Source organism: Artemia franciscana, chromosome 13 (genome assembly GCF_032884065.1).
Source record: "Artemia franciscana chromosome 13, ASM3288406v1, whole genome shotgun sequence".
Classification (NCBI taxonomy): Eukaryota; Metazoa; Arthropoda; class Branchiopoda; order Anostraca; family Artemiidae; genus Artemia; species Artemia franciscana.
This window is the reverse complement of record NC_088875.1, coordinates 1,801,821-1,873,909: the sequence shown is the minus strand read 5'-3', so window position 1 is coordinate 1,873,909 and position 72,089 is coordinate 1,801,821. Positions and strand designations below refer to the sequence as shown.

General features: G+C 35.4%; 3 protein-coding genes across 5 annotated transcripts in view; all 3 read left to right on the top strand.

Moving 5' to 3' along the window:
• The window catches only part of LOC136034374 (transmembrane protein 65-like), a 54,250-nt gene extending 43,112 nt beyond the window's left edge, over positions 1-11,138 (top strand). Inside the window, exons 4-5 of one of the 2 annotated variants that reach the window (XR_010619169.1) lie at positions 6,714-6,908; positions 10,803-11,138. Coding sequence is in view for 1 of the 2 variants with exons in the window: in XM_065715517.1 (XP_065571589.1) it covers positions 6,714-6,812 (99 nt within the window). In the remaining variant the exon portion in view is untranslated. Of the gene's footprint in view, positions 1-6,713 lie in introns of both variants that reach the window. The other variant, XM_065715517.1, reaches the window with a different exon arrangement.
• Positions 11,139-16,864: 5,726 nt separating this feature from the next.
• On the top strand, positions 16,865-54,702 carry LOC136034372 (U4/U6.U5 tri-snRNP-associated protein 1-like). Of its 2 annotated transcripts, XR_010619168.1 has the most exons (3): positions 16,865-16,957; positions 44,017-46,289; positions 54,560-54,702. XR_010619168.1 is itself a non-coding variant. In XM_065715515.1 (2 exons), the coding sequence occupies exons 1-2, from the start codon at positions 16,902-16,904 to the stop codon at positions 46,154-46,156; spliced, it is 2,196 nt and encodes a 731-aa protein (XP_065571587.1). In that variant the 5' UTR covers positions 16,865-16,901; the 3' UTR covers positions 46,157-46,401. The 2 variants fall into 2 exon arrangements, 1 of the variants encoding a protein (XP_065571587.1); XM_065715515.1 differs by lacking the exon at positions 54,560-54,702 and having other exon boundaries at positions 44,017-46,401.
• On the top strand, positions 54,561-67,665 carry LOC136034373 (U6 snRNA phosphodiesterase 1-like). Its single transcript, XM_065715516.1, has 4 exons — positions 54,561-54,702; positions 59,144-59,314; positions 64,503-64,659; positions 67,442-67,665. Exons 2-4 carry the CDS (start codon positions 59,163-59,165, stop codon positions 67,616-67,618), a joined length of 486 nt encoding a protein of 161 aa, XP_065571588.1. The 5' UTR covers positions 54,561-54,702; positions 59,144-59,162; the 3' UTR covers positions 67,619-67,665.
• The last annotated feature ends 4,424 nt before the right edge of the window (positions 67,666-72,089 follow it).

The following is a 72,089-nucleotide window of genomic DNA, read 5'->3' as shown; positions in this document are numbered from 1 at the left end:
TTAAGTGACTTCGCTGAAATGACTAATTAATAAGTAGTTGCTCTTTGGCCATTGAATAAAAGAACAGTGTTACACTAAGTTACTTCGCTGAAATGACTAATTAATAAGTAGTTGCTCTTTGTTCATTGACTTGGTCATTGAATAAAAGAACAGTGGTACACAAAGTGACTTTACAGAAATGATTAATTAATAAGTAGTTGCTCTTTAGTCACTGAAAATAAGAACAGTGGTACGCTAGGTGACTTCGCTGGAATGAATAATTGATAAGTAGGTGATATATGGTCATTGACTTGGTCATTGAATAAAAGAAGAGAGTTACACTAAATGACTTCGCTGAAATGACTATTTAATAAGTAGTTACTCTTTGTTCATTGACTTGGTCATTGAATAAAAGAACAGTGGTACACAAAGTGACTTTACGGAAATGATTAATTAATAAGTAGTTACTCTCTAGTCACTGAAAAAAGAACAGTGGTACACTAGGTGACTTCGCTGGAATGAATAATTGATAAGTAGGTGCTCTATGGTCATTGACTTGGTCATTCAATAAAAGAACAGTGTTACACTAACTGACTTCGCTGAGATGACTATTTAATAAGTAGTTGCTCTTTGTTCATTGACTTGGTCATTGAATAAAAGAACAGTGGTACACTAAGTGACTTCGCTGAAATGACTATTTAATAAGTAGTTACACTTTGTTCATTGACTTGGTCATTGAATAAAAGAACAGTGGTACACAAAGTGACTTTACGGAAATGATTAATTAATAAGTAGTTGCTCTTTAGTCACTGAAAAAAAGAACAGTGGTACACTAGGTGACTTCGCTGGAATGAATAATTGATAAGTAGGTGCTCTATGGTCATTGACTTGGTCATTGAATAAAAGAACAGTGTTACATTAAGTAACTTCGCTGAAATGACTATTTAATAAGTAGTTACTCTTTGTTCATTGACATTGTCATTGAATAAAAGAACAGTGGTACACTAAGTGACTTCACTGAAATGACTAATTACTAAGTAGTTGCTCTCTGGTCATTGAAAATAAGAACAGTGGTACACTAAGTGACTTCGCTGAAATGACTAATTAATAAATAGTTGATCTTTGGTCATTGACTGTGTAACTCTTAACGGGTCATAGCACTTCCTGCCTGAAGTGCTATGAAACGAAGAGCAGCACTGTCGGTATAGAATTTAAAGTCTGGTGTTGTATTCTTTACCTTTATTTTCCAAAAATGTCAAATAGAAAGGGGGCTCCGCAATATTTTGTAAAGAGTAAGAAAAACAATAAAACGAAAGTTTTCAAAAATTTTACAGATTATATTCAAGGGTTGGAGCTTCTCGGTATTTACCTCTTGTTTGAGTTTGTACTGTTTTCTCTTGTTTTTTTTTTTTCTACACAAAGAAAAAATGTTAACTTTTTATTAAGAGCTTTTTAGCGATATTTCTATTCTTATACACTTTTCCATGCTTGAGTCATTTGGGGTGTGCTCGGGGTTTTTTACGGTTGAAGTTTTTTCGCAATTCTGAATCATTTTGAATTCTTTTAAAAAGAGTCCCAGCATATTCTAGCTCAATGTCCTTTTTTTCGCTGTGAATCAATTTAGTCTCTCTTATTGGTTTTATTTGTATTTCATATATAGAAAAAAACCGTTGTTTAAAATAGTGTCAATGTTTAACATGATAAAAAAAGAAGTACATGAATAGGGAACCTGAAATTTGTATCTTAAGTGTACAAAATTTACAACATTTTTGAAAAAATGGTGCACATTAAATTTTTTTGTTGGAACATTACATTTAATTTTTATTTTTATGAGGTGATTGGGATACAAGTCTTTGGTTTGTTTGTGTGTTTTCAGTTTTACAGAAAAAGGCTCTGGTTAAAATACATTTTCGATCTTGAGGTCTGACATTTCTAAGGGTCTTATGGTTTCAAGTTTAAGAATGATCCTGGTTCAGGTTTAGATAGTTAATCATTAATATCTCTTGTTTCTGAAGAATTAGAAGTACTTCATACGGTCCAAACTTTGTCCATTTCTCCATGAAGGAATGGGAAACTCGTTTGGAATGTTGAGAGACTCACCGGTATTTCTAGGATCGGCGTCAGAATTGAGAAACATTTCTGATTATCAAAACGGTTCTGCTGCCACTTTTTAATTTCCTATTAAATAAATTATTTTCTGAATCACTGTGATTTTACACCAACTTTACACCTTTTTACACTAACCCCAGCGAGAACCTCCAACAGGTACGACTCTAGTTCGGCATTTGTGAAGGGACACACATGCACGGAAAGGTGTAGCATAAATGGGAGACAGTAACAACGGCAATCAAAGGGATAAAATTAACCCTTGACTGGGCTGCCCACTTAATTCAACAATCTGTCTTGGCTTTTTTCTACAATTGGCCATGACTTTGACTTTTCCCACAACTATTCACTCTTTTTTAAATTCAAATTGCTAATTTAAATTCTTTGCTAATTTTGAAGTTTTGCAGTTTTGCTGATTAGTGCAATTTCCTTCTTAAAATAAGTTTCCTTCAGCCTGGGTTTAAGGCTGAAGGGCCACGAAACGGAGATCAGCACCGCCGGTTTGGACCTTGAAGGTATATTGCCGCCATACTTACTTTTACTTACTTTAATTCTTAAAATAACTTGTATTTTGATACAAAGTAAAAAGAGTCACTGTGGATGATCTTCTTCAGGTACTGATGGAATCCCCTCTACTGTGAATGAGGAATTAATTGGGCCCTATGGCCAGTTCTCTTAAGTTTGTTTAATGGGGTCTTGGTTTTATGCAGATGGCCTATAGTGTGGTATACGACGGCTTTAGGGCTATTATTTAAAAAGGGTGAACGTACGATGCATAGTAATTAACATCCAATTAGCCTAGTACCAACTATTAATAAATTATTGGAAAAGGTTTTAGATATTAGATTAGGGTGCTGGCTATACAGTGGTAACAAAATGCTATTTAACTACCGTACAGATTGTGTTTTTACTCTCTAAGCTCTCATAGAAAAATATTGCAGGTGAAAGGATAAGGTTTATGCCGCCTTCTTTGACATCAAAAAGCATTTGGTAGCACTAAGGGGCTTATTTTATTTTATTACCTTGTTAAGATTGGACTACCTAACCCTTTTATTAAATTCTTAATTAGTATGTATGAGGTTATTTGATCTGTGGTTATTATTACCGAACAAGGCATATCTAGGCCATTCAGAACTTTCAGAGGAGTCCGTCAAGGAGGTACGTAGTCGACGAAGCTCTTTACTTTGTATATTAATGATTTGGCGGATTAGCTTGAATAGAGATGGGCTCTGGTTGTCTCAATAGCGAACATCCAATTTTCTTGTTTTATTAATGACACAGCTTTAATGGCCAAGTCAGCCGAGGAGCTCCGAACTCCCCTGGTTTTAGCTGAACCTTACTAAGAATCGAGTGAATTGAAGCTAAACGCATCTAAGACAGAGATTGTCACCCTCCATAATAGGAAGCCCAATGGACATCATGATTTCTCATTTCCGTATTAGGTGAGTCAATAAAAGTAAGCGCCAGACATAAGCACTTGGGATTCGTGCTCGCTACAAATGGGGACTCACATTAAATTGAACACGTTAAATTATTGGTTTTCCGTGGAAAGTCAGCCGCCAGTGCTCTACTCTGACAAAACCCAAAATGGGAACTAAGAACACGAAGACGCATAACTTTTCATGACTTAAGTCCTACTAGTTCCTCGTTATGGTTGTGGGTTGTGGGGGACCGTATTGAAGAGAAAATTGGAGTCACTGCAGTTTATATTTTAAAATAGTAGTAGGCCTACAAAATAATTTCAGTAGTTGGGTTCGTAAAGGTGACCTGGGTTTACCTACGTCATAAGAGGACGATGCAGATAATTAATTTTTGGTTACAGACATTACGTTTGCATGATAACCGTCTAGTGAAGGCGGCTTGCAATGGGATGTTGAATTCTTTTAAATAAGCAACATAGCCAAAACAGGTTACAGCTCTATTTGGTAATGCTTGCTTTTTGTTGGCATGGAATGAAAGTCAGGGTCTCTATTGTAAACCTCATGATTTCCTTGGTATGTTGGAATTCCGCCTTCGGGATTAGGAGATTCAATTTTGGCTTACTGGTGTTGAGAAGTCGAGTACTCTAAGTTTGATAAGCAGATTGAAGTAGTCTGTGTAGAAGAATTTTACTTGAAACTGAACCTTCCGTAAAGGGCGTTTAAGTGTTAGTTGCAGGTGCGAGCAAATTGTGTACGACTGCGTTTTGGACACTGGGATTCATATAACGAAGATGGCTCATAAGATAAGTATACTTTCCCCCTTTTTTGGGTGTATGGGGGTAATCTGGAACATTTTCTTAGTTATTGCCAAAGTTTGGAGAGTTTAACAAATAGTATTTTTCATGGGGATCCACTACAGCTCCCAGGTATTTTGGAGATTTCTTCTAGGGACCTGTTTATTGCGGTAGAAACTTTTAAAGAGAAAATTTTAAAAGCACGGAAGATATATTTTAATATTTCGAGTGTTATTGTTTGATTTGTTCAATTTTTTTTGATGTTTTTTACGATTTGTTCATTTATTCATTTTTTTTGTGTATACTGCCACTGGCTTCTAAATACCCGTATATATATATATGTATATATATATATATATATATATATATATATATATATATATATATATATATATATATATATATATATATATATATATATATATATATATATATATATATATATATATATATATATATATATATATATATATATAGCTCCCAGGTATTTTGGAGATTTCTTCTAGGGACCTGTTTATTGCGGTAGAAACTTTTAAAGAGAAAATTTTAAAAGCACGGAAGATATATTTTGATATTTTGAGTGTTATTGTTTAATTTGTTCAATTTTTTTGTATGTTTTTTTACGATTTGTTCATTTATTCATTTCTTTTGTGTATACTGCCACTGGCTTCTAAATACCCGTATATATATATATATATATATATATATATATATATATATATATATATATATATATATATATATATATATATATATATATGTATTTATACCTTATAAGCGTCGTACGAGAATGAATATATTCTCATAAATTGCCACTAAAAGAATCTCAGTTGTAAAAATAGCGCTCAGGAATCTCTAAATCAAAAGGGAAAACGTATTACTGAAGGAATAAAGTAAAACATATTGTCACTGCAATACGGCCAATGTATTGAAAAAAACTGTTTGTTTTTCCACTTGTTTTTCCAATACTTGAGTGCTGATTAGCTGTTGATTAGCTATAGTGTGAATTGAATCCTTTTATCCTTTGAATTTGTATTTTGGAGTAGCTATGCCAGTCGCAGCCGGAAAATCGTCATTTTACGGAAATTATTATTTTCGACAAGTAGTAACGCCATCTCTGTTTGATACGCCATCAACCTTCGTTACTTGTAGCTGTTCAAAATCTAAAAAAGCTATCAGGTGGTAACTTCATAAAGTTGCAGAAGTCATTACATCAGTAGTAAACACACGGAAGCAGAAAAAATAATGCCAGGACCTTGCAAAACTAAATGATTTAACAATTCATAATAGTTCAGTTATGATTGATAATTAGAGTCAGTTCGAGTGCTGGGTAAATTGAGTCAGTAATTACCCTTTTTTATCTATCAAAACCGTATATTTTAGTAATTTTGGCTTTGAAAATGGTGGTTGGGCTCACCTTTTCAGGCAATCAGATCGATTTCCATGCCTTTTAGAGGAACTTATACTGTGTCATCATCAAATGATGACAGTGACACTGGTCACGTTGAAGTTATTGTTGGGAAATTTATCTGATTGAGTATCTATATTCTCTAAGTACCAGAATCCATGATTTTTTTGAACTTTATTTTTATCACATAAGAACACCGTTTTTAGCACAATATATTTCGTCACAACTTTGCGACGGGCATAATAGCGTATAATAACGAGGTATAATACCTGAGGGGGGGGATGGGAATTTGGTTTTCAATCCCACTGGTAATTACCGGTATGCACTATTCATTGCACAGTTGATCTGTGACCAATAGATCGGAAAACCAGATTTATAGCTTTTACATGAAGGGCATAGACGTTATCTTGTTCGTGTCCATGTTAATACCACAGCTTAGATATTTAGATAGTTATGAAAACTCCTATCTTGCCCATGAGAAGCTTTTGGTACAGAGCTCTGAGCTCCGCGCCTCCTCCAAGCCCGCGCTCCGACGCGTAAATTGTACTACAACACCATAGGCGGGAACGCAATTTTGTTTTGTTGCATACACAGCTTAGATACCAATATTGGTTATCTAAGCTGTGCTGCCAGTTTCCTGTCTCCGGCTGCTAGCACTGCTACCGCGCACTGTGTCCCAAAGATAAATCGATTTTTCATAATTGTATTGGTATCTAAGCTGTGGTTACTACTAAACTGAAGAAAATTATACCCTAGAACCCGAACTTCTAACTTGTGCTAAATTTAATAGCATATGTGAATAACCTCTCAAAGAAAAGTAAACCCCTTGACCTTCGTGATGGAACTGTTTAGACCAAAAGCTTGAAATTTTCATTATCTAAAAAATACTATATGATCGTGGAAGGAAACTTCTCAGCCCTTGTTCCCGTTTGGGGAAAATTCCTGCTGCTCCTTGAACCTTAATCAAGTTTTATATCAGAAGTTCGTATTATCTTTCTATTGCAGGGGCGAGCGTTTGGAGTTGCTCTTGGGTGTATTATTGGAATGTTTCCATTACTCTTCCTCCCATCTAAAGAAGAAAAGAAGAAAGACTGTGACGACTGATTCTTCTTGTTCATTGAAACATTGAATGACCACCAGTGAAAAATGGGCTTTGTATAAGCTAATAGACAAATGTGATAAATTAACGTGTAACTAATGGTAAGCTCAGACACGCTGATAAAGGGGTGTCTAAACGGTTATGTGGACAACGGTAGTAGCAGACTTGTGGATCGCTCTTTTTCTTCTTGAAGAAAGTTCGGCAATAAAGTACTTAGAGCAGCTACTTTTGCAGGCTGGGTGTCCATTTTTTCCATATGTCTTAACCACCCATAAGGGAAGCCAGGGCCTCATCTTTCATTTATAATAGCTTCTGTTTCCTCCCAATTTCAATTGAAAAATTTGAGCTACAAGAATGGATTTAACTTTATGTTGAAATTAGACATTTTAAGGTACTAATTTTGAAACTCCACAAAATCTAATTTATATACTTTCGAACATGTGTTTTAATAAGCTAAGTGATAAGGAACATTCTATGTAATATCTTATTAGCTCTGTTCTGTTTTTAAGTTGGTTTTCTCTCCCTTACTTCGTTTATATCCGTTTCTTTGAGAACTTGTTTAATGTTTAAAATCCACAGCGGGGATGCTCTTTCTCTTTCTAGTTTTTGGAGTGAATGGAAGGGATATGCGAGTCCAAGAGATAAAATATACCCTTCAGAATGGCGGGGGGTGGAGGTTGAAGCTGAAAACTACGGGAAACCTTGACCGTTTTCTAAACACTTTTAAGTTTTTATTCAAAGCAGGGGACTTTGTCCCTCCAGCCCTATTCTAAATTACGTCCTAGAGGTAGATTTTTTTTAACAGATATTTTAATTTGTCACACCGGTAATAACCACACTAAAGGGTAGTTGATGGCAATTCTGAACGGTGGTGTATTGGTATAATGGTGTTAAAAATATAATGGTAAAAAATGATATAATGGTATAAAAGAGGTGGATATGTTAAACTGACGAAGTATATACTTTTTATGGCGATTTCAAAAACTAATAAAAAGTACTAGTACTAAGAAATTAATTAAAAAGTAATTCCAAAAAGTACTAAATAAAAATTACAGTTTTGAGGCATTGTGGTTTAGACCAAGGCACTAAAGGATGTTCCGGATCAGGGGAAATAATAGATGTCGTTTTGAATCGGGATAATGGACCTTATGTCTAACGGCGAGATGTTATGAATCAAGTCTCATTAAATAGATAATGTTAGCTAGTATAGGTTTTGGCTTCTTTAATCTCTTACCCATGTCTGGTAGTGAACCTGCCATAATGAAATGGCAGTCAAAATAATAGATGGTGCATTGTACAAAAAAATATCAAATACAAAGGAATTACAAATCTATCAAACTAATTCAAATAAATAGTGCATTGCATTTAGAATCCCCTTCCCCCAAAAATATGCAATTGAGAAAATAATTTCAATAAAACTTGGACAGATGATACAAGCAAACTGTAAAGTTTAGAGTTGCTATTTCGCATTTCAATTGTACCACACAAAAAACGGAGGGACTTGTGGCCAAAAAATATTTCGTTCTTTGTACTGGCTCAAGATTTCACAAAGGACATCAAGAAACCCACTCAGGCCTAAAAAAGAGGTGGCTATTTTTCCTTTCTAACGTGCTTAAACAACAATGTAATTTTCTGCCGAAAATAGGTCACAGGCGTAAATAAATTGAAACTAAAGCTGACTTTTCGCAGCCAGAAGGAAGTGGCTTGACTACAAGCTTCTCAAATGCAATGCAAAGTTGTTCGTTTTTTTCGGGGGTATCGTTAAGGATTCGCAATTGGTGGCTCAATTTCTATAACAATATTTGCTTGTTTTTTTTTTGTGCTTAAGCCATACTCAAAAGAACCCCATCCAGATTCTTAGAAATAGGATGTCTAAACTTAAATAAAAATAATATATTTTGAAGTATATTAATCCCTATTTCTTTGAGATTTATCTCTGTTTGTTAATTACTAAATTAATTACCCCAGTATAATAACTTTGCATTTATAGTGATTAGTATTAGCATTAAGTTAATCTCATTCCTTTTTCTATTCATTCCTAGTCTATTCGTTTCTAGATAAACTTAGCTGCCATAGTTACTTTTTTATTGTCATTTTTTCTCGTCTCTTTTTTATTTTGTGCAACTTGTCTTTTCCAATTTTTACTTATGTTTAAGAAATCAATCTTCGATATCAAAAGTGATGATTTGATTTATATACGAAGTATTCTTGTGGTATTGCTATTAGTGCATAATCCAGTAATGTTCAGATCCCTCCTCTCTCTCTCTCTCTCTCTCTCTCTCTCTCTCTCTCTCTCTCTCTCTCTCTCTCTCTCTCTCTCTCTCTCTCTCTCTCTCTCTCTCTCTCTCTCTCTCTCTCTCTCTCTCTCTCTCTCTCTCTCTCTCTCTCTCTCTCTCTCTCTCTCTCTCTCTCTCTCTCTCTCTCTCTGCTGTTTCATCTTGTTTCACATTTAATAGTACTCATATTCTTAAAAAGTTCAATGTACAACTGGCTAGATATTATTTGTGGTGATAGGGGCCAAAAAGTATCTTGTCTAAATAATCGTAAAATTCGTACAGAATTTTTTTTTTCTTTTTTTTTTAAATTTGAAATGCTTTGGTTTTAAATTGTTAATCGTGTATTACTAACATTTTGCCAAATTTATATCTAATACTTTCAAGTCTTTTTTATCTTTAAAAGTATAATCACAAATACTGATAGAAATGTTGGTACTTGTGTATTATTCAGAACACACTCAATACGTGAAGTTAGGTTCTTTCATGAAACAAACTATAATGTAGGTACATTTTAATTAAATATTTTATATATAGAGATGGTTAGGTTGGGTTAAGTTAGGTATTTGATATAATGCACCCCCCCCCCCCTAATGTGCAAATATATAGCCCAAACTTTTCAAACATGGCCTATTGTTACACTTTCAAAAATGTTCCTTCTCGTAAGAGTATAAAGTCATGTTGTTTCCATTGACGCACTGTTTTGTTGTGGGCAACAACCCCTTATCCTGGAAAATATAATTGTCTCTTTTTCAGTCTTTGGCAAGTCCCAAATCTTCATTTCGGAATCCATGCTCAGACACTATCTTCTATCACTATGCGTAGCAAACTACATAGAGTTTTGTTTTTGTGGCTATGAAACCGAGTTTTTTCATAAAATGTACCTGCATTGTCGTGTGCTTCGCGAAAGAACCTAGCTTCACCTATTGAGTGTGTTCTGAATAATTCACAAGTATCGAAATGTCTGTCTAAGAAAGCGAACCCTAAATAATTTATGAAACCAAATTGGCTTACTATGACATAATGAGAAAAAGATTTAATGACTGCTGTGCCCTTTCGGCAATAGAGTACAATTTAGCCTAACTTCTGTATAAAAATAAAGTTACTGTTTTGTTGTTTTTATCCTATAATCCAATATTTATTCGCAGCCAATAAGAACCTTTTTAGGGCATGTATGCTCCCAATGATATCATTTTCCCGTGTTTTCACACGGCAATACTTCGAATATGTTTTCTAAATAGCTTTTTTATATCCAGGGACATAGAGCTAGTGTTATATCGACAGGCGGGAGGGTTACCGTCCAATCACTCTTCAACATTTCATTGAATATATCCTGAAAGATTCACCATAGCACCCTAAGTTTTTTGAGACACACGTGTTCTTTTCCCAGTGAAAAACTCATTGTAAGCAATCGGCAAATTGCAAAACTTACAGTCCTTGCCTCGGGGCCTGCGGGGAGGAGGGAGGGGGATTTCGACCTCGGAATCATAGTTATTTGATCTTTGGACTACATTGAACAAAATGGCTGATTTAAAACTTTGATTGAATGTCTTTTGGTGAAAGTGGGCGCGGGAGAGGGCTGGTTGCCCTCCAATCACTTTTGACTTCCTTGGGTTCCTACTTACATTAAAAACAGGTAACTTTTTGTTCTGTCCCATTATTTTCCCGTGTTTTCATGCGGTAATACTTCGAATTTGTTTTCTAAATAGCTTTTTTTTATAGAGGAACGCATAGCTAGTGTTATATCATAGAAACGGATCTGGATCTACTGGAATATGTCTTATGTATTATTAAGTCTGAAAAAACGTGCTCCTTGAAGTATTTTAATAGTAATTTCTCCGATCCCATGGTGAAATTCATTTTTGACTTCTACGGTGAACATTTGAATATTGAAACTTTAAATGGTAAAGAAGCATTTTTAAAGAGATTTTGACTATGATTATTCATCCCAATTTTAACTGTTATAATCCTTTTTTTTTTAATTCTAACTCGTCTGTAGTTTTAGATCTTAGTGCTATTTATCCATTCACTTTCTTAAGTAAATAAATTTTCAATTTGCTTTTTTTGTCCTTACCGATCTAGGCGGCAAGCTTCTTCATTAAATCAAATGTGTTAATTAAATGTAAACTTCATGTTTGATTTTTCCTCTTTTTTTTCTGTCTGTTCACTTTTCAATGAAAAGTTGTTCAAGCTAGATCCAAATTTTACAATTTCTTTTCTTTTAGGTGGATTTTACACGCTTAATAAAATTTAAGATACTTTTTTTTAAGTAAAATCAAAGAGTGACGCTAAAACTTAAAATGACCAAAAATACTTTGAACAGGAAAGAGGATGTTGCCCCCATCAACACCCTACTTGTAAACTATAAGCTGTTTTCTTGTACTTTCCTGGAAACAACGTGTGCTCTACATATATCTTTAAAATATGATAATACATCTATTTGGTGTAAAATCGATGGAAGCTAGCAATGGGGCGTATTTGCAATTTTAGCAAGTTTCTAGTAAAGCTAGTGTCGAAATTTTGTGGCGTTAAAAAAAAAAGAAGAAAAATTCAGTTTTTGTTCGTTTTTTATCTTCACATATAAATATGAGTGTTTGTTTCGCGCACAAATAAGAGGGACGGTTCCAGTTTATGAGGGCTAGCACTTTACTTTCAATGTCAAATTATAATCTTAGATTTACTGAAAACAGGTTATATATTTATTTAGTTTTTCAATTCTAGAAAATATAATAGGAAATGTCTAAAAATACAAATAAAATAAATATTATGCTAAAACTGATGGTCAATTTTTAGCTTATTTAATCTTCTATACAACATAAGCGCCATGCCCTTGTATGTTCGAGATGTTGGTAGGCTACCGCTTAATACTGAATACGTGGGGCTGCTATAAATTGAAGAACTAGTTCGTATCTTTAAGAGACTTGAACAGTGATGTTTTCAATTATGCTCAAGCTTCTATTTTTTCTAATGCTTTTATGTACGGCCTTTGCTTCAGTCTCAATTTTTACTGATGATTATATGTCAGCATCAGCTTCTTCGGCCGGGATCATTTTGATTCCTTATATTTTGTTGATTCCCAAAACTGATGATGCTTCTCTGCTACCCGATATTGGTAGCGTTTCTTTAGTAACTCCGGACATGTGCAGAATAATTTGCTAGAAATTTAGCATGATGTTGGTACGTAATCGTTGCTATGTTTCTGCCTGTGTTCCATCGTTCATGTGTCTGCTCCAGTGTTCAGTCCTGTGTTTTTCCCTGTATGTGTTTGCTCCTTTTTTTCTGTATCTTTTACTTTTTTGTTCTTGTGCTCTTTCCTTGGTTTTTCCTCTGTTCCTTCCTTCCTGTGCTGCTGTGTTTATATTTTCGTTACTGTGTTTAATGTCCTCTTTCTTCTTTTCTTAGTTTCAATAGACTTTGTCCATGGTATGATTGGACCAACTGTTTTGTCTTGAAAAGAACACATGATAGTTCAGTTAACAACATCTTTTGTTGTTTTAAAATTGTTTCCAATTTATTGGAAATATTTTTCCTTTTCCAATATTTTCTTTATTTTTATTCCTATGTTTGGTGTTTCTTTGATGTCCTATTTTTGTTCCTGAGTATCCTGAAAAGTATAGAAGGTAACCTTCGCGCTTGTGTTCTTTGTTCCTTCATTCCTATCTTTCCCTGATTTTGTTCTTGTGTTCTTTAATGTTTTCGTTCTTGCGCTCCATCCTTCCTTTGCTGTATCGTTTTCATACTCATGCGTTTTTTTTTCTGTGTTTGTTCCCATGAACACTTGCAGTTTTACGACTTTGGATTTTTTTTTTCAAAATCAAGGTGTGTTATATTCGGCTTGTGTGCTTGCAAAACAAATGAAAGACTGCTAAAAAGAAAAAAAATGTGAAAAATCCATCTTACTTAATGCAATCACTTCTAACATATTAAAGAGGAAACTAGAACTTTCAGTTTTCAATCTGATGAACCCTCTTTCAAGGTTTTACGGCCACCTCTTCTATATAGAGGGGTCGGGAGAAGAAAAAGTAATACATTCACTCGACACATTCGTGTAAAGAAAAGTCAAACCTTCACAAAAACGAACTGAACTCAAGCCAAAAGGTGTATTCGCCACATCTTGATCTACTTTCGAGGCTACCACACAGTGTTTTATAATAGACTGTTACTCCAACAGCGGAATAGTGGCTCCTAGGCAATATCCTAGAAAAGGGTGAAACGCCCTTGCATTTATTAGAACTTTTGAAAGCATTCTATGAGGGCACGCAAATGAGGGTAAGGGCTTATGGTGAAAAGACTAAAACGTTTGCCGTAGATTCAGGAGTGAATCAAGTTGACATCCTTTTTAATTATGTAATTGACTGGATTGTGAAGAAAGTTGTCAGCACACACGAAAGAGGAACGATCGGAAAAGGTGTTCAAGTTACTGTCTTATACTCTGTTGATGATATAACCCTAGGAGAGGATGATCCACTGGAAGCCCAAATGAGGATGAACGAAGCTGCTTACGACTCTGCAATGGTCGGATTAAGAAATCAACAAAGACCAAAGTGATGTGTGTCAATTTCCAGAATCCTCCTTCTATATCCCTAGATGACGACAGCATTGAGCAAATTAAAGAATTCTTCTAACTCGGATCCCTTATGGATTCGGAGTTAGGATCTGATCAAGAAATTTAAAGGTATATTCAACTCTCCTCTGCCAGCTTTTCTAAGGTCAATAAATCGCTATGGAAGTATTGAAGCACAAGTCTCACTACGAAACTTAAAGCCTACGAGGCAATCGTCAGAGGTATTCTACTATATAGGGGCGAAATATAGGCTGTCAAAGCTTGAAGCAGTAGTAAGCTGATTTTTTTTTTTTTATCACGTTTTTCTTTGTTGTATTTTACGCACCCAGAGTAATGGACAAGCATCCTACAGAGGAGATTCTTGGGTGCTGTGAGCAATTGTACCCAGTCTAGGAAATTGTAAAGAGACGACCACTCATGTGGCTGGGCCATTGTCTCCGCCATGAAGACTGCTGATGCATCTCGAAGTCCGCTATTAAATTACGGCTGCTTGAAAATTGGAAACGTTGACCTGGATGCCAGAAGAAAGATTGGTTTTCAGTTATTAAAAATGACGTAGAGCCAGTTGAAGGCTTCTGCCTTTTCGGTCGGCTCTGGGACAGTGACTGGCTGTGCCATGTCCAAGCCGTTGTACATAATCGTGCCTCGTGAAAACTTTTGTTGGAATAATTATGGATGCCAGGCGAGGCGTCTAGTTTCCGTTGAAAGTAAAATAAGTAAGTAGGTCTGTGTAAAGCAAAAGGCCAAGTAACTAAAAACTATTTTATTTAGAATTTTATTCCATCAGACAATTCTGTTAGAAAGATAAATCCGTAGAGCTTGTAACCAGCCTTATAGCCTAATCTACCTCATAGATCATACCTAAGTTTTTTTGCGTGTGGCAGATCTTGCTCTAAATGAGTAAAAGACTAGATCCCTGCTGGTGGACTGCTTAATTTGGTTTTTTTTTTAAGTGCCTCTTCCAATTATTCATTTTCCAATAATGGAAATATGAATGCTGTCAGTTGCTATTCAGAAAATTTCCTAGTGGTTTCACATTGTGACTTGGTAACACAAGCTATTGAACGTAAAAATGTAGAACGATCTCTGACGGTCAGATGAAATTAATCCCCCAGAAAAAAGGAAGTTTAAATTCTTGTGGATATAATGTAAAGCTGAGTTCAAACTGATAAATTTTAATAAAATCATAAGGATTTTGCTCTGATTTCAAACTTTATTCAAGAAACGCTCCTAAAAAATTTCAAATTGAGAATACCGATGAAATTCATATAGGACTTTGTTAAAATCGCATGGGCCTAAACTTAAAAACAAACAAATTTGGCATACAGACGATCCGCGTTTCATTGGTACCGATCATTCGATTCTCTGCCTTCTGCCGGAGTACAATGCGTGATTGAAGGCAAATCATCTTCCCTTCGTTTGTCTCCCAGATTTCTTCCAGTACGCAATTGGAGCTGTATTGAATCTGGCTGAGCTTATATTATCATACCTCTAACCCTCGTTCCCAACCAAATTATCATTTATACTAGGACCCGATCTCCTGCCCTTACGGACGAAGTATTGCATATCCAGCACGCCATGCCCTTGGCTAGTGCGGCACAAACTCAGTGTAAACCAATTTGATAGGCAGTGTTGTAACAATGTAAATAATTTTAAAAAGTAATCAAATATAAATACTGGGTTGTCGACGTAAACCACTCTTAAATAGTGTTTAAAGATACTCTTCCAATAAAATGTTTGTACTGTCTTTTTAATTTCAACCGTACTTCAAATAAAGCCTCAAACTGATTGATCATTAGTTTAAACTGAAACTGGTATAAACATTATACAGACTCGAGACAGTACATGGAGTCAGTGTAGTGCTAATATCAGTCTGCCTTAAAGGCTCTTGAACTTACTGCCTTGAAGACAGTAACTCTTGCTGCGTATTTGCTCTAAAGTAACAGCAAAGTCTGAAAGGTTTTTCAACCAGCATTTTAATTTCCCTGGTGAACTTGCCCTTTGCTATCCAGAAAAGCCTTTCCACTAATTCGGGTGACCGGAAAGTAGGGCCACGCTTGGAGAAATCCCCTGTCACCTGGGAAAACAACTTTGGCTGCTAAACTGTCAGTTTCCGTCATAAAAATATTTCAACAATCGTACTTTAACAGCTGTATCACTGGTGCAAACTACCTCACCGACTCTAATAGAGTGAAATAAGTCACGAAAATATCTGAGCAGAAGAAATTTACCAGTAGCAGGTTCAACAATTTGATCATTCAGGTTTGACCCATCTATTTCTTCTGTCATTAATAACATATATTTTGTGAACAACCCTCTTTCCCCTTGAATTTTAAGATATTACGGATTTTGAATTATCAGAGAAACAAAATGCGAAAAAGCTTTGGTGACAACGAATGCGTAATATCAAGCCAGAAAAGAGTATTTAGCTTCATTAAAAAGTGTTTAAAAACGGAAAAAAGATCCCAGTGGGATGAAAATTCACTAAGAGGCAAGTTATAAAATATGTTTAGATGCTTAGGCATTTAAATACTTTTGGAACATCTACTTACACAAAGAGAAACCATTTTAACTCTTTGAAGGCATTCACTGTGGCGTATCTAATCAATGCAACAAAATTGATGTTTAACCTCAACATTAAAATTTATAATCACCACCCTATATTTCATAAAACGACTAGACGGTAAAGGGTTGGACGCACGTAACTTTTTCCGGCACAGATTTCAGCAATAATTGGGCAAACGATAATAATACAAAAAGAGAGCACCTTGTACGAAATTTCCAAACTAAAAATCATGGACACCAGCATTCCGCTGCAAGGTATTAATAGTTGCATAATTGATCCGTATTTTCTTATTATGATTTTTCTATTAAAGAGAAAGAAACGATTGAGGATTAAAATACATCAGGAAGAATATTTTTTCTAATAATCACCATGAGATTTGGTGCTGTTTACTAGAATTTTTTTAAACTCGAATCGCTACCGTTTTCTTTGTAAATTAGCATTAAAAAAAGGTACATTTACCTGGCCTTAAGAAATTTGTTTGCCATAATTGCTCCACATCACACTTCAGAGTGAAATTATGGCCCAGGAATTCAGTTCTTTCCTCACTTCAGTTCCAGGTTTTGAAGTTTTTTCTCCTCAGTTCTTCATAAAGTGTCCTGTTAGAGAGCTATCTATTATATTAAGAGTTTCGAAACATATATTTCGACGTCGAGTATTTAAAGAAGAATTTTAATTAAAGCTTAAAGGTAAAATGGGGTCGAAGAAAGATAAAAGTTTGAAAAAAAAGAAACATCGAAGTCGTAGCAGGTTTGTCACTTTTTTTGTTATTCTTTAATTTTTTGTTTGAGAAGACCTTTGTCACTTTGTAAGTTTGAATCCAATGTTATAAAGTTTGAAGCCAATGTTTAAGCCTTTTTTATACCCCATATTTAGGTCATTTTTAAGAGGTCAAAAAGTGCTTAAATCTGAATTTCTGGTAGAAGCGATTATTATATTTGTAAATAGTATAAAAAAAGGCATTGAGTGGTATATTCATTATATACAAAAGCCAGTAATACTGTTTGCTATAAATATACCTATGACTGTCCATATTATTGGCTTACCAATAAAGTGAACATACCACTTGATGACTTTTTTAAGCACTTTTTGACCTAATATAACCTAAACTAAACTAGCCTTATTATAAATAATTATGGCACTGAGAAAATGTAGTATTATTTTTGTCAAAAACAACCAAGAAAACATCACTGAGAAAACATAATATTTTGTTGGAAAAGAACTGATAACTCTAACTTTAATCAAAGTTCATCATTTTTAACAGTTCAAAAAGGGCTTAAGTATGAATTTTGCAATAGAATCAATTATTTTATTCATAAAGAGCAAAAAAAGGTATTGAGTAGTATGTTTACTTTATTGATAAGTCAATAATATGGACAGTCATATATTTACCAAAAAACATTGATATAGATTAGAATTCTTCTCAAAAGACAAGAATTGCATTTTTCAGAACCAGAGAAATAGAAGTTGAAATCTGAAAATTAAGATAAAATTTTGTTTTGCCAAATCCTTCAAGTAGGCAAACTTCCAAGACCTATAAATAAGAAGAGTGGCTAATATGGAAGTTAGGCAATAACTTCATAGAGAATGTTTTTGGCCCTGGTTTATTACTGAAAGTTCCATTTTCCTAACCCTTTCCAAGATAGCAAAAATAGCTAAACTTGAATTTTACCTATTTGCCTGGTAACACAAAGATTAAGGCATTACAGTAGCAGAACTTTGTACAAGTATTTTGCCAATGAACTTTTTAATGATTTGCTAAACACAACAAGGATGTGTGCCCATGTTCCCCTCATAGGGGACCCCCTGGCTGATTTTGGTAAAATTCTAGTTTGACAGCTCTGTAGTAATAAATATTGGTAAAAGTTAGGCAAATTGGAGGTGATGATGGTGATGCAATATGGCAACACCAGCTGTTTTTTGCTCTGTGAATAATAGTGAATTGTGGCGAACATAGAACACTAACCAAAGAACAAAATTGGCAAATATACTAAACCAAAACTGTAGAACCAGAAAATAGAACTTTTCCTGTGTAATATGGACCAGTGTTAGACTTCCAGACCCGCGGTTGTGAATAAAAGTGCTGCCACCTACGAGTACGAACTAATTACAGACTTTTCGAGAAAGAACCACAGATGGCATTGCAGTCATCTAAGCGGAAGAAAGACAGTCCGATTAAAGGCCAAGACAAATGCTCAGCATGCGCGGTAGCATTAGACCCTAACTCATCTGCCCTTGAATGTGATTCTTGTGAAAATTGGCTATGTATAAAGTGTTTGGAGATGCCCCTAGCTGAGTACAATCTTTTCACAAAGATGACAAGGCGAATTGGTTGCCAGTGGGTATGCCCAGTGTGCAAACTCAGGGCACCGCAGTCGTCCAATCAAAGTAACATTGGTAACCAAGTAAAAACCCTCCTTTCCGAGTTTGAAGATCGAATCACAAAAAAGTTTGATGATTCGTTCGACTTATTTAAGGACAGTATCACAAAAGAAATAAGCGAGGCAGTAAACCCACTCAGTGATCGGATCTCCAACATTGAAAGAGACATGGCATCTAAGTGTTCTGTTGCTGATGTCGATAGCAGAATCTCTAAACTAGTCGCGGAGGGAAAAGTTGGTACTGACCTAGAGGACCAAGTCCTAAAAGTGATGAGGCAGGATAGGGACAGACAACGCAGGAAACTGAACCTCATCGCTTACGGTGTCTCACCTACAGACGATGATACAAACTTTGTGATCCAGCACCTAGCCTCAGATTATAGTCTCCCCGGCGTCAAAATTCTGAACCTGAAAAGACTCGGTGCAAACAAACCACCCACCCAGCAAGTCCCAGACCGCCCTCCCCCGATTCTTTTTAGTGTTACAGACATTGCCACCAAGGTAAAGATCTTGAAAAAATCTGTCGAGCTGAAAGCAGACATACAGTTCCATAGCGATGAGTCCCGAGAGGACAGAGCTAAACGTAAGAGCGCTACAGAGGAACTTAAAAGACGGATTGCAAACGGTGAGACTGACCTCGGAGTACGGAACGGCAAAGTCGTTTCAAAAAACGGTCAGCAAGCTCCACCCCCAGCATTGGGAGCGATGGAGCACTAGATGCACAGCCAGACGAAAGACATGTAAATAGTAGTTTAGTGTCATTTAACAGTGTATTATATAGTAGTTCCATATCAGCTCATGAACATTCATCGGAATGCAGTTTTGAAACTGCCAAATCTGACACTAGCTGCGTTCTTTCTGTTGAATCGGAATACAACTCGCCAGATTCTTATTCAACTGACGCAGCATCTAGCGAAGCAGACGAAAGTCCGTCATCCAACGATGACATGCTAGTTCTAGCGGGCTCAGGAAGAAGAAGAAGCAGACAGAAACAAGTGATGAAAGTGTTGTCAACAAACATTGACTCCTTGCCAAACAAGCTGAATGAGCTAAAAGTGTTGCTGGCTCACGAAGATATAGACGTTGTGTGCTTAAGTGAAATTTGCCCAAAAAACTCTCAAAATAGACTGGAGGATAGCCATATTCAGATACCAGGATACACAGTCATTTCGAATCTGGACAGACCCAATGTGAGGAGAGGAGTTGCCATATACATCAAGTCAGCCTTGAAGGTAAATAACTTTGACCTTTTCACAAGTGCCAATTATTTTTGGGTAGAGTCTATCCTGGTTGAATTGACAGTAGGGTCTGAAAAGTTTAGAATTGGTGTGATTTACCGTAGCCCTTCCCCCCCCCCCCAGCTCTGAAGAATCATTTCAGTATGTGGCAAATATTATAAATGAAATGACAATATGTAACCCCAAAAATGTCATCATTACAGGAGACTTTAACATGCCAGACACCAGGTGGGTCGATGGTTTAGGCTTTACTCTTCAAAACAACTATACCAATCCAACTCTTGAAGCCTTTGCTGATAACCTGCTGGTCCAGACAGTTGAGTTCCCTACCAGACATAGAGATCATCAAACTCCATCTCTCCTTGATCTCGTTCTGTCAAACAACCCCGAAAAAATTATGTCAACAGCAAACTTACCCCCCCTTGGAGCAAGCGACCATCTTTGTATCCTGAGTGCAATAATCTTGAATCAGATACCAACCAACAAAATCAAACGAACGTTTGTTGATTACAAGAAAATACGCCAGGACCTACAAGAGATTGAATGGGAAAACTCCTTGCAGCAAGACACTGAAGCATCCTGGGAGCTTTTCAAGGACATACTACTGAGTCTTGAGTTGAAGCATACGAAAACTTACTTCTCAGAACGTCCCAGAACCCTTCCGTATATGTCACCACAGCTAAAAAAAGTCATTAATAAGAAAAAGAAAGCTTGGAAAAAGTATAAAAAATGTGAGAGTGCAGCCCATCTAGAGCAGTACAAAAAGGCCAGGAACAAACTGAGAAATGCGACCAGAAAAGCAACCATAAGATATGAGGAGTCGATAGCACTAGAGGCAAAAACCAATCCAAAAAAGTTTTGGAGATATGTCACTTCAAACAACCCAAGCCGCAGGTCGATCCATCATTTTACCTCCAGCGATGGAACCAAAATAACCGACCCATTGGTAATGGCAGATACCCTCAATCAATGCTTCTCGTCAAATTTCTCTAAAGACCCTGGATGCCCCCCACCGGATATGCCAACCACCCACATCAAACACCCTATGCCACCGATCCAGTTCACAGCTTGTGATACTTACAAGCGCCTAAAAACTTTGGACCCATCCAAGGCAAAGGGACCCGATGGCATCCATCCTAGGTTGCTGAAGGAGACCGCAGCTGAAATAGCGGAACCCCTGACAAGAATATTCCAGATGTCAATAGCTTCCAAAACTATTCCCTCTGACTGGAAAACAGCAAATGTCATGCCAGTTTTCAAAAAAGGACAGAAAGATAAACCACAGAATTACAGACCCATCAGCCTGACTTCTGTCCCATCAAAAGTCATGGAAGGCGTCTTAAATGATGCAATCGTTGCACATCTGGAAACTAACAGCCTGTTATACGATGGACAACATGGTTTCAGGAAGGGTCGCTCTGTGGAGACAAACCTAATTCAATCATATGACATAATCACCAAGATGATTGAGGAAGGCCTTCCAGTTGACGTACTCTTGCTGGACCAAGCCAAAGCTTTCGAGAAGGTAGTACACTCGTACCTGGAAAGGAAACTAGAGTTCTATCAACTCCACCAAGATGTAAGGGAATGGATTATCCAGTTTCTCAAGGATAGAATACAGAGGGTGATGATGTATGATGAGGAGGGGAATCAAATCATGTCAAACCCAACTCCAGTGCTCAGCGGAGTTCCGCAAGGAACTAAACTGGGACCTACCCTCTTCAACATGTTCATCAATGACTCAGCCCAGTCAGTGCAAAATGACCTTAAACTGTTTGCAGACGACTCGAAATTGTTTGGCCCAGTCGCAAACAACCAACAGTGCGCAGCTCTGCAGGCAGATCTGCACACCCTCAACAACTGGTCCTCTTCCTGGTCCCTCGAGTTTAATGCTGAAAAGTGCAAAGTCCTACATCTTGGCCCTAAGAACCCAGGAATGACATATACAATGACAGATCGTACTGGGAAGCTCATAACTTTGGAAACTGTCACCAAAGAAAGAGACCTTGGGGTCATTGTTGATGACAAAATGAAATTCCATAGTCACAGCAAATACCTAGCTGCAAAAGGCAACAGGTCCCTTGGTCTCATCAGACGTAATATCACCAGTAGATCTCCCAGGACAATCAGGAAGCTATATACAGGACTGGTCAGACCGCAACTTGAGTACGGAGTCTCTCTTGCCGTTCCCCACTATGTCGTGGACAAGATGATCCTTGAGAGCGTTCAGCGGAGGGCTACAAAACTACCAACCAAATGTAAGAACCTCTCGTACCCTGAACGCCTCAAGAAACTCAAGCTCCCAACCCTGACGTACAGGAGGAAACGCGGAGATGCAATCCTGACCCACAAGCTGCTGGAGAATGGTGTCACACCAGGGCTTTTTAATAAGTCGCTCTCTAGCCACACCCGGGGCCACACCAAGAAGCTCCAGCAACAAAGAAGCTCACAGAGAGAACGTTCCAACTTCTTCTCAACTCGTGCTGTTCCACTGTGGAATTCCCTTAGTGAAGAAACAGTTCAGTCCAAAACTGTTGACAACTTCAAAAAAGCAATTGACCGAGACTGGGCAGCGATGGAGTGGAAACTACACTGGGAGGCCAGTGGATCTACTCAACGGAACTAGACAACGCACTTCCACCTCCATCACTCAACCGGCGAATCTACAGGATGTTCACCCAACCTTATTCGCCGGCCAGTGCGATTTAAGGTAATTTTAAGGTAATTTAAGGTAAAATCCTAGTATAAGGACTTCTTGCTGTCATAGAATAGTAGTTTCAACAGGTGGATAAAACCTTCAGGAATAAATCCAAGGTCTAAATTGTGTCCTAGGAGGGTGTTGCCATCTTATTATGTCAATGCTTTTCTTATTTCTAGGACTTAGCAGATTAGAAAGACCACATGACAGGTCTATAGTTAGGTTACCTTAATTTTGAAAAAAAACATGGCCTAACCTGTTTTAATAAAATAAAAGTAGTGCCATTATGCTCCTTATTTTTCATCTAGGCCATCATATACTGTTTTTGGTAACACTTTAGTTTGGCAGCTCCACAGAAGGAAACATCTTAATCAAAATGAAAGTAATTGTCAAGTGTTAAAATTTTAGACAATTTTATTAACCTGCTTACATAGAAGCAAGGTAGAAACACTGCTCAATACATTTTTTATCCTGTTTCCAAATATGATAATCATTTCACTTGCAAATGCTATTTAAGCCCTTAAATAGACCTAAAAGTGACTTCCAATTTATGATAATATTTGGTGAGAGTCATTGTAATAAAAATAGTACCATTATATTCCTTATTTTATGCTCCTAATATTATGATAGTTTAAAAGTGTCTTCCCTGATCATGGACACTAGGCTCATAGTCTTAGATATGGTGTATATAGGTTTAAATAATAAAGAGTGGCTGGAAGTTTACACCAGCCTAGTTGAGACTGGTTAACTAAAATCTTGGAAAACATTATGTTTCATTATGTAGATTTGTCAATAATTACCCTTATAGTATAGCCTGTTTAGGTACAATTGTTCTACTTTGCAGTGTTTGTTTTATATGATATCTGTCCAAAATTGGGCCTGTCTATGATTAAGATGTTTTTCTTTTCTAATTGTAATATCTTGTTATCTAATTTTAATATTATATTTTAATTTCCAGCTTAGACTTCCAAGATTAGTCTTCACTAATGACTAGAAATACATTGAAAATATTCAGCATTGTTTATGACTAAGATGAAAACTGCTGAAATTCTTACTTACAATTTGGAGCAAATTTCATTTTCTTTTGACTTAATTCCAAATCATATTCTTGTATTTCTTTCCATTTTCGTCTGTATCTTAAAATTATCTGTAAATGATAGCCTTTTTTGCTTTAGTAATTCTTAATGGTGTTTTCTTTGTACTTGAGCTGCATTCTGACAATAAATAAAAACAAAAACAACTATCCAGCACAAAAATAACTACTTTGCCTATTCTTGGCAGCAGATTGAGGGTTTAGATAGCAAAGGCTATTTCATTTTTATTTTATTTTTTAATTTAAAGAAATGCAACTTAAGAACAAAAGAAAATGGGGCTTTGATGAATGATTTAATAGCCTGGTGTATACATCATCAAATTCTATTGCTTTTTAAATTACTTGAAAATGTTGATGAAGAATGGGGAAAAAAAGGTGAAAGCTTGGTTGATTGAAACCTACTGAATATTATAAAGTATGAATTTCATCAGCAGTCTTTCCTTTAGTTTTTATGGCACTTGGTATTTACCAAGTGACATATAGCAATTGCAAATTCTGTTGGTCTGTCTGTCTGTCTGTTGGCCCTGGTTTTGCTAGTTTAGGTACTTCCAGACAAGCTAGGACATTGAAGTTTGGCAGGTATATCAGGGACCAGACCAGATTAAATTAAAAATAGCCATTTCCCTGATTTGACCATCTGGGGAGGAGTGGGGGGACAGTTAATTCAGAAAAATTAGAAAAAAATGGTGTATTTTTAACTTACAAATGGGTGATCAGGTCTTAATGAAATTTGATATTTATATGGAAATTGTGTCTCAGGGCTTTTGTTTTAAATCCCAGCAAGATCCAGTGACATTGGGGGGAGTTAGAGGGAGAACCCTAAAATCTTTGAAAATGCTTAGAGTGGGAATATTGGGATGAAACTTGGTGGGAAAAATAAGCACTAGTCCTAGATACACGATTGACATAATCAGAACGGATCTGTTCTCTTTGGGGGAGTTGGGGAGGGTTAATTCTGAAAAATTTGAAAAATGAGGCATTTTTAACTTACAAAGGAGTGATTGGATCTTAATGAACTTTCATATTTAGAAGGACCTCGTAACTCAGGTCTCTTATTTAAATTCTGACTGGATCCAGTGTCATTGGGGGGAGTTGGGGGGGAACTGGAGATCTTGGAAAAGGTTTAGAGTAGAGGGATCAGGATGAAACTTGGTGGAAAGAATAAGCACAAGTCCGAGATATGTGACTGACATAACCGGACTGGATCTGCTCTCTTTGGGGGAGTTAGGGGAGGGGGGTAATTTGGAAAAATTAGAAAAAATGAGGTATTTGTAACTTGTGAATGGGTGATCAGATCTTAATGAAATTTGACAGTTAAAAGGATCTTGTGCTTAAAAGTTCTTATTTTAAATCCAGTCCAGATCTGGTGACATTGAGGGGAGTTGGAGGGGTAAATCGGAAATCTTGGAAAACATGAAAATTGAGGTATCTTTATCTTACAAATGAGTGATTGGATCTTAATGAAGCTTGATATGTAGAAAAATCTTATGTCTCAGATGCTCCATTTTTATGTTCCCAGATCTGGGGACATAGGGGGTTGGAGGGGGAAATAGAAATCTTGGAAACCAGGAATTTTGGAAAACACTTGGAGTGGAGAGATTGGGATATAACTTGGTAGAAAGAATAAGCACAAGTTTTAGATACATGATTGACATAAGTGGAATGGATTCGCTTTCTTTGGGGGAAGGGGTGTTAATTCAGAGAAATTAGAAAATTGAGGTATTCTTAACTTAAGAACAGGTAACCAGATCTTAATGAAATTTGATATTTAGAAGGAAATAATGTCTCAAAGCTCTTATTTTCTATTCCTGACCTGATCAGGTCAAGGTGGAACTTGGTGGGTAGAATAAGCAAATGTTGTAGATGCTTGATTGACATAACCAGACTGGATCTGCTCTCTTTGTGGGAGTTAAGGGGGGGTCCAGTGCTTTAGCAAGTTTGGTGCTTCTGGACATGGTAGGACAATTAAAATTGGTAGGCATGTCAGGGACCTGCACAAATTGACTTGATAAAGTCGTTTTCCCCAATTCGACCATCTGGGGGGCTGAAGGGAGAGCAAAAATTTGAAAAAATGAGGTACTTTTAACTTACGAGTGGGGGATTGGATTTTGACGAATTTTGATATTTAGAAGGACCTCGTGTCTCAGAGCTCTCATTTTAAATCCTGACCAGCATTAAGGCTCTTATTTTCCCTTTAAATCAATTTATTGATTCTTAGAATTTTGCTAGAGCTCATGCCATATGAGCTTTTGGCTCTTCTGACTTTGTCACAAATGCCATATAATTATTATATTAGCTCTTGTTTACAAAGCCTAGGGCTATATTTGGGACCATAAGGTAGAGAAGAGTTTCATTGCCACATATGCAACTATGAATATCAGAAAGAGCATAAAAAAAGAAATCAAAAGGGGTTACTTTTTCATTTACTGGTGTTTCTTTTGGAAGAATTCTGAATAGAGTGCTACTGGGATTATATTCTTAATGAGTAGAAAACTGTATAATTTTTTTTGGTAATATACTACTCATTCATTCTAAGCTCAAAGAGAAAAATACACCATAATAACAAAAGAGTGCTAGAGTAAAGGTACAGACGATTCAAGAGTTTTCATAAAAAAAACTTTTTTTTTTTACTCCAGAAAGACTTTTGGTTTGAAAAGGGGTTCAATGTGTGGAAACAATACCTATGAATGTAACTGTTTGATTAGAAACTTGAAGTTTTATTAGAAAATGGTACAAAACTGCGATTTTCTTATATTGGATTGTTTTCACCTACAAATTTGACAAAACAAAAAATTTACCTGTTTTCAATGTAAGTTGGAACCCAATTCAACATGTGTTGAAATACTTGGGTAATACTTGTGGGCAGATCCTGGTGGATTTAACATGCATATTCTTATTACTTTAATTCTTCATTTCTCTTAAACTTTTTTAAATGTATAAAATACTATTCAGATAATGGGGAAAAAAAAAATGTAAGAAAAGAAGAAATCAATTGATGAAAAATTTATATTATTGATTTCATTTATTTTCTGAGTGAAAGGAACTAAAGCTCTTGCTACTCCTTTTGTTTGAGAAGTATTATTTTGCCTTTTCATATAAATCTATTGCGTGGTTAGAGTTTCTGGAATTTCCCTTTCCTGAACCCAATGTTTCCTAACACTTCTAGCCCCCTCAGGGAAGGGGGCCAACCATCTAATTGGTTATCAGAAGCTGATATTCCTATTGTTGTATCTCCAATATCCAATGATGATAGCCTGAATGAAACCATGATTACGGTCTCTGAGCCACCAATCTCTGAAACTGACAACCTGCTAAATGAGGATTTTCAGACAGTAGGCAGAAAACAGAAACGAAAAAAACCTTCTATGAGTCCTCCTGAAATAATGGGACTCTCAAACCCAAATCCAGCTGTGGAGATAAAGGACAAATCCATTATCCTTTTTGCTCCAACAGTAAAAGATCAATCCTTCTCTATCAAAAATATTACTAACATTAGAATGAATCTTTTCAAAACTTTTAGATGCAGCTTCACTGTGAATGTGAACAGAGATGGTTCACTAATGGTTATGTTTCTAGACAGAAATGAAGCCTACAAAGCCCTTAGCCTAAATAAAATTGGCAATATCCCTGTCACACCTGAATGGTGGAAACCAACCCTGAAAAATTCTCAGAAAATAGTACTGTACAACATACCATTGGAACTGTCAAATGACGACTTGAAAGATGGCCTTATGAACAATAAGGGGGAAATGCTGGAGGTTCTGGATGTTCATCGTATGGGCAAACTAGATTCTAAGGGAACAAGAAGTAGTAAGAGTGTCCTCTTTATCTTACCTGCTAGTTCCCAATTTGACTCAGTATTCCTTTTTGGTCAGCAAAAAGCTCATAAAATATACCAAGAAAAACCTCTTCAATGCTCAAAATGTTTTAAGCTTGGTCACTCATCTAAGTATTGTTCTTCTTCTGTGCCAGGGTGCCCTAATTGCCTTGGTAATCACTCCCTGTCTACAGAAAGTAGATGCACTGAAGTGCCTAAATGTACAAACTGTGATGGTAGACATCAATCAACAGATCACAATTCATGTCCTAAATATGTTCAACGAGCTAAAGTTTTAAAGATTGCTCTTCAAGAAAATGTTCCTTTCCCAATAGCTGCAATGGAGCTGGCCAAGCGGTCCAAAGTACCATCAGGTCCAAGAGGTAATGAGGCCAAAGAAGGGAATTTAGCCCTTCCTCAAAAACCCTGGCTACAGGTCCACAAGAACCACCCAAATCAGGCACTCATACCTCCTACTGAGACTTCTTACCCTCCATTGGCTAAGGAGCATCCCAAGGTGGCTGAAGCTAGCCCATCCCTCAACAATCCTAAAACTAAGCCTAAATCTTGGTCTGAAAGAGTGGCAGCTTTTCCTAATATTTCTACTCAAGCCATAACTATGCAAGATAGAGTTGGACCTCATATTACTAATTTAATTAAATATGTTGCATCAGTGGACCTAATATTACAATCAAATATGGCTAAAGATAAAAAAGCCAGTATAACAAAAGAAATTGCAGAATACTACTTTTCCAATTCTATTTTCAATGAAATAGGAACAGAATTATCATCCATTCTCTCAAAATATCATGCATGTCACCTATTCAACCCTTCCTATGCTAACTAAGCTGCAGATCCTACAATGGAATTGCGTCTCTTTAAATTCAAATAAACTTGCTGATCTTATCCAATGTGCAAATGATAAGAGAATAGGAATTATTTGTCTACAAGAGACTAATCTTCATCAGTACAAGAAAATCAAAATGCCTGGGTACAAGTGCTACAGGAAGGATAGATCAACTAACAGAAAGGGAGGGGGTGTGGCAATTTTTGTTCATGATTCAATCCAACACTCCCCTCAACCCTTAACTATCTACAGGGATGAAATAGATGTTGTAGGCATATTAATTACCTTAGCTAATGGTAACCATCTTGCCATAAAATCCTTTTATAATCCATGTGGGAGTAAGGACATCCAAAGTATCTTGGAAACAGAATTATCAGGTAATAATACCTTTATTTTTGGTGATTTTAATGCCCACAGTCCTCTCTGGGAACAATCAGCAGGTAGCAACAAAGCAGGAAGAGGAATAGAGTACATATTGTCCAATTTTCCTGACACCTTGATTTTCACTCCATTTGACTTTCAGACCAGGTATAATATTTCTTCTAACTCTTTCTCAACTATAGATTTGCTTCTAGGTCCTTCTTCATATTATGATTTAGTTCAGATGGTAAAGGTGTCGTCTCTCCAATCTGATCATTGTGCAATTCTTACATCATTTCAAGATTTATGCTACACTCCCAAACCCTACGTCCCTACATTTATCAACTCCAAAGGTAATTGGTCCCTTTTTCGTGAGATATTAAATGAAGTAGATTTTTCCTTTGTTTCTCCTAATTATGATATTAATGCCATTGAGTCTAATTTGAGATCAATCCTGCTGGAGTCAGCTAAATCGGCAATTCCAATGACTAGGGTACGTTTTTACAATGGCTCCAAAAGACCCAAGAATTGGTGGAATGATGAGTGTAGGGTTGCAGTTCTGGCAAAAAGAAAGGCTCGTAAAATGTTTCAAAAGCACCCATCTCAGTCAACAGCAATCTTTTATAAGCAGTCATGTGCTAAGGTGAAACTAATTTGTAGGAGAGCTAAACAGAGTACATGGCTGAATTTCAGCTCAAGTATCAGTTTTAGAACCCCAATTTCAAAGGTCCATAATTTCATTAGCCAACTAAATAGTGGAAAGCAGCCTAATGATGACCGTAGATATGATATCATTCAGGATGGATATCCAATTGTATCAGATAAAAAGAAGGCAGATCTGTTTACCAATGTTTTTAAAAATGATTGCTCAGACTTTCATCCCAGCCGACCTCCTTTTTGTAATCTCCCTCTTACCTGTTCTTATAAGGGTACTCTGATGAAACCTTTTTCCCAAGATGAATTTTGTGTAGCACTTAATTCTCTTAACATCAAGTCTTCCCCAGGTTATGACGGTATTTATATGAAGTGGATTCTTGAGTCCCCAAAGGTGTTTCATACAGCCCTCTTAAGTCTTTATAATCTTATTTGGTCAAGTCAAAAGTTCCCAGATGCCTGGAAGATTGCTCAGGTATTCCCAGCTTTAAAACCTTCTTATTCATCTAATGATCTCAAGTCTTACCGTCCTATATCAGTATTACCTTCCTTTAGTAAAGTTCTGGAAAGGCTTGTCTTATCAAGAATTGAGTGGTTTTCTGAAGTCAACAATCTCTTTCCTAGTGAACAAACAGGTTTCAGAAAAGGACATAGCTCTTTAGATAACATTACCCGGCTAGAAACTGATGTTTGTAACTCCCTCAAAAAAAGACATGTCACAATGGCTGTTCTGTTTGACTGGTCGAATGCCTATGGAAATGTAGTCCACAATAAATTATTGGAAATCCTAATAAATCTTGACTTCCCGTATCCTTTTATAAGTTTTATAAAGTCTTTTCTAACTGATAGATATTTTTACGTTCAAGTAAATCAGTCTAGAAGTGAGCAATGCCCCATTACGAGAGGACTTCCTCAAGGTGCAATATTGAGTCCTCTTCTATTCAACTTGTATGTTTCTGAATTTCAAGTATCTCATGCATCATTTGGCCTTTATGCAGATGATTTGATCATTTGGAAGTCAGGAAGGGATATTAGCCTTCTTCAAAGCCTTATTCAACATGATATAAGTCTAGTCCAGAGATTCTCTTTAGCATTTGGCTTTCCAATATCAATCAGTAAAACTAAAGCCATTATATTTACTAATGGTACTCTAGATCCTCCTAATCCACTGACAATTTTCTCAAGGGAGATCCCATATTGCAATTCAGTGAAGTTACTTGGTTTATTAATGGATTCTAAAATGCAGTGGCATGAACATATTAATTCTTTGAAATCTCTGATTATTCAGAGACTTTGTATTCTAAAAAGACTTGCTGGAAGTAAGTGGGGATGTCACCCAAAGATTATTTTGGATTTTTACAAATTATATATTCGTTCAAATATAGAATATGGGATTCAAATATTTTCAGCTCGTCCCCCATCCTCATTCAAAATCCTTGAATCTTTACAAAATTCTGCTATTCGAATAGCTTTGGGTGTGCATAAGCATACTCCTCTGTCAAAGTTAAGAACACTGTCGGGATTGGTGTCCCTAAGTGAAAGAGCATCTAGTCTAAGGATAAAGTATTTCTCGCAAATCCAGGCTTATGGAGCCAAGCATGCTGTATATGCACATACCTTTGCTGAGAAGTCAGCCTGTCCCAATGCCCATTCATCATGGAATCAGTTTCAACTGGAGGTCCCAAACTGGAATCAACATTCGCTTCATGCATATCCCTTTACTGAGTCCCCCCCATGGGAAATGAGTCCTCCAAGCTGTCAAGTAGAACTTATCTCTATTAGTAAAGATTTGATTCCTAATTATGAGATCCAGACTATTTTGGCTGAACACATCTCAAAGGCTTACCCCAACTATAGAAAAATATACACTGATGGATCCGTCCAGAGGGAAAGAGCTGGAGCAGGAGCATGTATCCCATCCCTGAATTTGAATATTTATTCTCCTCTCCCATTGGGATCTTCTATCCTGTCTGCTGAATTATGTGCCATCCGCCTGGCCTTGGATGCTCTTATAAATTATAACATTGAATCTGAAAATATACTCTGTCTCTCTGACTCTAAATCAGCATTATTACTGATCCAAAATATTAATAGAATTGCTAATGACAAAGATTTATATAATATTAGAAGACAGCTTCTTAATCTTAAGATCAAGGAAAATGAAGTTTATTTTCAACATGTTCCTAGTCATAAAGGTATAAAATATAATGATATGGCTGATTCTCTAGCAGCAAAGGCTTCCATGTTATCTCCTAGTCCTTCCTCTGACCTCAATTCACGAGATATTATCAGGCAAAGATCCAAAGTTAATCACAGTACATTAATGTTATCTCCATTTCATACAAGATTAAATACAGTGCTATATTACCGACTGAAATCATGTGCCCTACTTCTAAATAGCTTGTTATTTAATTGGAAGCTACATCATTCCCCTTTATGCCGAATCTGCTTTTCAACAGAGGAAACAATCCAGCATATTTTATTTGATTGCCAGGCTCAGAGTGAGGAGACTGTTGCTCTTAAGCGTTTCTGCTCCTTGGTTAAGATTCCAAATACTTATACAGCTATCCTGGATTCTAACCTGCCATGGGAAATTGATCGTAAGATATTTAAAGCAGCAATTGATACCTTAAAGAAGAGAAATATTGTTTAATAAGGATTAAAGCTTGAAGAAGTCAATTTTTAATGGGACGCAATTTATCCATAGTTTTTGATTGTGCAGAAGAGAGCGGGAATGAGTAGGAAGAGCCGTATTGGTACCGGCCGGCCTAGTGCCTTAAACTGCTGGGGACAGGTAGCTCAGGTACTCGCACTTCCCACAATCAATAACAGTTTATTATTGTTCATAATCGTATATATCCATTGTTCGCAGACTGGAGCAGAATAGCGCTTCCAGTAGCTAGTTTTTCTGAAGAAGAAGTCAAAGAGGTGAAAGGACTTGTTGTTAGTCCATATACCTCCCTACAATTTTTGGAACTGGATAATGGAAGAGAAAAAGCTGAAAGAATTGCCTCAAGTATACGGACAAAATTGGATAACCATATGAAGTGTTGTGTGACCTAGGTCTCTATAATATAATGTGTGATATAGGTCTCTTTATAAACTATCTGGAATGGCCCACTCTCTCTCATCTTTAATGGTCCAGCAAAGATTTCTTTGTTGTTCACAGTCAAAGTGTTGTCAACATTTGGCCATTTCAAAGTTAATCTACCAATTTAATCCACTTTAAAAATTTTAGTTTTGACTATCCTTTATCTGGAAAGTCTACAATTGTTTAAATATGCATGACCTACTTAAGAATGAATAAGGAGTTTAACATGTTTCATTAGCATTTTAGCTGGGTTCGGAATTCCATGCTAATTAGGGATGGGCTCAGATAGAATATTTTGGATTTTACAGCTTGTAATCTATTTGAAAAAAAAATGTATAAAATTTACTGAGAGGATGTGCTTCAAATTTATTTAGTGATAAATGAATTAGGGTGCTGTGATCAACCAAATCAAACGTTTAAAAATTTGACCATAGCATGAGGCCAAGCAATGGCTCCTCAAATGATAGAAAAATCTAGCATCAAATTGGTAAAACTACAATTAAATAAAGCTTTTTTTAATATTCTTTTTTATGTGATATATTATTACAAGTAATAATGATCAAAATCTATCATTGTTGAGAAAGCACCCATAAATTTGACAACTATGTTTTTGTCAGAGGACCCTTGAATTTCAGCGCCAATTGTTTCTCATCTGTTTTACATGTTTAGTGAAGTTTTGACAGAGTCACCTATATTTTGACAGAGCCTGTTGCTGTCAGTCAAAAATTTTGACAAGGTTACCACAAGATATTCTCTAAAGAAATGAATATCATAATATAAGCTATGATCTACATTTGAATTTGGCTGAAAGAACATTTTTAGTTGGTCTGGTATTCCACTACATCAGACAGGAATTTTTAACACTTGGAACATAGTTTTTTTCAATATATTAGCTGCCATTTTAACTTAATTTTATCAAGAAAAAGCCAATGTGGCTACATATTATAGAAGATCTGAGGTATCTTGATGCATTGGTGCTGATCTAAACTTTTTTTTTACTGAAAAATAACCAAGTAATGACAGTTTGAACATTACATAGCTAAAACATTGTTGGGAGCTCATTTTGTGTTGAAAAGAGGAAACTGATTGAATTGAGCATTCTTTTCTTATCTGGGTGTGTCAGATATACTCTCCACATTTTGCATTGTCAAAATATAATGAAGGCTTCAAGAGATGGTGTCCAAATCATGACTAAACAGAGTTATCCTGATTTGAAGGAAAGTTTCAATAGTGGTTCCAAAATTATACGTCAAGTTGTTCGTGCCTTTACCCTAGCCAGCTAATTCTCTACTCAGTACTGTTATGTTTGACTGGTTGTTAATGTAATAATTGTTCTCCATCCCCCTCATAATGGGGTCAGAAATATCATGAGACTCTGTCCCAAATTTCTGAAGAAAACGCTATAATAAAAAGATCTGAAAATTGAGCAGATAATTTATATCAGATGTTCATGGTCTCTTCAACTTCAGCCATGCTTTTCAATTATTTTCTTTGATTTTTTAAATATTACTTTTTGTCCAATGTGTGATTCCATATTTGAATTTTACGTGTCTCCTTCAATTTCAAAAATACTTAAGCATTTCAAAGATCCAAGAATTTTTTAGACAAACCAAGAAAATTCTCTAGTCATTGAACTGCTTAATTATTTTTTAATATGATTGATGCAGACATTTGAAATACAGAAAGATACACAAATGCATAATAGGTAGATTATACATTCCTAAATGTCATAGTTTGATAATAAGATAGGAAAAAACTGGGAATTAAGCAGAAAGGAGTCTGGGAATACAATAAATATAGATTTTCTATATATTACAAGTGTGGATTTTGTAACTAATCTGTTAAGTGTAACCAAGGTATTATACAAAGCTAAGGACCATATCTGGCCGCATTAGGTTGGGGGCAGAGGAGGGTAATTTAGAAAAAGCGTTGAGTGGGAACTGTATAGTACAACTCATTTATTATTATTATTATTTTTTATTGTTTTAAAAGTGTTTTAAAACTCCCAACCACCCATGGGAATAAATTGAAGTACACCTGTTATAAAAAAAAGGCAAGGATATCACAAGACTAAGATTAGCAAAAAATTTGTTAAAAGCTTCCAAGCCTGCCAAACATTCCAAAGGAGCAATCAGTTTTTTTTTTTTTTTTTTTTTTTTTTTTTTTTTTTTTTTTTTTTTATAACAACAATTATCAAGATGAGAGGCATGCATACTTTTCATAGTGTTGAGATAAAGGTGCTTGTGGACCAAGCAATCTCCCTTCGAATTATTCCATCAACAACTGTAAATTCACGTCTGGAATTGAAATGCTGCAATATGAGAGCTGGTGTCTGGACTTTAGTTTATGGCTAGCCTGACTTAATTTTGTCTGCAAGGCATACTAAGAAGAAGTCAAATAGTGTTCTGTTTTTCTTTTTGAGTAGCATTACAGGACAGATGGGAACAAGGCTTGTAAAAGAATGAATATATGCTTAGATTTTTTTTTGCAGATTTTCATCTTGGTTTTGAAGGTAGACTTCTACCTTCTTTGGTTGATGGGGAGGGGATGGCAGATCTTTGGATTTGGTTATCTGATGATTCATTGATAGTAATGTTGAATCTCATCAGCTGCAACTTTTGACTTGCAAAAAATAGCAATATTGGTGGGGGGGAGGGCTACATTTACCATAAACAAACTTCATTGTTCATTGTTAAATTGTTGTTAGGGAAAAGGAGCTGACATGTACCGGGATTTTTTGGACCCAGAAAAGTATGGATTTGACAGGTAGGATGGGGTGATGGACTGTGCCTGATTTTATCAAGTAGAGACTTGGTTAGGATGTTTGCATGGTATCTATTATAAATCTGACATTGAGTTATTGTTTAAGTGGAGGTACAGAATATTGTTGGTCATTTGTATTTACCATGGAAACCTTGTGAATATAGTGTTCATCATATTTACAGCCTCTTTCATGGTAGTTTGTTCAACTCAATTGAATTGATAGTTTTCTTGCCACTTCTGCATATTTTGGCAAAAGCTTCAATTTGTTGTATTTGCTACAAGTTTTCCTTTTGCAGGACATTAATGAATGGGAGAATATTTCTCACCATGGAGGTAGAAGTCTTGCCTTGCTAGTTCTTGGAGATTTTGCTAATCTGTAATAAATCAATTTCTTGCTTGAACTGAAATAAATGTTGAACCACTTCCCAAATCACATGATCGAATACATCATCAAACCCTTAGGTCTCAAAGGGTACCTGCAAGAAATGCAATGGTTAAAATCAGAAATCAAGTGCCCTAGTTCTCCAATTTATTCAATTGCTGCTTTGTTTGTTTGAGTGAATTAATTTTGTCTTTTATTTCTCAGTTTGTTTGTATCTGTTGTTGGCAGTTCAAATTTGTTTGGATTTGTGTAAATCGTGGATATTGGCGAATAACTCACTTTATTTTTTGTTTGGTATTTGATTTTAATTCTTTTAATTTTTGGTCTTTGATTGAATTTTTTGGCGGTTTTCTTTCATTGGTTTTGTTGTACTTTCTGCACTTGTTTTTTTTTTCTTGGTTGTATTATTTTGATTGTGCTGAAGAAGAGAGGCCATTGTTCTCTCAAAATATTTGCTTTCCATGTTTTCTTCAGTTTTTTCGTTTGGCCTTTAAAAATCCCATTTTTGATTGTTTTATGTATGGCAGGCCAATGTGGTTTAAGAAATTTTCTTTGTTGCTTCATGTTGATACTGCTGACATTGATTTAAGTTATGCCTTGGTTTCTGCGTGGGCTCAAGTGTTGGTGATTATTTGGGCAATAATTAGTCCTCATCCCATTTGCAGTAATTTTTTACGTATCTCTTGTGAATATATTTCACAAATCAGTCTGTCTTGGACCATTTTATCACAAATTTCTAAACTGTATTTGTAATCATGACCCAACAGTTTCAGCTCGGTCAATTATTGTTCTGTAGTTTCAGTTTCATTCTGATCATGTTTGTGGAGAATGTAACATGAGAAGATGGGACTTGAGGATGGGCTAAAATATTCATTAAACTTCTGTATGTATATGACAATGCTATTCTTTTCATCCTAAGCAAGAGATCATTTGCTAAAAATATTGCATTAATTCTCACCTTGCCATTTTAGTAGACATGCACATTGAGCAAATTCTGTTTTTCCATTCAATTGGTCTTCAAACTCGAGTTTTTCATGATTTTTCAATCTATCCCAAGCATCCTTGAATTTTTCTACGTTCTGTTTCTACTTCCTACTTCTGTTTTCTACTTTCTACTTCTGTTCAGAATGTTTCTACTTCCAGTAAATTTCATTTACTGAGATGATTAAGCATTGTAATTGAAAACCATGTTACAATGTTCTGCATTGCAATGAAAACTATAAGCAAAGCAATAGCAAATATTATAAGCAAAGCACAGGCAATATTCATATCATATCACATGCAAACACAAGAATGTGTTACAGATGTACTTTCTAAACTGTGTTCTAAACTTTATCTGCTATAGGACCCTTTGATTCCAGATATTTTTCCACTTTTAGAGTATCTATGGAGACAAAGTTTGAAGTTCCAGTTGAGTAGGTGGACTCACTTCAGTTGCATGCTTTGGAGAATGCTGTTTTTGAAGATTCTCTGATTTTTTTCATGAAAAACAACTGACAAAGGTAATCACCAATACCTAGGTAATACTGGTTGTAACTCTTCAGAATCTGAAAGGGTGCAACTAAATGCTACATAAATAACCAACAAGTAGAGTGTGACAGAAATTGTAACTCTTCAGAATCTGAAAGGGTGCAACTAAATGCTACATAAATAACCAACAAGAAGAGTGTGACAGAAATTGTAACTCTTCAGAATCTGAAAGGGTGCAACTAAATGCTACATAATTAACCAACAAGTAGAGTGTGACAGAAATTGTAACTCTTCAGAATCTGAAAGGGTGCAACTAAATGCTACATAAATAACCAACAAGTAGAGTGTGACAGAAATTGTAACTCTTCAGAATCTGAAAGGGTGCAACTAAATGCTACATAAATAACCAACAAGTAGAGTGTGACAGAAATTGTAACTCTTCAGAATCTGAAAGGGTGCAACTAAATGCTACATAAATAACCAACAAGAAGAGTGTGACAGAAATTGTAACTCTTCAGAATCTGAAAGGGTGCAACTAAATGCTACATAAATAACCAACAAGTAGAGTGTGACAGAAATTGTAACTCTTCAGAATCTGAAAGGGTTCAACTAAATGCTACATAAATAACCAACAAGAAGAGTGTGACAGAAATTGTAACTCTTCAGAATCTGAAAGGGTGCAACTAAATGCTACATAATTAACCAACAAGTAGAGTGTGACAGAAATTGTAACTCTTCAGAATCTGAAAGGGTGCAACTAAATGCTACATAAATAACCAACAAGTAGAGTGTGACAGAAATTGTAACTCTTCAGAATCTGAAAGGGTGCAACTAAATGCTACATAAATAGCCAACAAGTAGAGTGTGACAGAAATTGTAACTCTTCAGAATCTGAAAGGATGCAACTAAATGCTACATAATTAACCAACAAGTAGAGTGTGACAGAAATTGTAACTCTTCAGAATCTGAAAGGGTGCAACTAAATGCTACATAAATAACCAACAAGTAGAGTGTGACAGAAATTGTAACTCTTCAGAATCTGAAAGGGTGCAACTAAATGCTACATAATTAACCAACAAGTAGAGTGTGACAGAAATTGTAACTCTTCAGAATCTGAAAGGGTGCCACTAAATGCTACATAAATAACCAACAAGTAGAGTGTGACAGAAATTGTAACTCTTCAGAATCTGAAAGGGTGCAACTAAATGCTACATAATTAACCAACAAGTAGAGTGTGACAGAAATTGTATTTTAATAACAAACCGCTTTATTTCTTTTGTTGTAGAAAAAGCAGGGTAGTATCATCAATCAGTTAGGCACTGCAAAAAGAGCACACCATTAGGAAAATTGTCAAAAGCATATCATTAAAACTATAACATATATATTGACAAGCAATAGATTGCCCTTGGAGTATGAAGGGATGGCTCCAATTTTATGGGAAAAACACCTCATAATGATAACTTTCAAGCTCTTCTGCAACTGATTGCAAACATGGTGGCAAAGTTCATAATAGATGCCTTGTTTGTGTGGCCAGAAATGTCACATCTTTTTTTACTGGAATTTGGAATAGTCTGACTGTTGTATATGTAGATTTTCCAACCAGTCATACAAATAAATGCATGCCCATGCTTTTCAGTTGTTGCAGATGAAATGTTTCCCACATTGAGTGGCTATCTCTTTGGATCTGTGTGGTTTTGCTTTGTTTATCCTCCAGTTTCTTGAAAACCTTCAGCTTAACTTAAAAACATGGCTAATCAGGGCTATAGTGGAGCAGCATAAATGAGTGGCAATCTTGGGGGTGTGCTGTACAACAGCAAAAAATATAGAGTATGAACTACAAAAATAGTTAACAGATTGACATTAAAAACGATATTAATAGAACAGTTCAAATTAATATTTTGGATGGATAAAATTCCAAAAGAAAATAGTAGTCGTAAGAAAACAATGTGATGTCTATTGCACAAACATATTCATTACTTTGGCTTTTGACTAGTTCCTGGTTGTTGATGAGCTATTTATTTATTTTTTGTACTGCATTTATTCAATTGTTTTGTCTTGATAAATGAGATGATTCTTGCCCAAATAATCTTAGTTTAATACGTTTGAAAACTTTTTTTGGACAAAAAATTCAGGCCAGACAAATTTTACATTATACAGATAAAAATGTTTTATTTTTAAGAATATTTTAAAATTGATTATTTCTGTTAGGAATTAGGTCCAATTTATTATCTGAACCAAAGAGAAAAAGAAAGATTACTCTTGTATAATTCGAATGGTAAAAAGTGCTTTAATTTCATTGGTTTCTGCCTATGATGTGCTTTTGTAAGCCACTTGTATTTCTCCATTTTTTGGGTTATAAATCTTGATCAGTTTTTAACCTCGTCTGTCGAATTTAGGACTGTAAAAAGAACAATTGTGGTATATAAGGTACAACTCACTTGCTAATTTGGCAATCCCAAATATTTGAAGCAGAATAAGGATTAACGTTATTGCCTTTAGTTTTTTATCTTTTTTAGAATATATGTTATAGTTCATTTTGTCAAAACACGCATATATTACCAGGTATATGCTCACAACTTTATGGGACAAAAGCAATTTTGTATCCCCAAAAAACAGGTGACTTACATGGAAAGTATGGGGAAATTGAAGAATTATGGCATTTTTTTTAGTGTCTGAGCTTGAAAAAGCTTGTTGAACAAATGGCTGTACATCACTATGTGCAAATAAGGAAGATTAAATATTAACTAGTTTATTCACTTGTAATTTATATCTTAAAACAATATATGCCTAAATTTGCCATGAACAGCTTGATATTTTTTTTTATTATTTTGGGGGGAATTGAACCTTTCCTTTTATATCAGGTTATTTTAGTGTGAATGGTCCCTTCAAAAACTGCATAATGAATGACATAATCTATTTCATAGTATACAAAACCCCATGTGACGATAATGTGCATTGTTTCCACTTAACTTGATATGTCTAGTTTTCAGTTTTGAATTTGGCAACATTATGTTCTCATTATTATGTCTCTCATTATTATCTTTTATATAATTCCATTACAAGGAATGTCTATCTAAATTTTACTTTTGATTTTGTTCATGGTGTTTTGATGGCTGTTTTTTTCTTTATTTCGTATTATAGTCTCTTTACTGTCACTTGGCTATTTTGCATTTTATCCTATATATTAATCTCCTCCTCTTTCCTCCTGCTGCTCAATCTCTGTTTCTTCATCTTCCTGTCACTCTTCTTTCCTCCTCTTCCCTGCTATTTTTTCATTTTTTTATTAAATGATTTAATTTCCATGTAAACTCCACTAGTTTTATTTGTTTTTGATCTTTTTGATATGTTGACTTTTGTGTTTGTCTTTTTTCCTCTTTAAATTAAACTCATTGTCTTTTGATGTGTCTGTTTTTAAGTTTGAATCTGACATGCGAGTTTGGCTTCTAATAGTCATTTAAAAAATATCTTATCCTTTTTTCTCTGCAATTTCTCTCCCCTTTTCTATTTCTCTGTCTTGTTTGTGTTAAAACAAAAATAATGAATATATACCTTGAATTGTTTCAAGAGAAAATTGATGTAATTTAAATTATATTAAGCAGGTAAATACTGAGTAATACAGGAAATTTAGAATGTTATAAAGATATGCGAAGAGAAAAAATTGCAAAATTTGATTATTTGTAGTTTTTCTGATAAAGAAAATAAAGTTTCTTTCCATTATTTAGACATTTCAAAAACAAACACAACATAAAAAGTATAAACTTTTAAAGATAACAGTAAAAAAAAATGTTGTAGCACAGTCACCTGAGGTCAACTGAAATAGCAGTAAAAAATTATTGGAGTTATTTTCACCAAAAGTTAATATATTAGAGGGGATATAATAAGCCTGAGTCGCCCCACTTGTAAATGGAGACTCTATATGTTGATAATATACTACCATGCTCAGTTTAGCTAATGCTCGAAATTGAGACTTGAAATAGTATCAGTATGGGAGTTGGGAAAAATTCTGGTATCTTCCTCTTACTAGTTGAAACTGGAATTTTAAGTAGGCAAGGAACAAGACTTAAAAACTTCAGATTATAATTACCTCAAGTTCCAGTAAACTGTTGATCTGAATTAGTTGAGAGCTCTACGAACTTGTTTATTCCACCCTAGCAGAAATATGTTTAAAAAACCTCCTCTTGCTAGTTCTGAATTTTGGTTTGACCTGTAGCACATGGGTTGGCAACCTTTATTTGTAAAAGGGCAGAAATATTACTTGGGGTTATTATGCAGGCTGCGCCTAGGTCATATGTCATTACACTGTAACGTAGTATTGTAGGTATACCATAATGATTAGAGCATATCTACAATATTTATGTACAAATATTATAGGTTTAAAAATAGAAAACCTAATGTATATTTTTATGATGTTTATTGTAGATAATCAATGGGATTTTTGTTGTTATCTTCAGAAAACTTTTTAAACTGGCAGTGAGTAAGCCCATTTTTTCTTATAAAATTAATAGCAGATATAACGGTATCCATTATTTTCCTCCACGGTAAAACCCTGCAACACAATGTTTTTTGATGAAAAATACAGTGAAATGTCTACAGAACTTCAGAACCAGACTCAAGAAGTTTGCTGTTGACTCTTCCGACAATACTTTTATTATGACTGCTCATTTTTGCTCTGTTGTCCGTGGTGATGCTGGTTAATTCATCCCATCTCATGAAATTAGAGCTTGTTCCAAGTGGTGAAATAAATCTCCCCCTTTGTTGTTCCATAAAGACTGCACATTTTAAATAACTCCTAATATAGATGAAAGTTTTCATCGATCCTTCATACAAATATTAGGAATTGTGCCTTATCCCACACGTCTGCACTTTTGTCCATCACAAGAGAGAAGTACATAAAATATTGTGCTTTGTCCTTAAGTTGCTCACACAAGTTATCACCCAAGTCTTTGGTGCAGCGGGTGCAAGTTCTAGCAGATAGATTAACGTTTTCAAATATTTTTCTGTTCCATGCATACTTACTCCACAATTAGCTAAGAGACATTCTTTGACAAGGTCACTGTTGGTAAATGGGGGACTATGCTGTGCTATTATTTTTGCCATTTTGTAGCTGACATGTACAGCTGATTTGCTTTCGTCTGTAACAATTTTAAAGATCAAAGTAACAGTTTGAAGTTGATGATTTTTTTTTTTTTAAGATTCACCTCCAAGACTGTCAAATTTAGTTTTGTGCTCAGTATTGTAATGTTGCTTCAAGTTGTATTCCTTTACGATGGATATACTCTTTTAACAGATTGAGCACTAAGATTTTTCTTTACTTCAATAAAAAAGATATAAATTTTTCCATTGTCCATGCTGCATTAAAAACCTGTGTTTTATCAACTGTTTATCTTTTTTAGAAGCTGTCTTGGGTGTGTAAATCAGCAAAAATAAGAAATGAAATATAGGCCTATGTTTATATATATATATATATATATATATATATATATATATATATATATATATATATATATATATATATATTTATGGAGCATACCAGCCAGTCTATCCCTACCTCTTTGGTATTGCTCAGGTTCTGAGGCACCCTCTTGCTGTTTGCTATAGCAAAGTAGTTAAAGCAGTCACAGCTTGGAAAAGTCACAATAGCAGTAGTACTAATTGCATAAGTAGTAGTTGTAGTAGCCCTTAAAGGTCAGGTTTGTTGCTTTCAGCTGTCCCTTAGATATTGTTCATGTGTCCTTTTGACAACTTTCATGTATATAGTGCATTTTGATTTTTTTTCCAATATACACTGCAATATCCCCAACAGTTGCTGGGCCGTCCCTTATATTGCAGTATTGTAATGCCCTTAGCCGGCCCAGATATATTGCAGATAGGCCATTTTAACATCCATATTTAGTTATAAATCCCCCTCAACAGATCCTGAAATTTCAATTTCATATCTTTGTCTGTTCCTAAGATTTTGTAATGTGCCCTTATAATAAACTTGGATGGACATAATGTCTTTTGATTTAGTTCAGCATCCCTAACAATATGCTCTGAAAGTTCCAGTGTACCCCCTTTTTTCCTAGGCTATTGCGCATACATCCTTTTCATAATCTGGATAGATATTGTACCTTTTGATTTAGTTTTACTCCCCCTCTAGTTTTACTGAAAGTTCAAACTTAATACCGTATTCTGTTCGTGAGAGTTCGTATCTATGCTCCTTTGAGAACCTGGATGTACTTAAGCCCTTTTGATGAAAATTACCCCTAGAAGAAAAAAATACCTTTGATTTTGTCAATGGGTGTTACCTGGTACATGCAGTGATATATCCCAGTGTGTACCATTTTTTCCTGTCCCACTATATATCAGATGACATCCATCTACAAAATCAAGCGTTATTTTTTTTTTTCTGAAGATTTTGCCACAAGATGGCCACATAACATGACCAAATAATTTGGCTTTCATTTGGCAACACATATACTAAATTTTACTTAACTGAAAAAGAGGCAAAAAGACAAAATATTTTTTTGGGGGGTATTTCCCAAACCTCGAGGTAGGTTTGCTGGAGAATTGTAAAATACCAAAATAATTGGTCTGGATGGTTGAACAACAAACTAACTATGCTAGATGGCGTTTACGGACTTTTTCGAGAATGTTAGATGATACCATCTTTCACTCTGTTGTGTATTAGTATGGTGTGTAATATGGTCCGTCAGGTGCGTTGCTTCGAGGATCTTGAAGGCTGCACCAAGACGCCTCGCGGGCTGCATGGGGCCCATGGGCTACCGACCCATGCTTTAGTAGATTCAGGTTAACATGTAGGGCTAGCTATGATGAACAAATCCCTCTAGAGGCACCCTTGGGAGAAGTATTTCTCCTAGCAATGCTATTTTAAAAGATGAAGAAAAACTTGATAGCTTACTTTAATATAATCTTTTCAACAGATTAAATCCACCTTCCTGGATAAAATTTTGTAATCACCACCCCTCCCCTGGTTTACTCAGTTTTCGTGTATTTAAATGCAATATTATTTCAGGTCACCAACTGAGGAGTATGAGAGAAAGCACAAAAAGCACAAGAAAGATAAAGACAGGGAGAAAGAAAAAAAGAGAATCAAGGAAGAAAAAGTAGAGAAAAAAATAGTATCAGTACCTGACATAGAAGATGGAGAATGTGCAAGTGAAGGAGAAATTGTGGATAGTCCTGAAAAAGCCAGTGGAGCTGGTGAATCGCTTTCTATAGAAGAAACAAATAAATTGCGGATAAAACTTGGATTAAAACCGCTAGATGTGGGGGAGGGGAAATCAGAAGATAAGAAAGATGTACATAAGCCTGCTATAAATCTTCGTGAAAAGAAAGAAGCAGAAAAGCTACGTCAGAAACTAAAGGAAAGACAACAAAAACGAAAAGTTGAGAAGAAACTAAAAAGTGTTAAAAGTTTAGCTGAATCCGATGACGAAGATACAAGCGAATGGGTTCAGAAAATGAGGATGAAACAAAAAGAAAAGGAAGAAGCAGAAAGACGGGCGAAAATGTTAGAAGAGCTGGAAAATGAATTTGGTGTTGGTGATCTTGTTGAAGAAGATTTGAGAAAAGAAAAGGCCCGTGCTTATACAGCTAGGCACTTAGGTGGGCTGAAAGTGGAACACGATGTTGAAAAGTTTGTAGAAGGAAACGAAGTAGTCCTAACATTGAAAGATCAGAGTATACTTGAAGGAGACGAAGATACTTTAGTAAATGTAAATATTATAGATGCTGAAAGACATGCAAAGAATGTTGAATTGAAAAAACAAAAGGGGACCTATCAAGCTTATGAAGAGGAAGAGGTTGACGAGTTTGGGATGCCAAAGAAGAAAAATATTCTAAGTCAATATGATAGAGAAATAGAAGCTGAAAAGAAGAAATCTTTCGTAATTGGCTATGAGGATGGCACACCAGAAGAACGGAATCGCAGAGCTGCCGAGGCAATACGAGCTAAACTGCAAAGGGTATCAAGAAAAATAGAGACATTGGAAATGCCAGCACCGCAAGTAGCTAGCAATTATTATACCCCGGACGAAATGGTCGCTTTTAAGAAACCAAAAAAGAAAGTACGAAAAGTTCGTAAAAATGGTGTATTAACTGCTGATGACTTGTTGGCAATTAAACAGGAAGTTGATGGCTCTAATGACCTTGGCACCAGAGACAGGCGTCAGTTAGAGAACACAAGTGACATAGATGGGGTCATTGATGATACTGCTCCTCCCCCTGAAGATCTTTATGGAATCACAATTGAAGAGCCTGACGAGCTCAAAGGTGTCATTGATTCATCTTTGAATAGAGCAAAGCGGTTAAAGAATAAAGAATCAAAGAAACCTTCAATCCATGAAATGCTTCAACAAATAAAACAAGAAGAGGAAACACCCATGCAAGAAGGAGGGATGATATTCAATGCTACCTCTGAATTCTGTAGATCTATTGGTGACACATCAACACTTGGGCTCAGTATTAAAGAAGAAGAAATGGAAGAATCAGAAGAAGAAGAAGAACCGGAGGAGAGAGAGACAAGAAGCAAATGGGCAGAAGTTAATATGGAAGAGGAAGAATCAATGGCGGAAGAAAATCAACCTGCAGTGAGTCGACTGTCCATTCTTGATGACGAGCCTATTGTTGCCAAAGGACTTGGTGCAGCATTGCAATTTGCCCGGTCTAAAGGCTATGTTGAACGGGACACCGGGAAGAAGCGAACGGTCTCTGCTGCTTTTCGTAGTATGCAAGCAAAAAATTATACAATTGAAGATAAAAATATTGAAGATGATAAATATTCTAGGCGTGAAAGATATGGTGGCCCTATTTCAGAATTTAAAGATAAGGCTGGATATAAGCCAGATGTAAAGCTAGAATATATAGATGACTCTGGACACATATTGGATCAGAAGGAGGCTTTTAGATACTTATCACATAAATTCCATGGAAAAGGATCTGGTAAAACAAAATCAGAGAAGCGTGAAAGGAAACTTCAAGATAAGTCGCTCCTTGCAGAGCCATCTCAGTCGCTTGATACTTTACACAAACTTCAAGAAAAACAAAAAGAATTAAATACACCTTTTGTTGTTATTAGTGGAAGCAAGGCTAATGCTACATCTTTGGTGAAATCAAAATCTGATATTCCAGGTAATCTTGCTAAGAGAAAATAATTGAAATTTTTTTTTTTTTAGTTAAGTGTTTTTCTTGAAGTTTGTTTGCTTGTAAAATTATGGACCTTATATGTGAGTATAGTTCATCTGAAGAAGAAGTGGAAGAGATATTGGAAGAAAGAGTGACTAAAAGGTACTACTTTATTGTTCTTACTTCTTAAACTTCATGTGTTTATAAAAGTGATAAATGGTATTATTTTTATAGAATCCGGAAATGATATCTCAATAAAAAGGATTATTTCAAATAGCCAATAACACGCTGCAAAGAATTCATAGCTTTACCCAAGGAACAGGGTTTTCGGGGTCGCATATCCTCCTTGAAGAGTAAAAAAGTTGATAAAAATGCGAACTTTGATTGCTTAATTGCCTAAAAGAATCTAGCCTCCCCTCCTCTTGTTCCTGAATAAGCACCCTGGTCACAGTCCTGAAATAATTTGAGGGAGAATTCCTGGCTAATATTGTAACATAAACGAAATTAATTGTAACTAGCGCTTAAAGATTTGTTTTATACATATGCTTCCACTTCTTCCCGAATAACTTGTCCAACTTTAATGGAAGTTGAATTCAAAATTTAATACTGAGTACTAATTGTTCAGTATCTTCTAACGCCTAGAGATGTGGTTTAGACATCCCACTTCCTCCCGACTAACGTGTCCAACATAAATGGGAGTTTAATTCTAACTTTAATGCTAAGTACTAATTGTTCAGCATCTCCTAACGCCTAGAAATGTGCTTTAGACTTATACTCCCACATCCTCCTGAATAACTTGTCCAACCTTAATGGGAGCTTAATTCCAACTTTAATGCTGAGTACTAATTGTTCAGTATCTCCTAACGCCTATAGATGTGTTTTAGACATAAACTCCCACTTCCTCCCGAATAACTTGTCCAACTTTAATGGGAGTTTAATTCCAACTTTAATGCTGAGTACTAATTGTTCAGTATCTCCTAACGCTTAGAGATGTGTTTTAGACATAAACTCCCACTTTCTCCTGAATAACTTGTCCAACTTTAATGGGAGCTTAATTCCAACTTTAATGCTGAGTACTAATTGTTCAGTATCTCCTAACGCTTAGAGATGTGTTTTAGACACATACTCTCACTTCCTTCCGAATAATTTGTCCAACTTTAATGGGAGAACAGAAAAACATATGCTCTACTATATAGTACCTGAAACGTTTCAGAGTCCATTTTCTAGCTATTTGCAATTATGTCTTTCTCAGTTACTCAGTTTTATGCTTCACTCTGTTTTACTTTCGTTTTGTGGTGATTTTTATAAATTATAGTTCTGAAAACAGACGCAAAATATTATATTGAGATTAGAAATGGGTGCATCTACTATGGGCTACCATATTAATTGTATGTATGATCACCTTTTTGTAAGCATTATACTAAAATAATCTGTTGCCTAATTCTCTTTTCTTTGTACTGAAATATTAGTACACACTGGTTTCTTGAAATATTCTATGTTAATAAGCAGCTTACTGTAACCAAACCCTTAATTAGAAGAGTTGGCCAGGGTCTGGCTAGAGGGGGTAAGTGCCCTTGATGGTACGCCCGGGGGGTGGCAAAACAAGCTTAAACTGTAATATTTTTTGGGAAAATTGTAATATCTATAGTATTGATGATGCAGTAGGGGGCGGCAAAGTCTACATTTGCCCCCTCCCCCCTGAGAAAAAGTTCTACTCCGACTCTGGAATTGGCCAGAGTTAACGTGATTGGATAAGGTCCATGGAACGAGAGTTAATAACTAATCTATTGAATTGATTTTAGGCTAATTTTCAGTCTTTTTTTGATTGAAAATATAATTTAGAACCCTTGTTTTACGGCCGGCTTTAGGTAAACTGAAAAATGCTTGTATGGCTGATAATGAAGCATCAAGGAATGGCTGGAGTTATCTTAGAAATAAGCGATTCTTCTGGGAATTTGATGACCCCCAATAAATTTCTGTATTCAGATAAAACTTCCTAATGTTATATTTATGATTCTGTGAAAAAGTACTTCAGTATCATTTTTAAAAGAATTTAAGAAAAACGCCAAAGCTAAGTTTTGTTCAACTTTTGTCAGTAGTTTAAAAATTTAAGGTTTTTGAACTAAATGATAAATATTATTTTATCAAAAATCTTCCATGTCCAAATAACAAATCTGTTTAATCCTGAAATTAAAAAAAAATCAACTTTGTAGTGCATTTGCAACATATAATTTGTTTTAATTACGATAACCCAGTATATGCAATTATAATACCTTAGACATGGAGCTAACCTCACTCTTACAAAGAAGTAACTTGTGATAAGTTAAAAAAGAAAGTGGTAATCTTCAATAAAGAACTTACTGAAAGTCTGAGTAATACGGGGTATATTCTCAGAGAAACTTATGATACCGTTTTGTCTTATTTGTAAGTTTAAGACTTGAACCACTCGCCTTGCCTGACACTCATTGTGGAGGGCCCAATTTGGCTTTGGACGCTTGTTCGTCTGTCATTCCACGCAAATTAACGGTCCTATGTCAATCTTAATTCTTGGTCAACCTGCCTAAGACCATAGGCAGGCGTGCCTTGCTTGCTTTTCATTACAGGCAATCTAACGGTCCTATGTCAATCTTAATTCTTGGTCAACCTGCCTAAGACCATAGGCAGGCGTGCCTTGCTTGCTTCTCATTACAGGCAATCTAACGGTCCTATGCCAATCTTAATTATTGGTCAACCTGTCTGAGACTAGGGGGCGTGCCTTTCCAAAAGCTAACACACAAGTATTTGTCCAATAAGAGAATTGTACTTACTCCCGCCGTTTACCCTTGTCATTTAACGAAACACTTGGAAAACTATAGGTTTCATCGTTCGCCTGCGAGTCCAGGGGACTTGTTGGTCATGTGCCAATCCTATGACACGGTATTCCAACTTTAGACTACAAGCGGCCAAGCCTATTAGGCTTAGATTTCTCTTGTTCGCCTCTGAGTCCAAGCAAATTCAGTCCCAGACATTGCATACAAGTCCAGTGGACATTGTCCGTCACGTGTCAACCCAAAATCAATCCAATCTTTCATCCCTCGCTTCTATGACTATCTACCTTAGTTCTGCCCTAGGAATGACGTATGGACGGATGATAGATAGACTTATCTGTCTACAAATGAACTGACATGATTTTGTACAATCCTAAAAAACGCTTATGCCAGATCTGCCTCTCACTCACTCAGAGTATCTGTCTTGGCTTTTTCTACAATTAGCCATGGCTTGATGACCACAACTACGTGATTTTAATTCAACCATTTATTTCTAAGATAACTCCAGCCATTCCTTGGCGTGTTTCATCTTAGAAATAAAGCAACTGTGAAGGCAGTAGGAGAGTGGGAATGTTTGCAAAATGCACCACCATAAAATAAGGTGTTCAGACAGAATTTGTTATATCCTTTTTATATAAGGGAGGGTTGTATAATAAAAGAATGCAAGAACAAAAAACTGAGTGGGGTAGGCTTGTAACTTTGGTTTATAGAAAAAATTGTGCCGACTCGAAAACTGATTGGGAGTCCTGTGGTGGTGCAGTGGGATTAATCTCTGCTTGGTAATAAAAGACTCAGAATTCAATCTCAGCTGCAGCGTTCTGCCATGGGGTCCTAAATTTGATTCCTGGTCTTATATTAGGCCTATAGTGTGTTCATAATAATTCAAATAAGATGATGAAGACTGGTCGGGAAGAAAGGATTATTTACGACAAAAGAAGTGTAGATAAAACAAGATGAACGAAAAGTGGTGCTGATGAAGAGGGGCAGTTTTTATGAAAAGCCTATGATGCCCTAACTGTTACGAAGAGTCTAAGATCAGACTGCTTTGATGCTTTACTCTAAAATAGGCTTGAATATAAACGAAAAGTACTGAGGATGTTAAAAACATGACTGCTCAGTGTTGCAAAGCACGGTACCGCATTGAAACACGAGCTCAAGTTTTTTGACACGTTTTTTATTGTTGCCTTTTTTTTCTGTTTTGAATTCTGTTCACTGAGAATTGAATGGTGTGACGTATAAAAAAAACCAGGTACTTCATAAAATTGATCTTTTGTAATTGTCATTTTTACAGGGGTTGTGGGCAGTTTTGCTATCGTGAATTTCAGGGGTCTGTAGGCAGGGCTGTCGGGAGCTTAGGTACTATCGTGAGGACATATACGATTAAATAAAAATAATAAAACGATTTTGATGGGTAGTGGAAGTAACTCTGTGTATTTGATGCGAAGAACTACACGCCTCATTCCCTCCGCCCTCTCCTCAAATTATATCTTTTAGATTATGTACTATTTTGTGTATAATCTCTCAAGCATTTTAACAGCAGATTCGGTTTAAATTTTCTAATTCAGTGGAAAAGAAATGAGTAATCAAAATTATCAAATAAAGAATATCCCAATGTTTCGAAAAAATGTCGACATCGAAAAGCGGAATCCTGAAGTAAATAAAAAACGGTTTAAAACATTTCTGCGTGAGTCTTTTTGAGACTTGGATCATGAAAGTTAGGCACTATTCTCTCCCGACAGTTCTGTCTCATAAACTAAGAACGAGGCTGACATAAGCATTAGGTTAAACATAAAAAGATTTTGTTAACTTATATTTGACCCCAGTGGATATTCAAGCATATGAGAGACATTGTCATTGGGAGTCGTAAGTGACAAGAGAGTCTTGGTCCCTTGGAAATTGATTCGAATTCCCTAAGAAATCTTCAAATGCGAGTTTAAAGCCAAGTTCTGAGAGAACGCAATAAATTTGCCACCCTCCTCCTATCTAGTTGGTTGTCCTATCGGACAAAATTTCTATTCATGGTCGTGTTGGGTGTATACAATCGTAGTAAAGGAGAATATAATTAGAATTTTATTGTAAATAATGCATTGCCACTATGAAGTGAAACACAGATGTGTTTTTCAGTAGGCTATTGACAAGATACAAAACAAATGTATAGCAGATGGTGAAATTAAAAACGTAGCAAAAATAATGTTTTATTGGAAGTTTATTGTCAAGGCAAAAAAAACATGGATAATACAATGTAAAAAAGAAAAATATGTTGCAAATATATATATATATATATATATATATATATATATATATATATATATATATATATATATATATATATATATATATATATATATATATATATATATATATATATATATATATATTGTATATATATACTAATGTAGAAGATAAGAAAAATTCTTGGATGGTGATTGCCAAGATTATAATTGTAAATATAATAGAAAAAAAAATATGTAGCAAAAATAAATATACTAGATGGTAAATGAAAAGTCTGGCGAATGCAAGGTTATTGTCAAAATAAGAAAGATATGTATAGTGAAAAGTAAAACTAATTTGTTATATCTTAATGAATGGATTTATTGAAAAATGGGTGTTATAAAAAAAAAGTCGATACTGGGAAAGAAAAAAAAGAAAACAAAAAGGCAAAATCAGCATAAGCTATACACAAACCTCATAACAAAAGAAAAAAAGCTTTATTAGATCATTTTAATTGAAGAAGAATTGTAAAAAAACAGTACTGCTTCCCATGTAGATACCACAGTGAATAGGCCGTGTATTTGAATGACGACGCACCCTTAAATGACTGCACATTATCAAGGAAAAACTGCCAAAAGCAAGCTCAGTATATTTAAATTAGCCAAGGGTAGGCCAGATAGTGACAAATAAGTGCAAATATCGAAATAGATAAAATAGTATTGTTTGATTAACAACTTCTAAGGACATTGTCTCATTAAGACCTTTCGCCAAGGAAATTTCGTGATCGCCATAGATAATGCGGGTTTTGTCGAAATATTTACACATTTAAAGGGATCCAGGTCCTTTATGCGTGTTGGTGAGTATTTCAATTTATGCCGACTTTTCTCTAGAATTAAGTGTCAAGATTGGGAAATATGAAAATGTTTTGTGTCCTAAAAGAATTGGCGAAGACTAAAAAAAAACATACATCTTAAATGCATTAAAAACTGATGCTGTTTTTACTCCTATCGAGAAAAATCCTCAGACTGGAAAATGAAAGCTAAGGACAGTCATGACATATTTTAAAACTATCCAGGGATGACTTTCTATATTATGAAACAAAATTTCAATTTTTCTGGGTAACAAAAAATATTTTATTATTTTGTACATTAGGTGATAAACGTTCAAGTTTTGTTTAATATTTTTCCTTTGTTTCTAAAAAATATTGAAATATTTTTTCTTGGAAATATATATATAGAAAAAAAAATTGTATTTATGAAGACCATCAGTAATCCCCTATAGTTTGGAAATTTAAGGCCCGTTGGAAGCATCCATGATTTAAACCTTTCTTTAACTAAAAATGAAGAAATAGCAGCCTGAATATATACAACTAAAGGGCTAAACATTAACTTGCAGATACCGAAAAAGTTAGAAGCATCCGTTGATTTTTTCAATTGCTAATAATTTAAAATGGATTCAGCAGCTCCTATGCCTCACGTTGAAAATTTTGTCTCTAACGGTTGGCTCCCTTATATTGGGACAGCCTTTCATTTTTTTTTTCTGGCTTGTGGCTTTTAATACAAACTTGAAACTCTGCCCTTTCATGCCAGAATTATTAGATAATATTGATGAAATTCGGATGATGCTTAAGAAAATATTTCCGCGAGAACTAAATTTTCTGTGGAGGGGGATTCCCGGCGTGGTTTTAAAAGCTACTACTACTAACTGCTAACAACTCACCGCAGCACTACGTCGCCTGAGGCTAACACAGCTACGCGCGCTTCTCCTCCATCCCAATCTATTCAAAGCCTCCCTCTTTACACCCTCCCAAGAAATTATTATTTCCTTTAAAACTTTCCTTACGAAAGCCTCTCACCGCATTTGCGGACGACCCGATTTTCGTTTTTCCCTAGACGGTTGATCGACAAGGACAATCTGTCATCCTTCATCCACAGAACGTGTTCTTGCCTTTTCATCCTTTCTCTCATTAGAGCCTTAGAAACCGGGATTAAGTTTTTTCAAAGAAAAATTTGACTGCCAACAGCTCTGTAGGGGGATCTTGAGGAGTGGCGCCACTCCTCTAAAAATTCTAAAAAATTCCCTCTAAAAAATTCTGTTGGTTTTAAAGTTTTAATGTTACTCCTTACTTTCAGTTGAAAATAACTTTTTGTTTTAATTAATACAGTAAGGAATTGATAATGAGATTCTCTGATTGGATGGTTTTACCAAGTAAAATAAAAAAACTGAATAAACTGAACTTTTGTGCTGGTTCCAACAAGCTCCAGGTTTTGACAAAACATTTTTATAAATGGGTCTGGTGTCAGTTAAAATTTCGCTGTTATTTTAATCTTATTGTGAATGGAGCTTGCTGAGCTGCGGAAGTACCGTCATATTCATACAATTTAAAAAATTCCTTCATCATTGAGGCGTCTGATTCCCACCCTTTGGCTTTTGTTGTCTTTGTTGAAACTTCGGACACCAATAAATCCTTTCATTTGTTAAAAAAAAAAACAAGATGAAAACTTCTCGCTTTCTTCTTCATGGGATTGCTGAAAACTAAATTTTAAAAACTGTGCCCAACCTTTGGTGCCAAAAGTTGTCGGACTAAAAGTGAAACATTCAAAAGTATTTCTCAGGAGACAATCAGGGCGCCAATTCACGAAAATGTTGAAGGGGGGGGGGGAGGAATATAACCATGTTCCGGCCATGGAGCCTTATGTGGGAAATTGTGTTGAAGTGTTTTTTTATGTTTATGAAATTTATTGTTAAATAAAGAACTCAGAACTCTAGGGTGACTTCGTTTTTTTTCATTGAAAATGTCAAAACAGGCATTTTTTAAATCTAGGGTAAGGGACAAAAAATATAGAAGTAAGTTTTCCCTGTCCCCCCCTCTCAATTGGCGTCGATGGAGACGAGTTGCTTGTTCTCTCTACTGCCAAGGCCTGGCACCTTGTAATTTTCTCTTTTTACTCGTGGAGTTACATATACATCTTAACGTCTAATGCTTCAACAAAGAGGAAAGAAATTGTTAATAGTCCTCTTTTTATGATGAAGGAATGCTAGAACTGATACCCCAATATGACGTACTTAAATAATGGTGGTAGCTGTTTTGAGATGGCCAATTCCTGATTTGGTGCGAAAATAAAGGCACTAAGTTTACTAACTTTCATCGCACCACATCGACATCCTCCCCCCGTCAACGAAGAATATTTGTTCTTAATTTTTCAGTCTTCCTTCTTTAAAGGTTGTTTGAATTTTTTTTTGCACAGTTGAATTTACTTTCTGGGCGCTCCTCGTTTATTGAGTGACATAGTCTGTATAATAAAGGAAGTAAAATTTACCTGCCTGAAAATTGTTGTGTTTCTTCATCAATAAAATATTTCCCTTTTATGCGTTTAGACATTACAGATGGAAAACTGTGAGTCATTTTTGCAGGGTGCGCACTGACTTACCAGCTGCTTCAACGATATTTAAATCTGATGACAAAAGTCACTACGAGGATCCATTAAACCATCAAGGGCGCACCAGAGCTGTTCCACATGAAGCAGGCAATTGGGCTACATTTGTTTTCATACCGTGTAAGACTCATTTTTAGTGTTTTCAAAACCTGTTTTAGGAATAATTTAAGTATGGTTTAATCTAGTTCTCGCTTTGCGTGTTTAGTTACAAATTTCGTCGTTTTAGTCGCTTAATCATTCCAAAGCGGGGATTAAAGAAGGGAGTGCTTCCTCACATTTAATTAAGCTGCGAATCAAATACACTTAAAAAGGCTACTGGAACTTTTAATTTTATTTACTAATGTTTTATTAGTAATAAATATACGTAACTTACGTAACAAATTTCTTTATTCGTATATTTTTATCACGTATATGAGGGAGTTCGCCCCCTCGTTAATACCTCGCTCCTTACACTATATGCCCACATCTGTTTTTAATTATCGGAGGTTGCTGCTGGAATAAATGCCTATAATTAACTTAATTTCTTTAAAAAGTCTATTGTGTTTTAAGGGAATGATTTGGAATGATGATCACATCATAAAACAACCATTTAGTGCAGATAAATGCTTTTGTTTAGCATTCAGTACAGCTTTCCCAGATTCGGGACAATTTTTTTTGGAAAATGGTGTTTCGGCGCATTTTTGCTGCTACCCTGGGTTCACGCAGCCGCATTCTATCGTAAAAACTGTCATCTTTGTGTTTTTCGTTAAAGTTTATCTGTTTCTTCATGCATTATCGTACTTCATGACGATTGAACGTTTGCGTTGAAATATTCCAACTGAGTCGCTAGAAAAATATATGTGAAAAATTAGGTAGAGAAGTCTACAGAATCCCGTATTTGTATTTATATATTAATTATATTTTATAATTTATTATTTAATAAATTGGCCTTGAGTCGAATGTACGAAAACAGTGTATTTAGACAGGAGAGTCTCCCCGATATGTTTAGAATTTTCGGTGACAAATTTAAGCAGTTGAAGAAGTCCAGCACTTATTCTGGGGGAGGTTTCAAAGCCGTCCCCCCACCTCACACACTAAAATCGTGTTATCCTTATTTTGTTGCATTTCCGTATAGTTAAATATTTTATGTCTTATTTGAGCCTTGTCTCCTCCAGATCCTACCTACGTGCCTAGAAAAAGTGGAATAACTTAGTATGAGCTTGAATTGCGATATAGCAAAGTATTTTTTTTTTATAAACGCTAATATAGAATTACAAAGGGCTCTTGAGTGAACAACTCAAAGATCTGACGAGTGGGTTAGAAACCACCCCAAAACCAGGACGAATCTCCTTTGACACATTGGTGTGAGTTGATACTCTATTTTATTTGAACGATCATTGTGAGCAATTTTTGTTTATGGACAGTTCAGGTATGGAGCTTTATGATATGGGGAACTCCACTACTGCTGTTTTTGAGCGAGGAGGTTTGAACTCAGGCAGTATTTCAATCACCAAGTGTCGTGAGAATATTCATGGGAGAAATATATTTTATTTCTGGAATAGTTTTACTAAATAGCAAACAATGAGGTGAAAGAAAGCCAACCATATTATGGGAAATGAGATTGCAACAATTTGCCTGAAGTTTCGTGGAGATTTTTTTTTTCCCCCGGAGGAATCAAAAACAGAAGACTAAACATATAGAATATCTAATGTGGTTTTTTGGGAGGGATCTCTTGGCGAGAACCTGCTCATTTATTGCCATTTTTTTCATATTATCTAGTATCTATTTAGATTATAAATCTATGGGCTGTAAAAGAGGCAAAAATACATATAGCACTATCAAAACTGAGCAATGTATCATAAAGAAGTCCAATAACCTCTTTGTCGGCTATTATTCAGCAATTCTACTTTTTCAGCTGTCGCGGGTTGCTAGTAATGAAACAAAGTATGCTGATGCAGGGATGTACGCAGGGGGGAGGAGGCTCAGATCCCGGATCTCGCGAAAATCCAATTTCTTTTTAATTTCTGGGTGCTTCTTAGGCACATTATCAAATATAATCTAATTTTTATTATTTCCCTGTCCCTTCAAATGTTTTTGGGTATGGGCCTGTGCCGAGGATACTATTTGAAGCAGAGTATGGAACGTTATCTAGGATCCTAGCATAAGAAAGGTTTTTAGTCACAAACATGACCTGGCCTTTCGAGTATTTCATTCGTAATTCATTACGCTTAATGTAAGTTTTAGCGCTGCCAATAGTTTGAAAGTCAAGTGTCTACGAGATAGCTCGTAGCTGAGCTATACTGGCCATGACGGATAGTATTCTATTAAGTTTACAATTTGATACTCTCAATTATAAGCAAATTCTAATGCTGTTTATGTCAAAGAGAATGTTTACATTTAGTAGAATTCAGTTTTACAAAAATACCAATCCACTTGCTTTTATTTTACTGGAGTATTATTTATTATATTACTAGAATGTGCGATTTTATATTTAACGTAATTAGCATCTTGGAAACACTGGTCGAAATGAGAAAATATAGATTAAGCCATATCATTGCCGAAGTCGAACCTGTTAAGGACAGGGTTACAAACGGTCAGAAAAATTCAAACGCTGGACGAATTATCCAAAATCGATTCATACAGAAGGGGTTCTGAATTATGTGCTTAAATACGTCCTATTCCCACAGAATTGCTCCGTGAAGACTTACTTACTGCTTAAACAGGAGCTTTCCAAGAGAATGAAAAAGAGTTTATCTGTCTTAAAATTCCTTCAAGTAATTTGAACAAGGATTGCTGGTTACTGAAATATTGCTCGTATCCACAACGGATCAGATTCTGTCGACAATCAAAGGATCATGTCCATATTGAAGATTCTGCTAAAAAATGTCAATTGATTGACTAGTAGATCTAGTCTTGGAATTAAGGTGGCCTCTTCAGCATCATTACTGATCACCAAGCAATCAGAATTTTGAAAATCGTAGGCTTCATCCACAACGGATCAGATTCTGTCGACAGTCAAAGGACCATGTCCATATTGAAGCTTCTGCTGAAAAATGTCAATCAATTGACTAGTAAGTCCAGCCTTGGAATTAAGGTGGTCTCTTCAGCATCGTTTCTGATCACCAAGCAATCAGAATTTTGAACATGGTAGGCCTCTGCTGGAGCGCTCATCTCTAGGTATTTTGTCTCCGATCACATCAGTTTCTGTAGTAACAGCTCTAGACTGCTGTATAGTAAATGTAGGCATAATACTAGGTCAGTGCGTGAGAGCTTAATTTTTTTTTTTTTTAGTTCATACTCTTGCTTTAAGGGCAGAAGAACTTCTTGCCAAATATGCTGATTTGATCGCGCTATCTTGATTACTGAAAATCATTTGGTCTCAGAAATGATTAAAGTGAGTCTCACTACCCGCTAATGATAAAAAACGAGCATTTAGTGGAGTCCAATAAATCGGTAAATACCAATTTTGCAACGTCTAGCTTGGACCATTTCAGCTTATCTGAGAGGTATTGTCATTGGCGATAGCGAAGAATATCTGGGCTGAAGACAAATGAGAAACCCTTGTTGACATTAAAACTTTACAAAAGTACGATTTCGTCATCAACGTAATTTTGATTATTCTGAGTTTACGATTTTATTGCTGTATTCTTTTATTTATTTTTTTTTTATACAGATGATGTTATTGTAATTAAGTTATAAGTTCTGTTGCCGTACATGTACATGATTTTTTTCTTAAGTTATTACGTTTCATTGAAGACCTGGAATAATTGAGAGTTGACTATAAATATAAACGCTAGCCATTGAGTCGGCTCTTTGCTTGACTTCCCTCCACTCTTCTTGGCACTCGGTCCTTGCCGTTGAACCTCGCTTTTCTTGCAAAATACACGTAATGGACAGGGGCGAGGGTATAAATATCCCTCATGCCGAATATCTACTATTAGAGTACACGTACATAGAGTATCAATTGAGTCTTTTTCTCCTGAAATTGAAGCTTGCACGGCCCGTGAATTATCTCTATAGTAGTGTAATTGTTTTTCAAGGAAGAACGAATATTAGTAAAGCAGTTTTTTATACAAACCAGAATGGTCTTTTTCAGTTTCAGGATTAGTGTACAGGGTGAAAGGACCCTCATAGATATATCGTATTTTTTCATGTTACGGTTGGCAGCACGAACCTTTGCCCCTCAGGTTTATAGTGCTTTTATTGGAATTGCTTTAGTCGGTTGTCAGCCCGAGCAAGGAGCAAGCGGAGGGAGGTGAAAAAAGCTAGGAGCTGCTGCAGTTTAGTGGTTACGATGCTCTCCTTCACGAATTCGGGGTCACGTTCGGAACACGAACTTGTTAAAAATTTACTACTAAACGATAATTACAACTGATTAACCTAATGCTATTGTTTTTTCTCTTTTTTTCCCTTGCTCATTTTTCTAATTCTGACAATCCAATCACTTTCTAGAATCAAATTTATTTCTGTATTTTCATCGGAACGTTTGTTTGTGTGAACTAACCGTAAACCATATTATGTGTGTGAGAGAGAGGAGTGACTCAGACAGCTTGTTTAATTCCTTTTTCCTATCTTAAGACAGCGGAGACGAACTGACCGAAATGTGGGAACATTTTTCTGCTCAGTATCCAAATTATCAAATACAAAATATAGAAGAACCACATTTGAGTCTTACGAGAACCATTTTTCTCCGCCACCACTGGATAGAAGATTTTGTTAAAGGAGTCGCAAGCACAGCGCAACATGTTCCAAGGTAATTTTATAGACTTATTCCATGAACCCAGTCACCGTTCCTTTGGGTTTTATTCACATTTTTGGAAGAAGCATATTTTAATGTTGGATTGAACTTTTTTGACCGTCTCAGATCCCCCCCCCCCTTTACTTTATAGACTTATCCCATGAACCCAGTCACTGTTCCTTAGGATTTTATTCACATTTTTGGAAGAAGCATATTTTAATGTTGGATTGAACTTTTTTGACCGTCTCAGATCCCACCCCCCCTTTACTTTATAGACTTATCCCATGAACCCAGTCACCGTTCCTTTGGGTTTTATTCACATTTTTGGAAGAAGCATATTTTAATGTTGGATTGAACTTTTATTGACCGTCTCAGATCCCCCCCCCCCCCTTTACTTTATAGACTTATCCCATGAACCCAGTCACTGTTCCTTAGGATTTTATTCACATTTTTGGAAGAAGCATATTTTAATGCTGGATTGAACTTTATTGACCGTCTCAGAATCCCCCCCCCCTTTACTTTATAGACTTACTCCATGAACCCAGTCACCGTTCCTTAGGATATTATTCATATTTTTGGAAGAAGCATATTTTAATGCTGGATTGAACTTTTTTAAGCGTCTCAGAATCTCCCCCTCCCCTCTCATCACAGTTGTGGATTCATTGTCGCTCCTAATTTACTACTAACTAAGTTGGAGTGGCTACAAATTCGTAGTTTTATGTCGGTAAACATAAGAAAATTTCAATACCCATACCAAATTTTCGCATATAGTGTTTGGGGTTTTCTACATACCTTAACAATTTTATCTCCAAATAAGTATTTATTTCTTGTGTAGATACTTGGAAATTTCAAATTCAAAATAGACCCAAAATTTAGGAGTTGCGGTAGTACTTTAAACATCAGAGGTACAGGAGTAAAATCTTCGAATGTCAAGTGAGCCAAAGGATAAAAATACTGGAAACCTTACAGTTGGGGCGAGTGTCGTGACCTTTTTTTGTATTATTTCTCTGAGTTTGTGTAGATATATTGATATTTTCGCCTCAAAATACACCAAAAACTTAAGAGTTAGAATTATACCTCCCGTAAGTTTAGCCGTAACTCCTACTGCCAAATAAGTCAGGGTGAAAACATACTAACATTTAAATAGTCGAGGTTGGCATCGTGAATTTTGACACTTCGGATTCAAAATCGACCCAAGAATGTACTAGTCAGAGTGGTGCCTTCTAAAACCAAATAGCTTGGGGTTGTATATTTAAATGCACAATGAATCGGAATAAAAATATTAACTTTTTTTAATCGGTGTTAAATTCGTGACTTTGCTGACTATGTAGCTATGATTTCGTGCAGATAACTCGAAAGTATTGACTTGAAATGGACCAAGAGTTTTAGGGATTGAAATCTAACTCTCCAAAATAAGTGGAGTCAGTCTTTGAATACTAGAGGAACTGGAGTAAAAGCTACTTAAATTCTACTTCAAACTTAAGCTACTTAAAGCTACTTCAGGGATTGAAATCCAATTCTGCAAAATAAGAGGAGACAGTCTTTCAACAGTAGAGGAACTGGAGTAAAAGCTACTGAAATTCTACTTCAAACTTAAGCTACTTCAGGCTACTTAAGCTACTTAAAGCTACTTCAGGGATTGAAATCCAATTCTGCAAAATAAGAGGAGACAGTCTTTCAATAGTAGAGGAACTGGAGTAAAAGCTACTTAAATTCTACTTCCAAACTTAAGCTACTTCAGGGATTGAAATCCAATTCTCCAAAATAAGAGGAGACAGTCTTTGAATACTAGAGGAACTGGAGTAAAAGTTACTTAAATTCTAGGAGCTGCAAATTTACGCACTCTGTAGCTCTAATTTTAGTACTAATTTAGTAATGAATTTATCTGTACTTGTCATTTTTAATATACACTTATAATGACCCTTTAGCTGTAAAATAGATTGCCTTAAATTAGTCTGAACTCTAGACATTTCAATATACAACATGGACTTTTAGCAGTAAAATGAGTTATTGGACTCAGTATGAGCCTTTGGTCACAAACTTACGCACTCCATAGCTCTAATTTTAGCTGAGTTTAATTGGAGTAAACGAATGACGAATCAAATTATTTATCTAATCATATCATTTTGTGATATCTATATATATAAAAATAAGTTGTTTGTTTGTGTGTCTGTCTGTCTGTCCGTATATGACGTCTGAATTATTTCATCATATACCAATTCAAAAACGCATGTATTCAAGCCGAAAATAGCTGAGTTGGTAAAGCGTTATGTTCCAGGTTCTAGGTCCGAGAGGTTCCAGGTTCGAACCTCGGCTTTAGCATTAATACAAAAGAAGAAAAAAAAACTAAAAAAGGTAAAAACTACAAAAAAACTAAAAAGAAAATACTAAAAAAACTAAAAAAAAAACTAAAAATTAAAAAAAGGTAAAAACTACAAAAAAAAAACAACTAAAAACTGAAAAAGAAAAAAAAAACTAAAAAAACGAAAAAACTGAAAAATAAAGGAGAAAAAGAGAACTAAAAAAATAAAAATAAAAAAAAAACTGAAAAATAAAAGAGAAAAAGAAAACTAAAAAAAAAGGTAAATGTATTCAAGCTGAAGTAGCTGAGTTGGTAAAGCGTTATGTTCCAGGTTCTAGGTCCGAGAGGTTCCAGGTTCGAACCTTGGCTTTAGCATTAATACAAAAGAAGAAAAAAACTAAAAAAGGTAAAAACTACAAAAAAACTAAAAAGAAAATACTAAAAAAACTGAAAAAGCTAAAAAACTACAATAAAAAAAACAAAAAAGCTAAGAAACAAAATTTATTTCATCATATACCAATTCAAAAACGAATGTATATACAGACCGGGACACAGGGAATATAAATGACGACCGGGACACTCAAAGAGGAAGTACAGACTGGGACACCGGGACACAAATGACGACTGGGACGTGTGTGTCGACTGACGTCATGTTTGTCGACTATAAATGACGACTGGGACACAGGGATACAACTACAACGGGGACGCCGGGGGAAACAGGGAGGATATATAAATGACGATGGGGACACAGGGAATGTTTGATTAGCAATCACCATCAACAAAGCTCAAGGGTAGTCATTAGAATAATGAGGTATAGATCTGAATACGGATTGTTTTTCCCATGGACAATTATATGTTGCATCTTCAAGAGTCGGTAAACCTGACAATCTATTTATATGTACAGACAATGGGACAGCGAAGAATGTTGTATATTCGCAAGTTTTACCTAGTTAAAAACATATATATATATATCTATCTCTATTCACAGGTGGGACACAGGGACACAACTACAATGGCGCGTAACGACTTACGCGCGTGGGGGGGGGGGGGGGGGGGGACCAACTAGGTGTTGGGTTGGCGCGAAGCGCCACCCCAACAGCTAGTTTATTATGATTACTACTACTACTACTAATAACTCACTGCAGCACCAAGCCGCCTGAGGCCAACACAGCTACGCACGCTCCTCCTCCAACCTAATCTATTTAAAGCCTCCCTCTTTACACCCTCCCAGGAAGTTCCCATTTCCTTTAAATCTTTATTTATGACATCCTCCCAACCCAGACAAGGACGACCTGCTTCCCGTGTAGCCCCAGACGGTTGGCCAAAAAGGACAATCTTCGGTAGTCTGTCATCCTTCATCCGTAGAACGTGGCCTAGCCATCTCAACCTTTCTTTAATTATAGCCCCAGAAAGCGGGATTGAACCACACTTTTCGTACAACCTACTGTTTGAAATACGGTCAGTCAGCCGGGTGCCCAGAGCAATCCGTAGGCAATTTCTCTGGAAAACATCTAGTAAATTTTCATCCGCTTTTCGCAGCTCCCGTGCTTCAGAGCCATATTTGACCACTGTCATCACTGTAGCTTCCAATATTCTAATCTTGGTTTGTAGACTTATCTTTCTATTCTTTCAAACTTTTTTTTAACTGTGAAATAACACCCTGAGCTTTAGCTATTCTACTTTTAACATCTTCACTGCTCCCACCATCTTTACTAATAATACTACCAAGGTAACTGAAGCTCCCAACCTGATCAATCTTTTCGTTACCTAATGTCACCTGTTCATCTTCACTTATTCCTAGCCTTAGTGACTTAGTCTTCTTAACATTAATTTTCAAGCCTATTTTAGCACCCTGAACTCGTAAAACCTCTAAAAATTCATTCATTTTGCTCACACTTTCATCTAATATGCTTAAATCATCAGCATAATCTAAGTCCAGGAGCGTTCTTCCTCCCCATTTGATTCCATGGTCTCCAATTGCCTTTCCTGTGCTCCTTAAGACGAGGTCCATCAAAATGATCCATATAAAGGGGGATAGAACACAACCCCCTGATTATATTATGATTGATTATGATTATATTGTATGTATACTTATACTTGCATTGTTTATAGTTATATAATGATCATATTCTATATAATGATACTGCACCTATTATTGGGGTATTTGAATACTTTGGAGCATTCATTGTGTGGCCTTACTTATCTCGTCCTTGAAGGCAAGTTTTTGAAATCTTTCAACCGTTCTAATTGAAGTTCATGTCTTGGAATTTTGGCCATGCTCTTTTACAAGACGAAGACAGGTCTCAATACCCCGGTTTAAGGACTGATTGATTTAGCATCCTAGTTATTTGTATAGCCAATAATTAGCTATATATTTTTTAATATGAATAAAGGGCTTCATAAAGTGAGCACCTTGAGCTTCTCGTCAGTTTCTTTTGGGCTTCTGATCAGGGGATTAATTTACTATGGGGTACGAGGGGGGGGACTGCCCCCTCCAAACCAAGGTTTGCCTCCCACCCATACCTAAGTTCCCCCCCCACAGTTGAAATTTAGCTTCGGCAAAAAATCTTGTCAAAATTAAGATAAGCCTGCATAATTCAAGTATCCAGAGAAACAGGTCAGTTTTCGCCCTAATTTTCACTTGATTCGAGAAAACTGTCTCCAAATTTGCCCCCCCTCCCTCTAGGAGTTTGACGAAATTACGCCACTGCTTCTGGTATACTAGGCAAAAATCCTACAATTTCTCTTTCTTCTTTTAGATTTATTTTCTACAGTAATTTGTTTCTCAAATATTGATAATCACCCTTTAATTAACACAAGTTAGCATGACACTGCAAATAATATTTTCGTTTCTTTATGAGCTTGTAAGCAGTCATGGGTTGATTAATTTTATTTCTCAAGGTTCAAGTTGAGGCTAGCCAATTTTGAGACGTACACAAATGAGGAGAAAACGCGTACCTTCATAGCAGCAAAAGTGGAGCCCATTGATAACTTAATTCTTCTTGTCAAGAAATTGGATGGTCTTTTAAATGAGTACGGCCTTCAAGAATACTACAAGGTAGAAACATTTTGAGAATTTTGCGAAAAGTGAAAAAAAGAAAACTCACATTATTTGAAAAATACTGGAAGTTATGGGACAAATTATAGTAGTTTTTAGTGTTCTTTTTTTCAAAATTTGAATTGGTACTTCTTGCATATTATAGTTGCAGCAGTTGCTACAATTAGTAAAAAGTTCAATTAGTTGCTACGGCCTTCAAGAATATTACAAGGTAGAAATATTTTGAGAATTTTGCGAACAGTAAAAAAAGGAACATGCACATTATTTCAAAAATTGAATTGGTACTTTTTTTGCATATTGTAGTTGCAGCAGTTGCCACAATTAGTAAAAAGTCATCGTATAGTAACTGGAAATTCGGAAACCCGTTATTAAAAAATTTTGGCTATGGACCTGTTACCGGCTGGCTACTTTTTCAGAGGAATACCTTATTGTTATTTTTCATCCCAAGTTGTTGATAATTTTTATTAGTTTTCGGCCTTCTATCAGAGCTCTCAGTATTTGATCAATGAGTACATAAAAACTATAAGACGGTATTGGAAGAAGAAGAAGATACAAGATACGATTAGAAGAAAGTTTATATAGCAATTAAAGAGGTTTTCTAAATTACGACTGCGTGTAATTTACATCGATACGTCTTTCTTGAATTTTATTAGACTAAATCAAATTGTCTTTGTTTAAGTTCAAAACCATGTTCTTTGTTACCAGTAACTGGTTTACTATCTAATTTTTTTTATTTGGTTTAATCAATATCATTATCTAAGGCATTTCAATTTACAGAAATTAATTATAGGGTTTTAATTTTTTAACTTTTATGGATGAATTGCTTGCACATCGTACTCTCCCTCTTACAGAGAATACATTTGCTGGGGGCACCCCACCCTCTTTTATTTAGGATAATTATGAATATAATAATAAAGACAAATTAGATAAGAAAAATTATTTCAAGTAAAAGTAAAACATGTCAGTACATTTTTATAGTGCTTTTACAACATTATTCTGCAATTAGCCATGGCTTAGCAATAGTTAAGCTACAAATAAGGAAAATTATCCATGACTGAGCCACTAATAGAATAAGGAAACATGAAATTTGACATGGCTCTGACAAATACTCCAATGTATAGTATAGGAAGATCAGGACAAGAATATTATGAGGCAAGAAAACTGTGAGGATGTGATTTTAGCGCCAATTCATGGAGTTTGAACTTAATAATAAAAAAATGAACATGTTTCAAGGTAGATCGTTGGGTAAAAACATTACAAAAAATTCTTGGAATTAAAATTGAGAAAAGGCTAAGAATGTCAGAATATCAAAAAATACTGCATTGAGTTGCAAAATAAAAATAATTCAAGAATATAAAGAGCAAGAATAGCGTGCTTAGGTACCATGGTTATTATCACATATCATTATCCTTATTAAGGAAATTGCCAATTCCTTAATATACTTATTTTGGATAATGTCTTTGTTATTGACGGTTCAAAAGATCATTTGACGTTTAGTTAAAAATTCCGTGTGACGTTCTCATCACTTAAGAAAATTTTCAAAAATCCAGCTTTAAATGTCGAGTTGCAGATGTGTATGCAAAGGTTTCGAGGTGTTACCATCGCTTTTTATGAGAATTAAATAAAAAAAAGAGAATTAAATTTAAAAAACAGAGAAAAAAAGAGAATTAAATAAAAAAAAATAAAAATAACTGAAAGTAAGGGGCGACGTTAAAAATTAAAACGAACGGAAATTACTCCGCATATGAAAGGGGCTTTTCCCTCCTCAACGCCCCGCTCTTTACGCTAAAAATACTACTTACAAAAAATACTGCATTGTAAGTTGCAAAATAAAATAATACAAGAATATAAAGAATAGTGTGCTTATTATTATCACATATTATTTTTGGTTTGAAGTTTTCGGAGGAAACATTTCAGGTAAATTCCGAGGTAAATCTTTTCGGAATTTATAAAACTAAAATTTGGAAAATGCAAATTTATGAAGCACTACAAAGTAAATTAAAAGGTAAAAAATGTTGTATTAAAAAAGCGGTTGACAAGCTGAGGTTTTTAGTCAAAACTCATTTTTGCATTGTAATCTTTTAAACATCGAGATGTGAAAAACCTTAGCTTGAGATTGGCTTATATACAATGGTGAGTCACCCTTGGTTGATTTAGCTTTTCTGAGTTGACTTGACATGAATTTCTGACATGTTGGTTTCCCTGTGCTGAGTTGCCTCAGTTCCTCTTTGTTCAGTTGACTGAGTTGAGTTGTTGAGCAAAGAAATTATAAATTTATTGACTAATAGTGTGGTCAGTTAACTGGGTTGAGTTTACCCCTTCTTAGATCTATAATTAATACCGAGTTACTGTTGCTCAGGATGGGGATGCAGTTCATAATTTTTATATGCTCAAGTGCTGATACACCAAAAGTATTTGTTGGTTCTGCAATTTTTTAGGGGGGTTTGACTACCATGCTGCCAGGTATGGAAAAAGTTCCAAAAATGCCAGTAGCCGAATTCGGCACAATTCCAAAAGCTGCCGACACTTTAGCAGCTCAACTTGTGTTTTGACAGATTTTCTTTGAGCAAAAAGTATTTTTATTTGTAAAAATGGTATTTTCAGACAAAAGCTGCCAACAAATTTGAAAACTGCCAAGTAGTATTGCTACTTTGCTACCCCCCTTTTTGTACGGCTGGATGCTCCGTTTTCCCTATTCCGTCACCCACGGAATTAGTATGTGATGTTTATTTTCTATTTACTGTTGTTTCGTCTGTTTAGATTTAAACTTCTCAATTTTCAGGATCCTTCATTTCATATTAGTTTTGCTTGGTGCCTTGGAGATCACTCAGAAGGAATTCGGTCCGGCTTTAAATCCAAATTTTCAGCAGAACCTTTACTTACTGAAGTTTTAAACGTTCAAGAGCTGGTTTGTAAATGTGCCCATAAAGTGTATAAATTAAGCCTATGTGACCGTTAGATTTTTAATTATTGTTTTACTATTGATACAAAAAAATGTGCTATGTATGTTTTTGTTCGTGTTATTTCGCAGTTAATCATCCCGTGTTTAATCCCTCTTTCTTGATAAGGGGGGAAGGGGAGGGTTGCTTCTTGCATCTTTACTTTTAACCACAGTAGAAGTATATATATATATATATATATATATATATATATATATATATATATATATATTTTAGCCTCGTCACACAGAACTGATGCCCGCAGAAAGCCGTTCCTTCGTAAATTGTATAGTGCTCTCTTATCAGTGGCGAGCGTGGGAGCGTTTTTGATCCAATGTCGGTATGGCGTTTTTGATCCACTATCGCGTCACAAGCTCCAGATATGGGTCTAGATCAAAATTCTAAGCCAGACATTGCTTTAATTATTCATGGAAACTATCGGCGGGACTTGATTGTCAAATTGTGTGTCACATTTTGGAAGTGATGCACTGCATAAATATTGAGTGAAAAACCTTGATGGTCAAGAGTAGGGTCGGAGGGTTCGTACCCCATTTGCCTACCCGGTCTATAGTACCATTACGTTGAACCAAGAGGATTATTTTTTTAGGATAATGTTTCATACATTTTTTAGCATCTTAACGAAAATTCACAGCTAACGATTTCACAAAAAATTGCGTTACGCGAGATGAAAAAAAAAACCAGCTAACATTGTTAAGGAATTCCTCTAAGAGATCTAGCCATCGATAAAAAATTTAAAGCGCAATATTCAAAACCAATAATGCAGCAAAGCAGGATGACTAGTTTTTACACTAAAAACACCAAAGGAGAATCCATAACAGGTAGTATTTCTTACCGTTAAAAATTCGTCTGTTGTTTCCCTACAAATCTCTTCAGGGATAAGCTACCTAACCCAATTGTTTCCCCACCTTTCCGAATTTTCAATCAATCCAGTCTAATTAATCCATCCAACAAAAATCGTTAGCTAGCACGGTTATTTAACAATTGGATAGTGGAAAACAGCCTTTAAGATAAACAATTTTCCTAATATCCAATATACCTTTATCCTAATATCCAAGATGCTTGTAGATACTTTTAAATAATATTCCAAGCTCAGGACTAAAATACTAAGATCTTAAGGAAACATTCTGTTGCAAAGGAATTGGCTAACGAAAGTAATATAGCTACACTTACGAAGCGAACATCCTAAGGCACTGATGAAAACGCTCTTCTGATGAAGAAAACGGTTGAACAACCAACATATATATCTGTTAAGAAGAGGGTGAACTGGGTTAAAAAATCAAGGGCCTTTCAACACCTGATTTAATACCATTGTCCGATAAATAAAATCGAAATTTAGAAAATTCCAAACAGGAGAGTTGTGACTATACTGCCAAAATCGTACAGATCAAAGAGAGTAAAGAGAAAAAAAAATGATGAAATATATTAAAAAAGTTACAGATATTTTGTCAGATACTCACATTTATGAGCCTATAGATTAAGATCCCACAAATACGTTCACCCGAGAAATTCGTAAAGAGCTACGTTTTGAGAACTCAGTGACTCATTACTCCAAAAAAGGTTTATAATATATTTTATTCTAAAAGATTGCTCTGCTCCTATACTCCTACAAAGCCTGCTTCTTCAGCGCTTAATTAGTATTAATGTGATAATAATTTCCCCTAAACTGTTCACCCAACAACTATCCTGCCGTCTTCATTACTCACAAAATTAGTAGTCGGTATCCCTGTATTTAAGTAACCTACGTTTTAATTTCTTGGTTGCAAAATTGGTCACTTTTTGATACCTTTTTATACGTGGTTGATATTTGCTACAGTTTTATATGGGGCGATAAAATTCCTTTTTTAAATATATTCTTATTATTACTAATTAATACTAATTATTATCACTATAACTTGATTTCTCAGAAGGCTCAAAATCGCTACTGTTTTCACCATCCTCGCCAAAAAGTAATATAGCTCCTGGTCTATGCTACACTTACGAAACAAACATCTTAAGGCACTAAGGAAAACGCTCTTCTGATGAAGAAAACGGTTGAACAACCAACATATACTGTTAAGAAGTGGATGGACTGGATTCAAAAATCAGGGGTCTTTCAACACCAGATTTAATACCATTGTCCGATAAATAAAATCCAAATTTAGTAAATTCCAAACAGGAAAATTGTGACTATACTGCCAAAATCGTACAGATCAAAGAGAGTAAAAAAAAAATGATAAAATTCCTCCAGAGCCATTTCCAGATGGCTCCAATGGAGCCATCCAGTGCTCCAGGATCCTCAATCCATCCATGGATCCTCCAGGATGTCATTCCAATTTAAAGCGACGTAAAGTAAAGAGTAAAAGCGATTTAATCGAAAAACAAAGAAGTGCAATACAAAAAGATTTTATTAGCTTTGAACAATAAAGCGAACTTAACTTAGCGATTCCTGGTTTTGAACAACGACCAGCATATATTCCTTATCTGAAAAAAGAAAAATCAACTTAGAAAAATCATAATTGATTTTTGAAAAAAGGGATATAATCAACTTGTTTTATGTATCTCGATTCCAGGTCCCTCTTGGATCCTTTTCTAGAGTCGTAACATGAAAAAATATATAGACCAACTATATCGACATATCTGGTTATTGAAAAACAAATCAGCAGCCCAACAAAATTATAAGTAAATCCTGAACGATAAACTGAATAAAAATTGAGAGTATTCTGGGTCATTTTCGCTGGGACCCCGGGTTTTACGAATTTATTTGTGTTCATGAAGTTCTGTGTTCAGCAGTTTATTTTATGAAGAAATTTTCTTCGGAAAACTTGAATTCGTATTATTTTCTAGTACCTGTGCAAATAAAATAAACTACGAAGAAGACTGTGCAGCATTGAGGTCATGAGTCTTGCTCATTCGCATTTACAAGAACCTCGATTTTTTTTCACAGAGATTCTGCTTAAAAGTATGTTCTCCTAAGCTACCATGAAATAACACTGGCTACACACTGACTAGCATATCTTTTTTTTTCACTGAATTCATTTTTCAATGAGTTTATTTTTAAGCAAATCCAGTTATTTTGCATCTTTTCCAGCACAAAAATTTCAAAATCATTATATAAGAAAATATAAGCAATTTCAAAACCAGATTATATTCATTTAGTAAATGAAGGAGACATTCTTTCCACATATTTGTCCTTAGTGCAAAGGATTTAAAAGATAGCTCTTGTTTATGACCCGGCAAAATTTTTGTATAGCCTGGTATCAGGCCATGGCCATCACTTTGAAACGTCACGACTTAGGTTATGTTTTGTCAAAAATTGTAACTACAAACTGTATATAAATGAAATACTACAAAAAAGGTTAGAACCACCATTTATTTCTCAGAAATTAGACAATAATAGGATCAATTTGGAATGACACAAATGACTTGTTTGAAAAGAAAATTATACTGATAACAGTAGGCCGAATTATTGAACCTTGAGTATTACCTTTTTTCCTTCTTATCAGCATTAAAAAGTAGTTTAACCTTAACTTTTGCGAAAAATAAGGAAAAAATGCAGGGGCATCAATTCAGAATAATATAGGAGAAAGGGAGGGGGGGGGGGTGATGTATCTTTGACAATCTTATGAGGGGGACAATTTTTCTTTCAACAAAAATACTTTCAAAAAAGGCATTTTTCAGTGAAAACTCAAAAAACAGGTATTTTTAGAATCCTTTTTTTGCCTTGTACGACTTTTCAAAGAAATAAAATATATGACAAGATTATGACATAAAAGTATAAATGTGGAGGATTGAAAACCGTATTTGAAGAATGGGCTTTTAAATCTTGATCTTTCCAAAAAAAAATGGCATTTATAGCCTCAATAGCCCCTGATCTACTTTACAAATGATAAAATTTAAAGCATAATCTTCAGTTTATAACTTGTTATGGGCCACAGTCTGGGCTATTACCAGATATATGTTTATATTGTATGACTTTCAAAAGAAATATATATGACAAGAATATAATATAAAACTATAAATGTGAAAGGTCAAAAACTGTATTTGAAGAATGGGCTTTTAAATCTTAATTTTTCCGAGAAATGTCACACAGTGCCTTTAGTCACAGGCCTTAGTTTAGTCATTTCTGTTCTTCATTGCTGATGACAAAATTTTTGGCAAATAAGGAGGCAAAAAAAAATCATGATGAAGAAAACGGCCTTTTAAATCTTAATTTTTCCAAGAAATGTCACACAGTGCCTTTAGAAGAGCCACTGATCCTGTATCTCGGCCTTAGTTTAGTCATTTCGGATCTTCATTGCTGATGACAAAATATTTGGCAAATAAGGTGGCAAAAAAGATCATACCAGGAGCAATGAAAATTTCATGCTTTTTGGAGCGAACGCGAAGAAACGTAAGGTCATTATTTGGATCCATTTCTCTCGTCATTGACCTGGCGCGATCTGCTAGTTGTGTAATAAGACCAGCATATTGAGTCGTAGTTGCGGCATCCAA

What these genes read in the sequence shown, in the direction of transcription:
- LOC136034372 (XM_065715515.1), top strand. Translation starts at nt 16,902, where the DNA reads ATGGGGTCGAAGAAAGATAAAAGTTTGAAAAAAAAGAAACATCGAAGT. An exon ending in AAACATCGAAGTCGTAGCAG is followed by an intron (nt 16,958 to 44,016) that starts GTTTGTCACTTT and finishes ATATTATTTCAG; the next exon opens with GTCACCAACTGAGGAGTATG.
- LOC136034373 (XM_065715516.1), top strand. Translation starts at nt 59,163, where the DNA reads ATGTGGGAACATTTTTCTGCTCAGTATCCAAATTATCAAATACAAAAT. An exon ending in ACAGCGCAACATGTTCCAAG is followed by an intron (nt 59,315 to 64,502) that starts GTAATTTTATAG and finishes TTATTTCTCAAG; the next exon opens with GTTCAAGTTGAGGCTAGCCA. An exon ending in GCCTTCAAGAATACTACAAG is followed by an intron (nt 64,660 to 67,441) that starts GTAGAAACATTT and finishes CTCAATTTTCAG; the next exon opens with GATCCTTCATTTCATATTAG.